General features: G+C 43.3%; 1 protein-coding gene across 2 annotated transcripts; it reads left to right on the forward strand.

The window, feature by feature from the left end:
- The first annotated feature begins 4,769 nt into the window (after positions 1–4,769).
- Positions 4,770–51,840, forward strand: LOC121309804 (CTD small phosphatase-like protein). Of its 2 annotated transcripts, XM_041242968.1 has the most exons (8): positions 4,770–5,415; positions 33,044–33,204; positions 36,218–36,250; positions 42,501–42,602; positions 46,402–46,458; positions 48,091–48,183; positions 50,797–50,982; positions 51,672–51,840. In XM_041242968.1, the coding sequence occupies exons 1-8, from the start codon at positions 5,340–5,342 to the stop codon at positions 51,795–51,797; spliced, it is 834 nt and encodes a 277-aa protein (XP_041098902.1). In that variant the 5' UTR covers positions 4,770–5,339; the 3' UTR covers positions 51,798–51,840. The 2 variants fall into 2 exon arrangements, with proteins under 2 accessions (XP_041098902.1, XP_041098903.1); XM_041242969.1 differs by lacking the exon at positions 36,218–36,250 and having other exon boundaries at positions 4,771–5,415.
- Positions 51,841–72,089: the final 20,249 nt, after the last annotated feature.

The following is a 72,089-nucleotide window of genomic DNA, read 5'->3' on the forward strand; positions in this document are numbered from 1 at the left end:
AGAAAAGAATGAACTAATTCCAATAAATATATAGTAGTTAAAAAATAATTAAATAAACAAAATTAACTCAAAAGTTGTGCATGCTGATGCGCTGGGGAGACCATATCAAGGCTGATCCTCAGAGCAGCATTGCATGATAATATAAATATAAGTTTATATAAAATAATGTTAATTAGAATGAATATAGAGATATAAGTAAAAGTGATGTCACATATAGAACACCATTAAATCATGTAAGAATAAATCATGGATTTGAATATAAACAATAACAAGTAGACGTTGGGCAGCTGGCTCTTTGAGCTAAAATATATACACACACACACACACACACACACACACACACACACACAGTATATATATATGTGTGTGTGTGTGTGTGTGTGTGTGTGTGTGTGTGTGTGTGTGTGTGCGTATAGTAAATATGGACTGGAGAGGAGGTCTACAGTGGAAAATGATTGACCCGAGGGAAGACTGTTATTACTGACAGGGGGCTGTAATGACCGAAGCCTCATGAGGTAAAAATAGACTTCCCAAGTAGCATTTAATTTTCCACTATGAGCTGAGTCTGGAGTGCAAATTTAATATATGATGAGTCAGTCCAAATATTTATGGCTTTACAATATTTTGTTTATATATAGCTGATACAGCATAAGTAAATAAACATTGTATGTTTTACAAAAATCATACAAGTATGGTGTAAAAAATTGTAAAAAACATTCTTTCACAGAATCCCTGGCCAGCAGTTTTTTCATTCAAAAATTTAACTTTCACCTCCAGAAAACAAACTTTTCCCCCGCCCTTGTTGTAACTACACTTGGTTACAGTGTGTACTGTTGGACTTGATAAAACTGGGCACCATATTCCCTACACTCCAGTATATCAATGTGAGGTCAATAATTCAATCTAAAATTGGTTAGTGTCCGTCCCAAAGGGGGGTTTCCAAGCTAAAAATATATATATATATATATATATATATATATATTATATCTATATATATATATATATATAATATATAGACACACACAGGTTTGAAAGGAGCTATAAATACGGTGTACAAAAATGAAAAAGTGAAGAAAAAAAATGTGGATGTGCACAAAAGGGTTAGATGATTAGAAGATTGTTGAGCCTCTTGTGTCAGTGCCAGGATCAGAGCTCAGAGCTGTGGAGTGACAGAGACACACTGCAATGTGCAGGAGGCAGGGACCCCCTGCAGCAGCGTGGGTTCCAGCACACAAGCTCACTGCTGTACCTCCTCCAAGAGGCTGAGTTCCTTGTTCAGATCCATACTGAGGAGTCCAACCACAAGCCACTCCTCCAGACCTGTCTGCCTGAGGCTGGAAGCAGCATTGGAACAAAACAAACATAGTACTGGCATTCAAAACAAATCACAAAGAAGCATTACTTCTACTCCTGTCTTCACTTCAGACCTGTTTCAGGGGGTTTGTTCAGAACTCACTCAAGTTCAAGCTGTTTCCAGCCTGAGACAACGCAAAATCTACCCCTGCCAGGAATCACAGGTGCAGCCGTTCCCCAGTTAGGTAATTGGTGCTAATTGGGGAGTGGCCACAGGTATAAAAGCAACCAGAAATGCTTTGTTTGGGAGGGAGGGTGTTTAGTTTTATGTTTGAACTGGGGTTTTGGCCCTGGTGCCGTGTTTATTTGTTCCTGTGCTGTGTATGTTTTTTTTTTGTTTGTTTAATAAGTGTGCACTTCAGTGCTTCACTGCAGCTTCCTGTCTCTGAATCTGATTCATCATTACACAGTGTCCACACGGGTTCAGCAGCTGCAGCACACTGACCCATAATGACATGCCTCTGATTCACCATTACACCGTGTCCACACGGGTTCAGCAGCTGCAGCACACTGACCCATAATGACATGCCTCTGATTCACCATTACACAGTGTCCACACGGGTTCAGCAGCTGCAGCACACTGACCCATAATGACATGCCTCTGATTCACCATTACACCATGTCCACACGGGTTCAGCAGCTGCAGCACACTGACCCATAATGACATGCCTCTGATTCACCATTACACAGTGTCCACACGGGTTCAGCAGCTGCAGCACACTGACCCATAATGACATGCCTCTGATTCACCATTACACAGTGTCCACACGGGTTCAGCAGCTGCAGCACACTGACCCATAATGACATGCCTCTGATTCACCATTACACCGTGTCCACACGGGTTCAGCAGCTGCAGCACACTGACCCATAATGACATGCCTCTGATTCACCATTACACCGTGTCCACACGGGTTCAGCAGCTGCAGCACACTGACCCATAATGACATGCCTCTGATTCACCATTACACCGTGTCCACACGGGTTCAGCAGCTGTCAGACACATCAGGGAGGTCAATTCACAAGCTCCTCCCACCACAAGGTATTGAATGTCATATCAAACTGCAGCCTAGTTCTCCTGAACTCTGTGTGCATATCGGTTTCTCCTGATCGTAATCTCAAGGGGACTATTCCTATTATGATGGCAGTGGTGTCTGGGAGACCAAGGTCACAGTTTGAGAGGTGTTTCAATGTCATGAGGTACGATGGGGTCAAACAGGGGTCATCATGAATACACTCCACTGCCTTGCTCAGGACAACAAAATGCAAATTCGAGAGAGCAATTAGACTTCGATAATCCTATTGGGAGAAAACTTTCCTCACCCAGGACTGTCCCGTGAACAGGGAGGCGCGTGGTCACCCTCACCCAGGACTGTCCCGTGCACAGGGAGGCAGCGTGGTCACCCTCACCCAGGCCTCTGTCCCGTGGGGAGGCGCGTGGTCACCCTCACCCAGGACTGTCCCGTGCACAGGGAGGCGCGTGGTCACCCTCACCCAGGACTGTCCCGTGCACAGGGAGGCGCGTGGTCACCCTCACCCAGGACTGTCCCGTGCACAGGGAGGCGCGTGGTCACCCTCACCCAGGACTGTCCCGTGCACAGGGAGGCGCGTGGTCACCCTCACCCAGGACTGTCCCGTGCACAGGGAGGCGCGTGGTCACCCTCACCCAGGACTGTCCCGTGCACAGGGAGGCGCGTGGTCACCCTCACCCAGGACTGTCCCGTGCACAGGGAGGCGCGTGGTCACCCTCACCCAGGACTGTCCCGTGCACAGGGAGGCGCGTGGTCACCCTCACCCAGGACTGTCCCGTGCACGGGGAGGCGCGTGGTCACCCTCACCCAGGACTGTCCCGTGCACGGGGAGGCGCGTGGTCACCCTCACCCAGGACTGTCCCGTGCACGGGGAGGCGCGTGGTCACCCTCACCCAGGACTGTCCCGTGCACGGGGAGGCGCGTGGTCACCCTCACCCAGGACTGTCCCGTGCACGGGGAGGCGCGTGGTCACCCTCACCCAGGACTGTCCCGTGCACGGGGAGGCGCGTGGTCACCCTCGCCCAGGACTGTCCCGTGCACGGGGAGGCGCGTGGTCACCCTCACCCAGGACTGTCCCGTGCACAGGGAGGCGCGTGGTCACCCTCACCCAGGACTGTCCCGTGCACAGGGAGGCGCGTGGTCACCCTCACCCTGGGATAAGTCTAGTTGCTGCTCTTTAGTCTCTCAAAAGCCAGGATAGCCATGATACTGTAGCCCAACCCCTCCCCATCACAGTGAAATGATTCTGGGACGAAGCCTTGAACTGAAGTTTTTTTTTCCAGCCCTTCACAGGTCTTTCTACCGTTTCTCACAAATTCAGCACTTCCAGTTCTATTGTTCCTCCACAAGCCTCTCCTGCTGCTCTGTGAGCGAATGAGTTCAAAGAGCCAGCTTCCCAATGTTCAGTACGTTAAACACGGGAAAGTGTGTTTGAAAACAGGAGGTATTTATAGGTTTTTGATGCCATGGTAACCATACATGTACTTCTCTTTAAATCTAATGTCTTTGTGATGTCATTCACTATATAGCTAATGATGTAATGATCTACTGTTCCTTTTTCTTTAAACCTTCAGGCATCACAGGATGGAGTCTATTTATCCATTGATTTTCTTTTATTCTTCTATACTGTACATTATCTAATTGTTTTTTTTTCTAAAACCACAATCTTTAGTTCATCCACGGTGTGTCTGTTCCTTGTAGTTACTGTTCTTTATTATTTTTTATATTTGATAGGTAGATCTGTATTCTTTTATATAATGATGTAGCTATAGCATATACAAGGTTGCTATCCTTGCATGACGGATTTTCACTTTTATCTTTACCAATATATTTGCACACTCTGTATGTGCTTTTAAAGGTTTCACTGCCCCTCAGTGTAGCTATGATCCCTTTATATTTACTGTGGACTAAAATGTCAGTCAAATTTGCATCCCTTGTAGAAGCTAGGATCGGTGCTTTGGGAAATGCGTTTTCTGAATTTTATTCCTATTTTTCTGAAGTTTATTCCTATTGTCTCAATTCTCTCTCAATGATTTGTTCCAGGAAAGATCTCTTTGAATCGAGGTTTTCATAGAATTCACTTTTGATTTGCATGCCTTAAATCCACCAAAATGTGAATGTATGAAACTGTACAAGAGATTCTTCTCCATGTGTCCATGTTCCAAATATGTCATCCGCAGATCTGATGTGTTACATTGCTTTATTTTATAAGTACATATTGCTGGAATTAAAACTGTACTGCAAATTTATTGTAGCATAAGGTTATGATTACAATGGTGTCATGCATGTAAATGTATGCTTTAACGAGTAGATTAAACACATCACAAAAAAGCTCCAGTGAGACGTGTTCATGACCAAATGAAGCAAGGGGTTCGCCCATGCAAGACCTCACACGGACACAGTTCTGCACAGCAGCAGCCCCTCGGAACGCGTCCCCCGCATCGAGCACAGCGAGGGAAGGGGAGGGGTGTTACTGGAAACCGCCTCCTTCTTCGCCTGTGTTTGTGAATCTCAAACACTCACCGCCTCCATGTTGGAAAGAGAATATAGAAACGACTCCTCTTTTTCTGCAGTAACTCGCAAAAACTGGGAGTATTTAAATTGCACAATACGGGGACTCGAACTGAAGCTGTGGAACCAAAAACCGGTCAGAAACTTTTTTTTTTTCTTTTTCCCCACGGGCTGCTAGTAGATGTACGGGTAGGAACATTGTGGTTTTTTTTTTTTTTTTTTTTAACATTTTTTAAATGTTTTTTTATTTCGTTTTTTTTGTGAGGTGTGTGTGTGTGTGTTTTTGTTTAGTTTCTCCGTGGAGGTCTGGAATTTATTGTTCCTCTGAAAAGGGGCCTGTCGTGCTTCTGTGGGGCTCCGTGTTTGGCTGCTGATAATTGACAGGCTGGTTAAAAAAAAAATTGAGAAAAAATAAGTGAATAAAAAAAGGAATATCTTTGAGTTTCCATGGACAACACGTCCATCATTACCCAGGTTGCAAACCCTAAAGAGGAGGAGATCATCTCTTCTAGTCAGGAGAAAGGTAAGACACAATTTCACTAAGTTAATCGGTGCTAAAAAGAGCTCTCTGTTTTGATGAAACACACAAGCATTTAGTGGGGTGTGTATTTGCAGACCGTGTATGCCAGCGACTGTTTTGCTGTTGTGTGTGTTTAAATATTGATTTGTGGTTTTGAGTGGTTACACAAACTGCGTGTAAACAAAAGCAGTTTATTGGCTTCATCACGTTGTATTATTGATAAATCATTGTTTTTATTTCGAGGAATCTTAGAAATGCGTGACGTTTTCATGCGTGTTTGTTGGAAAAGGCGCCGTCTTTGCATTTGAAATAGTGCCTGGGATACACGCCATGTAAAACGTTAATGTCTTGTGTGTGTCTGTTTTTGTAAACGTTTTGGGAAGACAGCTCGAAGTTTCGCAATGATGCATCTAGAGGAGGACTCCACTGGCCAGTGTTGAGGGTTCAACAATATTACAGCCGTTTACTCCAGGAAAAGGGCAGTACGATCTGGGTTTATACTGAGTTCCTGTTAAAGCACCATGCACGACAATGCCTTTCTTTATGTGTGATTGTTTGTTTAATGATATATTCCAATTAAACCACGTAGCCGAGAGCACTCTGGTGGTGAGATTAATAGAGAATACAAACTTCGTGGCTAGTTTCCTATTACAAGTTTGTAAACAGTACCGTAGTTTCAAAGACGGACTTTAGTAAATATTAATTCGTGTAACTAAGCAAAAACATTATATGGTGTGGAAAAGGCACGTTTTTAATAATTAATGGCGTGTGCACGGGATAAGATAAGCGATCAGGTTACACACGCTTATTTGCTGTAATTGCCGGCAGCAACACCCACACAGCACAACAAACACGAATATAATAAATAAGAAAGCTAGCTGTCATTGGCACTGCAGCATTTGGCTGTTGGTTGACGTTCTCTTTTTTTTTTCTTTTTAGGATATATCCACTTCTTACAAAAACGTGACAGTATTTAATTTCATACACCATGTGATTTAACAAGGGTGTTGAGTAATGTTGCTATTGTTACAATGATACAGGCCAGCAAGGTCTTTCACACTGTGCCTCCAGTCTTATACTTGAACACTGGTTTGTGACGTGTAATATTGAAATGGGTCTGTGTCAACGTACATATAAAGCACACTCAATACAAACGCACTTCCAGTAAATGCAGTCTTTTGAGTTTTAGTGTTTGATTGAACAGGGATGGAGACACCCTGCACACGGACAGGGCCCTGCCTTTACTAGGGGAGACCATCGGGGACCCCTGTGCTCCCTGACTGTAAGACTCACCCTGCACGCCGACAGGGCCCTGCCTTTACCAGGGGAGACCCTCGGGGACCCCTGCAGTTGTGATTTTTTACTCTAATACTCTGGGACTCTGACCATCTAGAGGGGAGATCTTTTTGAGACATGTGCTGAATTTGTGAGATGAGGAGGGCAGCATGTAAGCCATTGGCAGAGCCCGTAGTGATGGTGGAGGGCTCAGTTCTAAATGCCTACCTTGCCTCTGCATTGTTTACGTTGTTTCCACTGCAAGTATCTCAAACATGTTTAGCCACACTGGAAGAACCTGAGCCCACAGCTAGGGTTACCAGAGTGACATTTCTACTGGTATTTTTTGTATCAACTCTGAAGCAGTTGAAATGATTGTATATTATAACTAGGGCTTCTGATTTTCGGTTTTAACCGATCACACCCCCGTACAAAAAAATGACATTGGTGTGTAGCCCAGCATTCCCTCTGAGGCTAAAATGCTCACATTTTTCATAATAAAAGGCAACAGCCTTCAGGTTCAGTTTACTAACTTTCACAAGTTCTCGTAAATATCAAGCGCAATCCAGACTCCAGAGTCGAGGTAAACGTGTCATTTTGAGAGTCTTCTTGCAAAGCATCAACATAAGAATGTTTGTGTCTGTGACTCTTCCAGCTGGTTCCTCTCTGTGAGAATCCACGTCACATCCGTGTAGATCAGCCTGTAAGCTCTGAGTCCATGTGAACGGGACCTGCAGGGCAACATCACTGCAGAGTTCTAGTGACAATGCTAGTGATGCCGCACCTGCTGTTGCTAGCCAAGAATGTTTTAAGTGTTGATCAAACAGCTGAGAACCCTCCTTCCACAAATATCGGTCCCGACGGTCCATCTACCGAGTTCAAATCCAGCACAAGAGGTAAACAGCCTGTAAAGAATGCTGTGGGGTACTTTTCTGGATACAGTCTGAGCCAAGCCTTTCAGAGCTGTCATTCAACCACGAACAAAGCAGATTCATCTGTCTGTAAGAATTTTATTATTACTTGTTGTTCACATTTTTAATAAGGCATCTCTAAAACCACATGTCTGCACATGTGTTTATTTGTTTGCTGGTTTATTTTGCAGTAGCATTAATTAAACACTTGTTCCTTGTGTGAAGACTGAGTCTGCCTTTTGTTTCTATAAGACTGATGGAAAGGCATGAGTTATCAGTGGGTGCAGATGATATAAGGAAAATCTACTCCTGGCAGTTTGTGGCTGCGCTAAATAAGCCAGTTGAGTCAGAAATTGCGAATACTTTGCGAGAGTCGAGGTTCCATACTTTGATTGTAGACGAAAGCACAGCCATAGCATCAGAGAAGCAGCTGCTGCTTTTCCTAAAAAGTCAGTTTACATTTAACATGTACTCCCTGTCCTACATTATTACAGCACACCCTCGCTATAACAACCCTTCTGGGGGCCGAGCCTTTTGTTCGTTCTAGCGAAAGGACAATCAAAATGAACTGTAAACTGTTGGAGTAAGTTCATGAGATGAGATTATGTAATTCTACTTGTATTGACACAATGCTGAAGTTGGCTTCTTATTTGCCAGCTACTTATACACATTCCAGCTTCTTATTCGCATACAGCAAATGTAACACAAGTTGAATAAGTAACTGGGATATTTCAGGGGTGAAATCGTTTGGGCCGCTTATTTCCAAGTTGATTCTCACAGAGGGGAGCCCCTCTATATCCCCCACGTGTACTTATCCCGACCCAAAACCGATTTTGATATGAAAACGGTAGGCAAACATGGTACAGATAGCAAGTTGTCATGTTATCCAAAAACACAAATTGAATACAGGTCTTGAATTTCAGTGTTGCTTCTGCATATCTGCAACTTTCAGTGCGGTAAAATCCCGCAGATATTTTAAGAGACCAAGCTACTGTATTTTTCACCCCATTTAGACTGCCTGAAAAGCTACAACAATCTCTAAGGAAGTGGGTGTCAGTGAGGCTTTATTGTCTTGTACGTGATTCCCGGCCGCTGTCTTTAAGCCTTATAGAAACTCAGTACGCTGCAGTAAATAAACCGTTTTTAAAAAAGAAATACGACATTAAGGTGTTTTGCAAGCGGTGACTTGCGCTTTAACTCTTAAAACTCAGAGGCATTCATTTTTGGGGTGCCAGCACACCGAAGATTACTTGCGTATTTCTCGGACACCGTGAAAGCCACCTGCTTGTTTAAGAGTACAAACCTGGAGCTTTCCAGAGACATATTCAGTGTGTGTATGCGGTACTCCTAGCCAGAACTACGAGCGCCTGAAGTTAAGCCTCTCATCATGTGACAGAGTTCACAGCAGGTTTCTTTCTGAGACTATTGCTCCATCATTGTAGCAGCTAGACTGAAAGGGGCGGTTTCGCTGGAAAGCTTACAAGCTCAGCCCCTCCCTCGTGTTCATACATGTATTCTCATCTCTACCACTTATAGTATGCCTGGTCCTGTTGCAACTTACATAATATGAAAGGACATTTTGTGGCCTTTCTTTGGATATGTTACATGCATGCAGTACAGACTATCCAGTAGTTAAGCATACAGAAATGAAAACCGTGAAAAACAGGCAGAAATAGAGCTGAATGTAAAGAGTTAAAAGGAAAAAAAGAAATGGAGCGCTAGTTTAGAAGAAAAGCTCCTTTTTCTTCCGCTGCAGCGAAAGCAATGGAGAGTGCTCTGCCTCACCGTGATGAGCAGCTGATAGGACTCCTGAAAGCAGCTTATTTTAATGCAACACCAGTGTGAATGACGATGCAGTAAAAAAAAAAAAAAAAAAATCTATATAAAAAGTTTTTTATGTGCAACAGTCCACCTGTAATGTTGGCAACCCCCCCCCCCCCCCCCCCCCACTGGCAGCTGCAAAGACTGTAACTCGGTAAGAGTTTCTCCACTCGTCCAGTCTGCAGCACCCAGCTGTGAACTCAAGACATGTCATATAGTAAGAAAACAACCTCAGGTGTACTTGTATTTAATATAGAAGGCATTCTAAATGAAATGACGGCTTTCTTTCAGTGAAACCTTCTCCTCACCTCGGTTTGATAATATTTTGTATGCAGAGTGTCTAGATGAGCCTCTACAAGCTGACTGGCAGCAAACAGATTTTTCTTTTTAAGTTCCAGTAAGTGCAGTCGATCTGCGCTGTGTGCTGAAGTCAACTAATATCTAGTCTCTCTAGCAGTGCTTCTGCATTTTATTCTGTAGATCTGAGCTCCCATATACAATACTTATGTAAATAATAAGGTTCGATGTGCATTTTACTGTTGGATCGTCATGCTGCCCGGCGGTAATTAATAACACTGACAGTGTAGCAAAGGTTTAACACTTCATTACAGATTCATTTCTGTCAGTTTAGGGTCAATTCTACAGACGTGTCTTGTCTTAGTGTCTCGGGGATAATGGAGCCAGCTGCTTTTAGATTTACCTCCATCCATCACGGTGCTGCTTAATTACAGTTCATTTCATGAAAAATAGTACAACTAGCTAAAAGCGGGACAAAAATAAGATTTGACTGAAATTAGTACTGTGGTATAACGTAATTCTAGATCATAAGTCATATTTCCTCCGATACCTCTTAAAATATCTCATTTGTAGGGTTAAAACCTGGTCGTGTAACAAACAGCAGAAGGATAAATCACTGTTTTTTGTTTTTCTTTGCTTTCATAAACTGCAGAGTGGCAGGATGGTGGAACGATGGAGGAGGTTTGTGTACCTACAGCTGATATAAACCAACTGAAACGCCAACAAGGCCTGCTATCTGATGGTGAAGAGTGCACAGAATAACTATTTTAAGGAAGTTTGTAGTGAACAGTTACCAAGAAAGTAGCTTTCAGTATAAAACTGGAGCTGAGGGAGGGGCTGTGGCTTTATTGTGTGCATCGGCTCATCTGCAGAATGACAGCAGTTACTGTCTTGGTGTGATGATGATTGACTGGGAGGTAGGAACCAGGTACACACGAAACGGCTCGGTGTGTTTTGACAGACTTGCAGAGAATAACTTGATTATGGGATTTTGCAAACCCAGACTTAGAAAATACTGTCTTGATCAAGAGAATCATTCTTAATCCCTACTCAGCTCTAACAATGATTGTGGCTTTTAGAGAGAGCTGTTTAAAGCAGTGCAAGCTTACAGAGAGAGATTGACAAATCCTCAGTTTTAAGCATGAGAACCCTCATCACAGTGGTACTTTGTAACACAGCAGTAACACTCTGAGGACATTAAAGTGCAGGGACACACTGAGAGAAAAGGGCTTTTTTCAAGCATCACAATATTTTTATGACTGAGAAAAAGGAGACTTTAAGGGCAGAAGTGTAACGGGGCCAATAATGCCCCTTTTATCGTTCACATTTGTCACTTGTATGTTTTTTTTTTCATAATTTTACATTTAGATTTGATTAGTGCACGTTTTATATATTATTGATTTAACATCTTGTGATTGATTTATCCCTTTTTAGTAGCTTCTCCACCCAGTTCACCTGTTATTAGTGCTGGGACGAACACAGGATTTTCATGTTCTCATATTCACTCATCATTTTAATATTCGTTCGTTTTTCAAAAAGTAATGAAAGCCATTATATTGCTGTGAACGCAGGCAGAGACAGCATAGCCGGGGGGGGGGCAGGGGCAGGGGCAGGCAGGCATGGCCCCTGTGCGTGCCTTTATTTTACAGCAAGACATTACATTTTTGTAACATGTTAAAATAGAAAAATATCCCAGGAGTAAAGAGTACTTTATGTAGGCCTTATTTCACTCCAGTGCATTAATTACAAAGCAAAAGATGCTGAACAGCAGCTCAAGATAAACGCTGTTTTGTTTATTCCAGAAATAAATAGTAAGTTGACGCCACATTTTATTGCATTTTTTTTCATTCCTTGCCATTGCCGTCTCTTCACAGAAAACGGGCCATCGACACGCTTTCATTAAGTAATAACACAAGGTTTACTTGTGCCTTTTCATAACCAAACAAGACAACGAAAACTGAAACTTGGCTTTAACACGTCAACTAAGACAAATGTGGAAATGGCGTTGAACGTGAAGGGGGAAAACTCAGCGTTTTGGTTCTTATTTATTCCATGTAACAAAGTTGCTATAAAAAAAAATAAACAGCTACCTACTGTTTTATAAATGGACTGAATACCCAAGCTATCACGTAGTAGACCTATATTTAAATCAGAGAGTATTTACTGAAAGCACCTTGTGCTCAGCTGAGTAATGGAACTGATGCAGTTCCTGTCAGAGTATTTAGTTTTATCCTTCAGTACAGTCAACCAGGTTATGTTTCATATCCTGCATGTGTGACTTCAGAAATTATAAGGTTACAACCATAACCGAGCTGTTTTGAAAATAAAAGCTAATTCCACCACTGTACCTCTACATTTAAAAGATTCATTCAGCGTGTTATAACTGGTTTGTTCATAAATAGGTCAGCTCGCACCCTGCCTTTTTACTGCATTTTTAAATGCTGTACAATTTTGAATTAACTAAGAAGTAATAACAGAATAAGGGCTATCAACCAACAATGTTTAATATATATATATATATATATATATATATATATATATATATATATATATATATATATATATATATATATATATATATTATATATATAATATATTTAATATAATTACACAGGGCTCGCAAAATCTTGGTAATGGTACTTGCCCTTCGGGCAGTCCATTGGAGACATTTGATTGTCTAAAAAAATGTCAAGTTGGCCATAATTGACCTACGGACTGTGACTTATACACACTGTACTCAATATAGGTAGAGTATCAGAGTTCATATACTTTCTCAACATCTAAATTCCATACTTTCTCCAGATTTCCATTTGTTTTTCCCAGACTTGTGTATTGTTAGATTCTACTAGTTTTTTGATGGTTATCCACACTGGCGGGCAGCTGCAGAGTGTTACAGCTTTTTTAATCCAGAGCAGAAGTTTCTCCTGGTTTTCTAAAGTATGTGTCAGAATCTGGAGGTGCATATCTAGCAAGAGACAGTGCAGGTATGCAAAAGAGGTGTAAGATACAATCTAAGAAATATCCAATATTTGAGAACTATGTTGCATTACTTACAAAAAGAATATACAAAGTTGTATACCGCAAGTATACTTGTGCCAAACGAGGATAGAATAATGGTACCAATAGTATATTAAAACCAGTATATTCTGGCACAAGTATACTTGCAGAATGGTACTTTTTTGTAAGGGATGATACTGGATTCTGATCCAAACTTCCTTCTACCCTCTGTTAAATGTTGAACACTATGGGTGGTGAAAAATAACAAAAATGAAATAACAAATGTGCACACATTATTTATTAAAATGTGCAAGTGTTGGGTATTAAGCATATAAGCATATTAATCAAATACTAAATACAGTACACCCTCGCTATAACAACCCTGTCTGGGTCCAAAGCCTTTTGTTCTCTATAGTAAAAGGACAATCCAAAACGAACAATATAAGTTAAGGAGGTCACCTTGGATAAAGGCATTAGCTAAATTATTAATGTTAGTACTGCTTTATTCTTTGCTTTTCTTTATTACAGTATTTGTCACTACTAGCACTAATAATAACTGGCAATGAGGTTGTGAATTTGTGGCATGCTGCATCCGGTATTCTGGCTATATTCTATTAATTCAAGAGCACAGTACAAAAAAACAAAAAAAGTGCATCAAAGTTTGTTTTGTTTCAATTGCAAATGTTGATTGAAATCTGGATTCCTTATTTTTAAAAAACAAAAAATAATAATTATCGTAAATCTCGAAAAACTACTCACTTCTAAATCTTTTGTAGTAATTTTTGTATTACTTTAGTATAAATACATGTTAATTTGGATTTATATGTTGTTTTTTTCTGACTTTATGTGAACGAAAAGACACACATTTGCCCGTTTTCCCATTGGAAATAGTGATATTTTTAAATATCACTGTCCTGGTCACAAAAGCAAAGTTTGTGGGGAGTAATAGCCATTTTCTATACTTTTGAGGCATAAGCAATTAGGAAATAACACTTACTACCCAGGAACAAAAATTGTGTTACATAGTGTTATTATATAACTAAAAGAAAACAGATACATTAATGCATGTCAAGATTGTATTTCTCTGTTGTTCATACTGAAGCAAGGAAAACTTGGGTCATGGTGTTGCTTGGGTCGTGGTGTTGCTTGGGTCGTGGTGTTGCTTGGTCTTGGTGTTGCTTGGTCTTGGTGTTGCTTGGTCAATTACTGTTCAATGATTTGCATTTATTTTTATTTTTGTTTTTTTTATACCTTACGCTGCAGTTTATATAACTGTCCCTGAGTGAGCATGTACACAGTTATTGGTATTAGTTTTTCAAAACACGTACATTATTAATATCTTTCATAAAGCGGGAAACCATTGCTAACACAGATTCCCGGTTTTGTAGATGACCTGAGGTTTGTACTGCCCAATGCAAATTGTGTTGGACAGTGGAGTTCAAATACCCTCAGTACAGAACAACGGGGATACAATTTCAATTAAATTAAACAACTGTTAAACATTACGATTTTATAAGACAACAGGCAATGTCCTAACAGGATATTAAGTTTATTCAGTGTGTATAAAATGCTAATTTAATCTGTCATGGAGAATGTCGGCTCTGAGTTTGTTATAATGTTAACCCTGGCTTAAACCCTCGCTAAAAGTGAACACATAATAGGTTGATAATGAAAATTCTAGCTACGAAAATAAAGGAGAAAATGAGGATAATTTCGTAACACATAATTTGCACTGATGAAACATAACCTAGTTAACTGTACTGATGGCATATCAAATGCTTAGATGACAGGTATACAAAATACACTTCGACAAGGAATTGCATTAGTTCCATTACTCAGCAAAAGGAGTTTTCAATAAATACTTTCTGATTTAAATATAGGCCACTATGTGATATATAATTATTGGTCAAATAAACCGCTACTGAATAAGACCATTTTGCTACAGTTCTTCCAGGCTGGTAGCGAATCCTCACCACTGCGTTAAAAAGTGGACTTGTAGCCCTGTTCAAGGGAACGCTGGTATAGCCAGTCAGCCTGTCCTCGTCGCTCATGTCACTGAGTCCTGGGTCAGCCTGGCTGCCCTTCGCTGTTCCTTCTCCAGTGCAATCATGTCTTTATTCGTAGTGAGGTGACCAGAACTGCACACAGTGTTCTAGGTGGGGTCTGAGTAAGGCATTGTGTAATCTTAGCATAACCTCTCTAGAGTGGTCCTCTACACTTTTTGCAACACATTTTAACATCGTGGATGGCAGAAATTTTCCCCGGGGGTGCAGAGGAGAGCAGTAATTCTTGGACACTGATGCTGCGTTTACTCTGGCATGATAGTGCTGGTGAAATGGATTCCCTGCCTGGGATAAGGATGGCATGGTGTTAGCCTGCCCTTTACTGTGCGCTCTGAAATATGCCAGCAGCTGTCTGCAAGAGCAGAGGTATGTGTTGCTCTTGTTTCTTTCTTTAGGTCACAGTGAACTTCTTTGGGGTTTGAGGCAGGGCTGCAGAATAGTGGGCCGAAGGATCTGGCTGGGACCCGGAGATTTTCTTCAGCTGCCACCGGAAACTCTCTTCTTAGCTATTTTTGTGCACAGCTAATCGAATCTCTTCAGATCCCAAGTGAAAGACAAATGTTAAGCCTTGTCTAGAACTGTTGTCTTTTGTTAATTACACTGTAAATGTAGAATGATTTGTCAATTACACTGTAATTGTAGAATGTACATTCTGCTACCCTGGTTTGAGGTGGTAGGGGTAATAAATAAGGGGAGAAGCGGTGAAACTGGGATGTTTAACATTTACATTCCCAGAGTTTGTTGCAAGCTTTCATGTACTGTTTTATAAACATACACTTGGAGATCATCTTCTCTCACATGACCTCTACTTCCCAGTCCTGAGATTGACAGCTCCCCTTGTTTAGGTACAGTCTTGCATTATTAAGAACATAAGAACATAAGAAAGTTTACAAACGAGAGGAGGCCATTCGGCCCATCTTGCTCGTTTGGTTGTTAGTAGCTTATTGATCCCAAAATCTCATCAAGCAGCTTCTTGAAGGATCCCAGGGTGTCAGCTTCAACAACATTACTGGGGAGTTGATTCCAGACCCTCACAATTCTCTGTGTAAAAAAGTGTCTCCTATTTTCTGTTCTGAATGCCCCTTTGTCTAAACTCCATTTGTGACCCCTGGTCCTTGTTTCTTTTTTCAGGCTGAAAAAGTCCCTTGGGTCGACACTGTCAATACCTTTTAGAATTTTGAATGCTAGAATTAGCTGAGCTGATATTGACATGACCAGGTGCAGTGAGCCCTCTGCTAAATGCACTCTGAGCTGATTGATCAGTTATCCCAGCATGAGCGGGTTTCCCCTGACAGTGTAGGTTTGTTATTAGGAGTTCATGCAGCAGTCTTAGTTAGTTTGATCAGCTGCTCCTCCTCTTATCTGCAGCTGTGCCTGGGCTCCATTGCTTGTTAATCATTCAGTTGAGCCCCGGCACAGACTGCTTTGGCAGGGAAGGCAATCAGTCCTTCCCTGCTGACCTAAAATACCCCTAGCACAAATACAAGCATTGAAATCATAAAACACGACCCAAATTAGCGCGATACCTCATATAGGAACATCGGTACGATACCATACACAGCATGATGATGATCCACACTATCACGTTACTTTGAGTCGTATGTCCATTACATGTTAAATGGCTGCCAAATTCTTTTTTTGCAAGTGCAAAGTATAATAATAATAATAATAATAGGTTGATCTCGCTGCTCTAGGGAATGACTGCAGGTTGATCTCGCAGCTCTAGGGAATGACTGCAGGTTGATCTCGCTGCTCTAGGGAATGACTGCAGGTTGATCTCGCAGCTCTAGGGAATGACTGCAGGTTGATCTCGCTGCTCTAGGGAATGACTGCAGGTTGATCTCGCTGCTCTAGGGAATGACTGCAGGTTGATCTCGCAGCTCTAGGGAATGACTGCAGGTTGATCTCGCTGCTCTAGGGAATGACTGCAGGTTGATCTCACAGCTCTAGGGAATGACTGCAGGTTGATCTCGCTGCTCTAGGGAATGACTGCAGGTTGATCTCACTCGCTCTAGGGAATGACTGCAGGTTGATCTCGCTGCTCTAGGGAATGACTGCAGGTTGATCTCGCTGCTCTAGGGAATGACTGCAGGTTGATCTCGCTGCTCTAGGGAATGACCGCAGGTTGATCTCGCTGCTCTAGGGAATGACCGCAGGTTGATCTCACAGCACTGGGGAATGACTCTGTCAGTAAACGCGCCTGACCAAACACTACTTTCTGTGCTGGAAGAAATTCAAGCATGACTATCGATGTACATTATCGGCTAAAAGAACAAAAACTGCCAATTTGTGTTTTTTTTCCTTATATAGGTGCCGTGTGGACAGGCTACTGATTATCAGTGCACCCCTAACAAGTCTGCTTCAAGGAATGCATTTCTTTTATAAGTAGGCCAGGTGTTTTACATACAGGGATGTCTTAGAAATGCTCTAAAAATGTGAGCATGGAATAAAAACATGAATCACTTTTGTGGAAGCTGATTCACATGGTCCTTCAAGAAATGGATTGACAACCAAATGAGCAAGATGGGCCAAACTGACCCCCTGTTTGTAGCATTTGTTATGTTCTTAGTCACATACAGCATAACACCTCCATTAATGTACACTGTTCAAATCTTTTACAAAGCAGAACAAGTAAACAGTATAAATGCTGGACTAGGCTGATTCATGTACAGTGTAAAACTTTTTTTTTTCTTAATGAATGTGTTACATTAGAGAATACACACACATGCTGTATTCCTTCATTTTAAACACTATCAATCGGGCTTGATCTTATTTGGTGATCTTTAGTTTTGTGGGCTGCTTGAGATTGGTATCCTCTACACGCTCTCTGCTTGAGATTGGTAGCCTTTACATATTACACCAGTTGAGCAAGTCTCTGAACAAGAAATTCAAAGAAATGTATTTGTGGTTGAACCACACATCTTAAAGGATCGATAACAGTCTGATTTACTTTCTGAAGCTGTGCTCTAATTACTAGTCAGTGGAACAGCAGCACGATGTTTAGCTTCAGTGTGAAGCGCTATGCATGTAAACGCAGGTTCTGTTCTGCAAATCAATGCACTTGTTAGCTTCAGTGTGAAGCGCTGTGCATGTAAATCAAGGATGAGAGCTCGCCGGAGTGACAGTCTACAGTCCACATGAAAAGCATTTATTTTCTATAAAGTCTTCATGCAGTGAGAGGCGTTTTGAAGTTCATGTACTTCACAGATCCATGTACGAGGTAAACACTTCTCTTTATTCTGTCATGGCTTTGTTTGTATTCATGTTTCATAGCATTGCTTCACCCTTTCAGTGCTGAGTAAACTCCTGTGGACAGTGGTGTGAATCTGGACTGGCACTGTCAGTGTTCGCTGTCCCGCACTGCAGGTTTCAGCGAGTCCTTGACTGTTTCTGGAGTACTTCTTGCCCTCCCCTTTATTTTCATTACTCTGTACAGCAGGTGAAGGGTGTACACGTCTGTCAGTTTGCATGTAAAAACACACTGATCTGACCTGACAGCACAGATTACTCCTAGTGCCACTGGGGAGATTGAACAATCTTATTTTAACTTATTAGTTGAAGAGCGAACCCGGTGTGTCAGTAGTTGTAGCAGCGGAGGAGGAGGATCTCACCTCTGCCCCACCCCCTGACCCTTGCATCCTCAGATGCCTCACCATTTTTAAGCAGTGCTTGGATGTCAGCTCAAAACTTGTGACAAATAACTCTTAAACTTCACTTTCTTTGGGTCTTTTACATTATTTTAAGCACATATCTGTAAGATACAAAGGTGGTGGTGATACAAAACCTTAGTGCAGGCATGTCCAGTCCTTGAGGGCCATTCCAAGGAACTGCTTCAGAGTCTGGATGGAGGTGTGACTGGTTCAATTAAACCATTTAGAACAGGGTTGGAACAAAGGCCAGGAGTGCCTGAGTGACTTCATTCACATCGCCGAGTGAAATTCAAATGAAATTGTAAAACTACATGTTATTACCGCTTCTCTAATTGTGGTGAAATTTGGGTTAGCCATTCCTTAGCACAAGTCGGTCAGCCTATCAGAATGTGGGATTATATGGGGGCACGTTTCATTCCATCTGCTTACGTACATCATACTGGCATTTTCAAGCGCATGCTGTGTGCTCGATGATTCTCATGCTGATCTAATGTTTCATGACAGTGACAGTTCTAATGTTGTATTGATAGGTTTGGTGGGATATATTTTGCTGACTGCTCCTTCCTCATCTATCCCAGGGATTGCAAGAAGACTCCCATTGCATAGCAGTTTGATCTATTCCCGGTTTTACTAGGAGTTTAAGACACACCTGAGCTTGTTGCCTATACACTGGCTAATCAAACTTGTAGTAAAACCTGGAGCGGGTGGAATGGGTGAATGTGTTGGTCGGGTGGAGGGGTATGGAAAGGGCTTTTCCCAGGTGAATGTGTTGGTCAGGTGGAGGGGTATGGAAAGGGCTTTTCCCAGGTGAATGTGTTGGTCAGGTGGAGGGGTATGGAAAGGGCTTTTCCCAGGTGAATGTGTTGGTCGGGTGGAGGGGTATGGAAAGGGCTTTTCCCAGGTGAATGTGTTGGTCAGGTGGAGGGGTATGGAAAGGGCTTTTCCCAGGTGAATGTGTTGGTCGGGTGGAGGGGTATGGAAAGGGCTTTTCCCAGGTGAATGTGTTGGTCAGGTGGAGGGGTATGGAAAGGGCTTTTCCCAGGTGAATGTGTTGGTCGGGTGGAGGGGTATGGAAAGGGCTTTTCCCAGGTGAATGTGTTGGTCGGGTGGAGGGGTATGGAAAGGGCTTTTCCCAGGTGAATGTGTTGGTCAGGTGGAGGGGTATGGAAAGGGCTTTTCCCAGGTGAATGTGTTGGTTGGGTGGAGGGGTATGTAAAGAGCTTTTTCCCATTGGGCTTTTAAAAAACGGCAGGCTTGGCGTTGAGTTCTGCTGTGCTTGCCGTGGAGGGGAAGGACTGCATGGCGTCGAGTGAAGTGAAAGGAATCCACAGCGGATTGGGGTAATGAAGGCGTCCACCCCCAACATGCCTACCAATTGTTATTTATATTATTTTACTCTCCTTCTCTCTCCCGTTCTTTCACCCATGAGCAGCCAGCCCTGAGTGAGTGTCTCATGCCTCTCTATGTTGATTCAGTTACCAATTCATTCTTCACTTTTGTGTACTCCCCATGCTCACATATTAATACACCCTTTATCTGCACGTGAAGTGATTGTGCTATCACTGTGCCTAAATACATATTACAACACTCGTGCTCCTTAGCCCAATTTCTATCCCGTGCACCAACAATGACGCACCCCACACGACAAGAAACACAAAAAAACACACAAGGACGGGGTGTCCCGCCACCATGGCCAATTTTAAAGTAATTGAAAGTTTCCCTCCATTTTTTCTGAAAGGAAGAAATATCAATATTATGAGACAATCAAAACTAATGTGTTGCAGGTTGAAGCAGTAAAATTATTCTTTTGAGTTGTTTCTTACTCGTTCTAGTCTTAAGACGGCTTTATTTTTTTGGGAAAACTTTGCACTCCTTTCAAAATGGGGCCATTTGTGTTTGTAAAAAATGAATATCTCTATAAAACAAACCCCTTTTATGGAAATCAGATCTGCCTCAAAAGAAAAGCAAGCAGTTCTAATGGTGTTAGTCATCCAAAAATAAGAAACAGTCATCTATTTGGGTCTATTTTCATTGTTTAAAAAATATACCCACAATTTTATGCAAACTACTGTCTTATTCAGCTATTCACACTCAAGCATCATTCTTACAGTAGCTACACAGCGCTTAATACCCTTGAGAAATGCACACTTGCACTAACAATTTGGACACTGAAAAGGCATATAAAGTTATTTCATTTAATCTTTTTTTAGACTATGTATTAACCCCCCACAAATTAACAAAACAAATGATATCCAGACTCCTACAGCATTACTCAGCTGTGCATTATCTGATTCTTGTGCACCTGAATATTTAAACATTATAGCAAAATAAAGTATCCAGTATTGTACAATCCTGATCTTTTGTACTGCTAGAGATCTGACAGGCTGCTTTGCAAAGCCACAGAGAGCTTTAAAAAACAAGCAGTAATAGTCTCAGAAGCCTTTCGCTTGCATTGAAGATGCTGCTCCCACTGTGATCCTGTAGAGTGCAGGATGGAGGTGCATTTCCAGTTTTTGCAGCAATTGGTTTCTTGCAGGTTTGGCACACTGGAAAGCTGTCCTCTGTTACCACGCTGTCTGCATTCCTTTTGAACCCAGAAAACATCCACACAGACCATTTCATTTTTCTTTCTTTGCTGGTGTAAATAACTGAGTCTCATAATCTAAATCGGATTCTTTTGCACTGCTTACCTGATTGCTAAAGCTGCAGGCTGCCAATTTTTAAACTCTTTTTTTTTTTTGCTCCGTTGCTTTTTCAGATATGCTTTTCCATGTGCAGTGTGTTTCCTCGCTACAGTACACAGGCGCGCACACTGCCTCAATGTTTAAATCACGACCGACAAATATGTAAATACACTAGTAAACTAGTGCTGAGGAGAAGTAAAATATTAGCTGTTAAGTCCAAAAATGTAGATTTGATTCAAATTTCAAGCATTTAGTCATTTAGCTTCAAAGGTTTTTTTTTCGTTTATAGCTGCCTCTGAATTTAATTATTATTATTTTTTTATATAATCATCCAAGCAGTGGTGAGCTTCGGATGTTTTTGTGAATTACAATATTTCACTTGAGTCTAGCGACTAAGTTAAGGGCTAATTGTACAGCTTTTTAATTTATTTTTAGGCCCAGTTCAGACTATTCCATGGATATTATACTTGCTTAATGACACATTTTATCCGAACCTGTACAATGAAGCCGTGGTTTTACAGCAGTGTAAATCCATAATACTAGTTAAGTTAAAACACTGCCCGAGTTATAAAATTCAACAGAGCATAACACATACTGGATCTGGTGGAGTCGAGATGCTGCAGACTACTTAAACCATTACTGATGCCAGCCAAAGCCACGAAGCGAGCCTCTATCACCTCTGTTTTACTTTATTTTATTTAAACAGTTGTATTTTTTCGATTAATTTGTGTGAATTACGTTAACTCAGTTGTTTCTTTCCCTTATTACCTGTAAAGCAGCCTGGTGGTGCAATACGGGGGAATTCTGTGTTAGTCTGCCTTCCAGACTTATTTACAGTACCATAGGGCTGTCAGTCAAGCCTCGCATACATTTCGCTCCATTCCCCCCCCCACGTGATTATTGTAATGTCATTGCTGTTTAGTAAAAGCGTGTGCACAGCAATTGAATGCGAGGGATAACTACGCCTTGGTAGAGTCAGGAGAAAAAGAAAAACCACAACATTCTCAACAAGCCTAAAGCAAGCTGAACATACTACAGGAGTGTTACTAAAATACTTATTCCAAACGCATTACAGTACTGTGGAATGTAATCTAGATAAACTTGACATGAGTTTCTGAAAAAACTTTTTTTTTTTTTTTTTATTCAGGTACAGCTGCAGCATCACGCATTGCATCTTAATACTGTACCACCTAGCCTTCCTCCTCCTCCTCCTCCTCCTCCTCCATTGATTTTCTTTCCACAGCATGCAGACTCACTACAGGTCGAGCTGATTGTTTCTCCAGAATTGCGTTTAACATCACTGATCGTTTGTGTTTTATTTTAATGTTATTGAATATTGTTAAATATTCATTATATAACAGTTAATTTTGAAACTCCAAAGAAACACAAATTATATCCAGTCAGTTTTCTTCAATGTGCTCAATTTATTTACAGGCTGTTTGCCAGGAACACAAGCCCTTGTCCTGCTCTAGATTCAAGGCGGCGTGCTTTGGTTTTTTATGTTTACATGGAATACACAGAGGGGCGTACTTACACAGCATTTTCAAAACTGATTCGCTGGTAGGATGGGACCAGCAAATCAGATGCTAGTTAACATGAGCAGGAAAAGAACAACACACCCACTGCTTCTCTGTGGCAGAAATACTGTAAATAGCAAGGCAGGGTGTTCAGCGCAGTTTCATTGATAAACGTAAATAATGTTATTAACTCTGTGCATTACAAAAAATGTAATTATTGAATCAATTAGCAGCCCTACAATATCGTGATCCCACGGTAATCATGATAATATTTTTTGCTATGTGGTGAGTTAATATTGGGGTATACCGTTATACCGTCACACCCCTACTTTCATTGCACATATTTTTGGCCCCTCTCACAGTTTTTCAGTTTTCATGCAGAGTAGCCTTCTGTACATTCGACTTCACCATAAAGCTTGTTGACAGTCCCATCCCCTCATCCAAAGAGCGCATTGACTCCTGTAAGGTCACACTGCCCCTGTCTGTACATTGCCCTTCAGTATTTCTCTAAACGACACCCTGGGTTGACTTTAGCAATCAGTCAGTCAATCTTTTATTTTATTTAGCGCCTTTCATAAATCATTAAGTGCTTTACATGATGCAGTAACAAAAAGAAAATCCATAAGACTTTAAATAGAGAAATGCATAATACATGATATACAGTAAAAAAACAAAACAATGCATGATGCATTAAATACAGTGGAAACTGCATAATACATGAACTAGTAGCAGCAATACAGCAGCTAATAGATATCAGACTTAAAGAGCATGGAGAGCAAGAGAGGACAGGTGGGTCTTCAGAGTTGATTTAAAGCGAGCGACGGTGGGAGCATCACGCACCAAAGCTGGGAGAGAGTTCCAAAGAGTCTAAGCCATGAAACGAAATGAGTGTTCACCAAGTGTGGTGCACTTCTGCTTGGGGATAACAAGCAGGCCAGAGTCTGAGGACCTCAGCTTGCGTTTCCCTTCTCGGGATCCTGAATCAGCATCCTGTTTTTCTTTTTTCTATTCATATCCCTGGCTGCATTTCCAAATGCACACACTCTTCCTGTTTGTCTATCAGTGTTTTGTGTGCAGAGTGATGAGGGGGCACAGGGGTTCAAGGCTGTGGTGTTGTTGGTAGTCCATGCAGTTGAGGCAGTGGTGTGTGTGTGTGTGTTTATGTGTGCAGTGTGATGCAATGTTCTCTCCATGCTTGAAAGATGTTCAAGAGATGTAGTTCTTGTTGCTTCTCATTTCAACATACTGACAGTATGTGGCTGACTCTACAGAATAAGACTCGGAGGGCTTGACACCTGAGCCCGTCCTGTATGAGAGGTGTGTGGGTGGACTGTTACTTTTTCCATTCGACACCTCACTGCCTGTGCAGCGAGTTGGATGGGTGCCAGCTGGCATCTCTCCAGAATTGTTAGTATTTCTGCCTTGTTCTCCGCGCTTTCTGAATGTAGCACTGCCAGCAGACTCAGAACTGCTCTGAATGAGTGGCCAGAGCAGAAACACTGAAAACAAGAGCCCTGGAACCTGTCTGCGAGAGCCAGTGGAATGAATCTGCACGCTCAGCCTCAGTCTAGTGTTCCAAAAAATATCTGGGCATTCCGCAGAGAGCGTCTCACGTTGGCCCTGGCACTCCTGCGGTTAGGGAATAATGGCACTTAATGGGTGAATCCAAGTAAGTTATCAGGATGCTAGGCAGTGCATTGGGAGCTTGTCCACAGAAGCACACCACACACACTCAGGGTGATGTCATCTCATTTAGTAAGTTATCAGGATGCTAGGCAGTGCATTGGGAGCTTGTCCACAGAAGCACGCCACACACACTCAGGGTGATGTCATCTCATTTAGTAAGTTATCGGGATGCTAGGCAGTGCATTGGGAGCTTGTCCACAGAAGCACGCCACACACACTCAGGGTGATGTCATCTCATTTAGTAAGTTATCAGGATGCTAGGCAGTGCATTGGGAGCTTGTCCACAGAAGCACGCCACACACACTCAGGGTGATGTCATCTCATTTAGGTCTGTTGATGATAATTAGGGCTTCTGTTTTATGGGTTTTATTAATTGTTTTTTTATGTGCTTATTTTTAGCTATTTTCGAGTTTTATGTAAATTTTTTTGGGGGGGCCTTCGTTTTTTTTATGTACTGTATGAAATTTAGTGTTTTCAGTTACTTTCCAAAATGCTGGTTTTTTTGTTTTTTTTTCTGTCATACTATGTATAGTAGTAACTCACCAGTACTTGCACACTTAAGTTGTTCCACCTTCTGGGGTTTTTTCTGTGGAGCCACAATTCTGTTTTAAATCCTCTGTATCTTAACTGTAATGCAGCTTTTAAATCCCGCTAACAAGCCTCCATCCTGACTGGAATCTCGTTTTAAGTCTCGCAAGTGGAGTCTCCAATAGAAATGTAGGATTGTGCTGTCACTCAGTAGTTGGTGTGGGTGTAAAGTATTCAGAACGAATCAATCTTTTAAACGGATTAAGGCAGATTGAAATTAACTACAGCTGTATCTGTTACACTTTCACTGATGCAGCCCTGGCTATATCTGTTACACCTTCACTGATGCAGCTCTGTGCAGCCCTGGCTGGCACTGTAGTGCACAGGGGTGTAAAAATGAGTATCACCGAGCGGAGGCCCCGTGGGGGCTCTGCTGAGCTCTGAGTGCTGGCTGTGTTTGACTGCACCGAGCGGGAGGCCCCGTGGGGGCTCTGCTGAGCTCTGAGTGCTGGCTGTGTTTGACTGCACCGAGCGGGAGGCCCCGTGGGGGCTCTGCTGAGCTCTGAGTGCTGGCTGTGTTTGAGTGCAGAAGGCTTGTTTGTGGAGGAGCTGCTGGAATGGAATGTTGTGCTCATGCAGGCAGAGTGTGGTTTCCTGTCTCTCGCCCCCTCGTCCAGCCTGAACATGAAGAGACGCGGAGGGGACTGGTCTCTTTAGACGCACAGGGGGAAGGAGCAACACATACACTAATGCTATCTTGCAGTAGCTCTAACATATTGTAAAAATACTGGAAATTACAGTATATCCTTCAGCTATTGTATTTTGCCCACCCCTGAAGTCCCAGGTAGATGTTGTGGGTAGGTGTTTTAGCACAGTTGATTTCATTAGCTCGTCAGTCATGGCAGTGTAAACATGTCATTTCATTTAATGCAGTGCCTTTTAAAAATGAAAACACTACCCTTAGCCTAATCATTTCATTTATTAGCCTTAGTAAATGTATAATAGTTTTCATCTAATTAATTTTTTTATTGACATGTGAAGAAAAGGATTTAAGTGACCAGTTCTGCTGTGTTGATTATTAACAAATTATTGTCCTACCAAAGTAATGTCTGCTTACGTACAGCAGATGGAAATGGAAATGTGGCTTGATTTACAAACAATCATCTGAGTGATTTTGGGCCATGCTATAGAGCTCTCTTAAGGAGGTACTGTTCTTTGCAAGCTTACAACAGCGTGGGGCTGCAGACAAGCTGCAAAGGATTCAAAATTGTACATTTCTCTTCCTTATTCAAAGCTTTTTTTTTTCATTTGACTCCCCAGATTTTTGAGTAATTGGACCAGCCTCCTTGCCTTAAAACCAAATTTGTGCACAAGTGCAACCTTGCTGTAACTGCCAGGGCTGGAGTTGACTGCACACTGCAGCATAGTTTTTAGATTCAGCCCTTTCTTGTGAAGGGGTGCGGTTTTTGGACTGGGCATTCCTGCTGTAGCTGAAAGCTTAAAACAAAGATTTGTGTTGTTTGTGCACAAAAAGTACTCGAGCAGTCTGAACGGTTCTGAGTGTAATCCTGAAGTCATGTTGTTGACAGTAGCCTAGGTAATAGACTTTACAGTATTTAAACCTGGCCAGTTGTGTTAATGGAACCTATGAAATGTACTCGTATTGATTTTAAAACACTGGCTAACACTTTCAGGCTGAAACGTGTTAAAACAGATCTGCAGTGGGAAAGCAGGGATGGATATAGGACCCCCCCTGCATAGCAGTTGAAGACACATGTGAGCTTGTTACCTGTACACTGTGGATAGTCAGGCTTGTAGTAAAACCAGGAACGGGTGAAACTACCATGCACTAGGAGTCTTGTTACGTACCGAATTTGTAAACACAGCCAGCACTCTGAGCTGCTCAGAGCTCAGCGGAGTCCCCACGGGGTACCTAGTGATTCTGTGAAGTATATATATATATGTGTGTGTGTGTGTGTGTGTGCGTGCTTTTTAAAATATAATTTGTTACAGCTCTTAAACTTCCACATGATTTACTTGGTTTCAGATTTTGTTAACGGTATTTCAAATGTTAGAATATTGAAATCCAATTTAGAGGTGTCCTGAAACAGTACCTGCAGCAGTACATGTACTGCATGCCTTACACACAGTACAGTACTGTACCCTGGTAAATGAGACCACTACATTATTAAAGAGGAATTCTCAAGTGAAATCACAAAACAGATTCCTCCTCACTGCAGGGCTGGAGTTAGAGAGCCCGTTCCTCCTCCTCGCTGCAGGGCTGGAGTTAGAGCCTGTTCCTCCTCCTCGCTGCAGGGCTGGAGTTAGAGCCCGTTCCTCCTCCTCGCTGCAGGGCTGGAGTTAGAGCCCGTTCCTCCTCCTCGCTGCAGGGCTGGAGTTAGAGAGCCTGTTCCTCCTCCTTGCTCTAGGGCTGGAGTTAGAGCGCGTTCCTCCTCCTCGCTGCAGGGCTGGAGTTAGAGAGCCTGTTCCTCCTCCTCGCTGCAGGGCTGGAGTTAGAGCCTGTTCCTCCTCCTCGCTGCAGGGCTGGAGTTAGAGAGCCCGTTCCTCCTCCTCGCTGCAGGGCTGGAGTTAGAGAGCCCGTTCCTCCTCCTCGCTGCAGGGCTGGAGTTAGAGCCTGTTCCTCCTCCTCGCTGCAGGGCTGGAGTTAGAGCCCGTTCCTCCTCCTCGCTGCAGGGCTGGAGTTAGAGCCTGTTCCTCCTCCTCGCTGCAGGGCTGGAGTTAGAGCGCGTTCCTCCTCCTCGCTGCAGGGCTGGAGTTAGAGAGCCTGTTCCTCCTCCTTGCTCTAGGGCTGGAGTTAGAGCGCGTTCCTCCTCCTCGCTGCAGGGCTGGAGTTAGAGAGCCTGTTCCTCCTCCTTGCTGCAGGGCTGGTTAAAGAGATGAGGTCACTCTTCTCAAGTGGATTGCAGGCTGCCAGGGCTGGATCACAGGCAGAAAACCCCGGTGTGAATTTTAAACAGCCTGAGCAACGACATGATGAACAAGCCCCAAGGACTTTATTTACCAAAAGCCTCTTTAAAATCCAATTCTTTTTTTAAACATTTATTGCCAGGTTGTTTTCCTGTTTCTAGTTTATAGTCCTGTTAGGTACTTTATACATTGGCAGGTAGAAATAAAGACAGTTTGACCTTTGTACTGCAAGTTGTTTTTATATTGTTTACAGCAACATTGCTTGGCTGGTTTGTGGATTGAGATGAATACAGAGCTGCAGTGGTGCAGATTACATGCTCATGGCTGGCTTGTGGATTGAGATTAATACAGAGCTGCAGTGGTGCAGATTACATGCTCATTGCTGGCTTGTGGATTGAGATGAATACAGAGCTGCAGTGGTGCAGATTACATGCTAATGGCTGGTTTGTGGATTGAGATGAATACAGAGCTGCAGTGATTCAGATTACATGCTCATGGCTGGCTTGTGGATTGAGATGAATACAGAGCTGCAGTGGTGCAGATTACATGCTAATGGCTGGTTTGTGGATTGAGATTAATACAGAGCTGCAGTGGTGCAGATTACATGCTAATGGCTGGTTTGTGGATTGAGATGAATACTGAGCTGCAGTGGTGCAGATTACATGCTATGCTCACTCTCTTTGATGTCAGTGTGGTCCGTTCACTCTCGGGAGAGGAAAAACAAAAAATCCCCTAACCAAGTTATAGGGGAAATGAAACCTCTGAGAGTCCGTGGCTAAACTGACCTCCCTTCATCCAGATGGCTAGCTAAAGGTCGTCTTATGGTCACAGAGGGTTGTACAGTATTGTTCATGACAGCATCCAGTCTGTTCTTGAAGGTCTGTGCTTCAATAACTCTGTCTGGCAGCCTGCTCCAATGGTTCACCACCCTTTCTGTTAAAAAGCTCCTTCTCCCCTCGGTTCCGAGTATGCCCTTCTCCCCTCGGTTCCGGGTATGCCCTTCTCCCCTCGGTTCAGCGCTAATTACTAGAACTCAAAGTCTTTATTCCTTTTAGCCCTGTAATGCCCAACCCTGTCCTGCATATGAAAAAGTCTGACTTGTGAGGCTGGATTTACAAAATAATAATGTAGAGGAGTGTCTAAGCATCGTATCAGAGGAGATACAGGAATGAGCGTTACAGAGTTCAATAGTAATATAGAGGAGTGTCTAAGCGTCGTATCAGAGGAGATACAGGAATGAGCGTTACAGAGTTCAATAGTAATATAGAGGAGTGTCTAAGCGTCGTATCAGAGGAGATACAGGAATGAGCGTTACAGAGTTCAATAATAATATAGAGGAGTGTCTAAGCATCGTATCAGAGGAGATACAGGAATGAGCGTTACAGAGTTCAATAGTAATACAGAGGAGTGTCTAAGCGTCGTATCAGAGGAGATACAGGAATGAGCGTTACAGAGTTCAATAGTAATATAGAGGAGTGTCTAAGCGTCGTATCAGAGGAGATACAGGAATGAGCGTTACAGAGTTCAATAGTAATACAGAGGAGTGTCTAAGCGTCGTATCAGAGGAGATACAGGAATGAGCGTTACAGAGTTCAATAGTAATATAGAGGAGTGTCTAAGCGTCGTATCAGAGGAGATACAGGAATGAGCGTTACAGAGTTCAATAGTAATATAGAGGAGTGTCTAAGCATCGTATCAGAGGAGATACAGGAATGAGCGTTACAGAGTTCAATAATAATATAGAGGAGTGTCTAAGCATCGTATCAGAGGAGATACAGGAATGAGCATTACAGAGTTCAATAATAATATAGAGGAGTGTCTAAGCATCGTATCAGAGGAGATACAGGAATGAGCATTACAGAGTTCAATAATAATATAGAGGAGTGTCTAAGCGTCGTATCAGAGGAGATACAGGAATGAGCGTTACAGAGTTCAATAATAATATAGAGGAGTGTCTAAGCGTCGTATCAGAGAAGATACAGGAATGAGCGTTACAGAGTTCAATAGTAATACAGAGGAGTGTCTAAGCGTCGTATCAGAGGAGATACAGGAATGAGCGTTACAGAGTTCAATAGTAATATAGAGGAGTGTCTAAGCGTCGTATCAGAGGAGATACAGGAATGAGCGTTACAGAGTTCAATAATAATATAGAGGAGTGTCTAAGCGTCGTATCAGAGGAGATACAGGAATGAGCGTTACAGAGTTCAATAATATAGGGTTAATTTGCTGTATATTGTAAAAACGGTCCTGTTGTACTGCATCCTACACCAGGGCCTTGCTGAAATAAAGGAAGCAGTGGTTTCAGTGTAATTTGCGGCGCTTGTTTTGGGGTGGTTTCAGTGTAATTTGCAGGGCTTGTTTGGGGTGGTTTCAGTGTAATTTGCGGGGCTTGTTTGGGGTGGTTTCAGTGTAATTTGCGGGGCTTGTTTGGGCAGGGCTGGTTTCAGTGTAATTTGCGGGGCTTGTTTGGGGTGGTTTCAGTGTAATTTGCGGGGCTTGTTTGGGGTGGTTTCAGTGTAATTTGCGGGGCTTGTTTGGGGTGGTTTCAGTGTAATTTGCGGGGCTTGTTTGGGGTGGTTTCAGTGTAATTTGCGGGGCTTGTTTGGTGTGGTTTCAGTGTAATTTGCGGGGCTTGTTTGGTGTGGTTTCAGTGTAATTTGCGGGGCTTGTTTTGGGGTGGTTTCAGTGTAATTTGCGGGGCTTGTTTGGGGTGGTTTCAGTGTAATTTGCGGGGCTTGTTTTGGGGTGGTTTCAGTGTAATTTGCGGGGCTTGTTTGGGGTGGTTTCAGTGTAATTTGCGGGGCTTGTTTGGGGTGGTTTCAGTGTAATTTGCGGGGCTTGTTTGGGGTGGTTTCAGTGTAATTTGCGGGGCTTGTTTGGGTGGTTTCAGTGTAATTTGCGGGGCTTGTTTGGGGGTGGTTTCAGTGTAATTTGCGGGGCTTGTTTGGGGTGGTTTCAGTGTAATTTGCGGGGCTTGTTTGGTGTGGTTTCAGTGTAATTTGCGGGGCTTGTTTGGTGTGGTTTCAGTGTAATTTGCGGGGCTTGTTTGGTGTGGTTTCAGTGTAATTTGCGGGGCTTGTTTTGGGGTGGTTTCAGTGTAATTTGCGGGGCTTGTTTGGGGTGGTTTCAGTGTAATTTGCGGGGCTTGTTTGGGGTGGTTTCAGTGTAATTTGCGGGGCTTGTTTGGTGTGGTTTCAGTGTAATTTGCGGGGCTTGTTTGGGGTGGTTTCAGTGTAATTTGCGGGGCTTGTTTGGGGTGGTTTCAGTGTAATTTGCGGGGCTTGTTTGGGGTGGTTTCAGTGTAATTTGCGGGGCTTGTTTTGGGGTGGTTTCAGTGTAATTTGCGGGGCTTGTTTGGGGTGGTTTCAGTGTAATTTGCGGGGCTTGTTTGGTGTGGTTTCAGTGTAATTTGCGGGGCTTGTTTGGGGTGGTTTCAGTGTAATTTGCGGGGCTTGTTTTGGGGTGGTTTCAGTGTAATTTGCGGGGCTTGTTTGGGGTGGTTTCAGTGTAATTTGCGGGGCTTGTTTGGTGTGGTTTCAGTGTAATTTGCGGGGCTTGTTTGGTGTGGTTTCAGTGTAATTTGCGGGGCTTGTTTGGGGTGGTTTCAGTGTAATTTGCGGGGCTTGTTTGGTGGTGGTTTCAGTGTTTCAGTGTAATTTGCGGGGCTTGTTTGGGGTGGTTTCAGTGTAATTTGCGGGGCTTGTTTGGGGTGGTTTCAGTGTAATTTGCGGGGCTTGTTTGGGGTGGTTTCAGTGTAATTTGCGGGGCTTGTTTGGGGTGGTTTCAGTGTAATTTGCGGGGCTTGTTTTGGGGTGGTTTCAGTGTAATTTGCGGGGCTTGTTTGGGGTGGTTTCAGTGTAATTTGCGGGGCTTGTTTGGGGTGGTTTCAGTGTAATTTGCGGGGCTTGTTTGGGGTGGTTTCAGTGTAATTTGCGGGGCTTGTTTGGGGTGGTTTCAGTGTAATTTGCGGGGCTTGTTTTGGGGTGGTTTCAGTGTAATTTGCGGGGCTTGTTTGGTGTGGTTTCAGTGTAATTTGCGGGGCTTGTTTGAGGTGGTTTCAGTGTAATTTGCAGGGCTTGTTTGGTGTGGTTTCAGTGTAATTTGCGGGGCTTGTTTGGTGTGGTTTCAGTGTAATTTGCGGGGCTTGTTTGGGGTGGTTTCAGTGTAATTTGCGGGGCTTGTTTGGGGTGGTTTCAGTGTAATTTGCGGGGCTTGTTTGGGGTGGTTTCAGTGTAATTTGCGGGGCTTGTTTTGGGGTGGTTTCAGTGTAATTTGCGGGGCTTGTTTGGGGTGGTTTCAGTGTAATTTGCGGGGCTTGTTTGGGGTGGTTTCAGTGTAATTTGCGGGGCTTGTTTGGGGTGGTTTCAGTGTAATTTGCGGCGCTTGTTTTGGGGTGGTTTCAGTGTAATTTGCGGGGCTTGTTTTGGGGTGGTTTCAGTGTAATTTGCGGGGCTTGTTTGGGGTGGTTTCAGTGTAATTTGCGGCGCTTGTTTTGGGGTGGTTTCAGTGTAATTTGCGGGGCTTGTTTTGGGGTGGTTTCAGTGTAATTTGCGGGGCTTGTTTGGGGTGGTTTCAGTGTAATTTGCGGGGCTTGTTTTGGGGTGGTTTCAGTGTAATTTGCAGGGCTTGTTTGGGGTGGTTTCAGTGTAATTTGCGGGGCTTGTTTGGTGTGGTTTCAGTGTAATTTGCGGGGCTTGTTTGGGGTGGTTTCAGTGTAATTTGCGGGGCTTGTTTTGGGGTGGTTTCAGTGTAATTTGCGGGGCTTGTTTGGGGTGGTTTCAGTGTAATTTGCGGGGCTTGTTTGGGGTGGTTTCAGTGTAATTTGCGGGGCTTGTTTGGGGGTGGTTTCAGTGTAATTTGCGGGGCTTGTTTGGGGTGGTTTCAGTGTAATTTGCGGGGCTTGTTTGGGGTGGTTTCAGTGTAATTTGCGGCGCTTGTTTTGGGGTGGTTTCAGTGTAATTTGCGGCGCTTGTTTTGGGGTGGTTTCAGTGTAATTTGCGGGGCTTGTTTTGGGGTGGTTTCAGTGTAATTTGCGGGGCTTGTTTTGGGGTGGTTTCAGTGTAATTTGCGGGGCTTGTTTGGGGTGGTTTCAGTGTAATTTGCGGGGCTTGTTTTGGGGTGGTTTCAGTGTAATTTGCGGCGCTTGTTTGGGGTGGTTTCAGTGTAATTTGCGGGGCTTGTTTGGGGTGGTTTCAGTGTAATTTGCGGCGCTTGATCTGGTTGTTTTCCACAGGTGTGAAGGTATTGATATTTGTGTTTGTTTTCCATGTACAGTTTCCCAGTCGAACAGCTGCTTAAAGAAGCAGAGGAGTAGAAGCATCTTCAGCACCTTGCTCTGCTGCTTCCGGAGCAACAATGCAGAGCCGCCCTCCTGTAACAGCAGCAGCAGCAGCTCCCTCCCCGCGCCTGCGGAGGAGAACGGGACGCTTCCCAAGGTAGGACTGTGTGTCTCCCAGTGTGAGACAGGACTGTACTAGTGTACCGAGACCACACTCTCCATGGGTTCACAGCCCTAAAGACACGCGCTGTACAGTACTGTAATAAAAAAAAAAATGAGCCCACACTCTGATCTGAAATTCATTTTGAAGGCTTCTTTTTTTTTTTTTTAACTTGCTTAAATATTTAACTTCCTTTGTTATTTTAAGAGGTGAGGCAGACAAAAAGCACACATGTTCAAGTCCAGACACGGCACAAGCACAGAGTATATTTAACAAAGGTATCTGTTTAAAACAGGAAGAATTTCAAGTAGCAATTCATTGTGCTTTTAGACAGTGCTGTCCAACAGGTAGTGTAGAGCAGGTGAGCAGATCACCAATAGTTTATAAATCAATGACCTGCACTAGATCTGAATAGTTTATAAATCAATGACCTGCACTAGATCTGAATAGTTTATAAATCAATGACCTGCACTAGATCTGAATAGTTTATAAATCAATGACCTGCACTAGATCTGAATAGTTTATAAATCAATGACCTGCACTAGATCTGAATAGTTTATAAATCAATGACCTGCACTAGATCTGAATAGTTTATAAATCAATGACCTGCACTAGATCTGAATAGTTTATAAATCAATGACCTGCACTAGATCTGAATAGTTTATAAATCAATGACCTGCACTAGATCTGAAAAGTTTATAAATCAATGACATGCACTAGATCTGAATAGTTTATAAATCAATGACCTGCACTAGATATGAATAGTTTATAAATCAATGACTTGCACTAGATCTGAATAGTTTATAAATCAATGACCTGCACTAGATCTGAATAGTTTATAAATCAATGACCTGCACTAGATCTGAAAAGTTTATAAATCAATGACATGCACTAGATCTGAAAAGTTTATAAATCAATGACATGCACTAGATCTGAATAGTTTATAAATCAATGACCTGCACTAGATCTGCACACTGAACACTGTGAAATACAGCAGCGAAAGAGAATTTGCCACAATACCAAGTTTATACAAAAAATGAGTCAGAATCACTGAGGATGGTCTTGAATTGACAGAAACATTTGCACTTTTCACTCCTGCACTGTTTTTTTTTTTTAGCACATTTTGCCGGATTATATTTTTGGATAAACTTGTCATTCTTTTTTGCTGTCATGTGGAGTAATGTTCAGTATGTGGATCTAGTGCATGTCTGCAGTGCATAAATAAGGCACTGAATAGGCAGACCGTGCCGCTGCGCTGGGAAGATGAGCAGGATTATCTCTAGCTACAGCAGCAACTCATCCAATTAGATATAGATCAACACAACATGAAAACGAGGTGCTGTATCAGTGCATGGCTGTCAAATATTAACATGAAGCAGAACAGCTGAGAAGGGCTCTCACAGTAATGACATAACTGAGTGGATTCATTCTCTTCCTTGATCATGTCTCAAGAAATAAGCTGGAAACTTGGCTGCTGTACTATATTGCTAGTACTGTGTTTGATCTTTGTGGTCCTGAAATGTCATTGGCATGTACGTTTGATCTCCACAAATGTACAAGTGACACCTGATCATTGCCTCCCTTTCCAGTGCAGTACATGGTGCTTACTCTAAAACAGGCTGCGGTGTGCAACAAACACCCCACAAAATAACACTTTGTGCACACACAACATGTGCACACAGTTAATACACCTGGGATTTCACACGAAACAGCACCCAACTACAGTAGCATTTGCTCAAATGAAATTGAGGGAATTTGCACAATTTAATAATAATAATAATGACGGTGATGATGATGATGATGACGGTGATGATGATGATGGTGGTGATGATGATGATAATAGTAATAATGATGATGAGGATAATGGTGATGGTGGTGATGATAATAATAATGATGATGATGATGATGATGACTGTGATGATGATAAGGATGGTGATGATAATAATAATGATGTTGATGATGGTGGTGATGATGGTGATGATAATAATAATGTTGATGATGATGATGACTGTGATGCTGATGGTGGTGATGATGATGATGATCGTGATGGTGGTGATGATGATGATCGTGATGATGGTGGTGAGGATGATGATGATGATGATCGTGATGATGGTGGTGAGGATGATGATCGTGATGATGATGATGGTGATGATAATAATAATAATGATGATGATGATGAGGATAATGGTGATGATGATGATGGTGCTGATGATGATGGTGGTGATGATGGTGATGATAATAATAATGATGATGAGGATGATGATGATGAGGAGGAGGATGATGATGATGATGATGATGATGATGATGACTGTGATGATAAGGATGGTGACGGTGATGCTGATGGTGGTGTGATGATGATAATGAGGATGATGATGACGTTGATGATGGTGATGATCATGATGGTGATGAGATGGTGATGGTGGTGGTGAGGATGATGGTGATGATGATCGTGATGATGGTGGTGATGATGACGATCGTAATGGTGGTGGTGGTGAGGATGATGATGGTGATGATGATGATGGTGGTGGTGAGGATGATGATGATGATCATGATGATCGTGATGATGATGATGATGATGATGATGATGATGATGATTTGTGATGAGGATGATGAATGGTGATGATGATGCCGTGCTGGGTATTGGAGGTGTGTGGTCTTGAAGGAAGCGACTCTTAGTGACAGAATCCTGCAGGGATACACAGTGATAAACAGTATAGTATACACTGGAGACATCAATACATTTAGTTTGCTACAGAACAAATGTACAGAATGCATGCATGCATGCAGTAAATGCATTCTTCATTCTGCATAGTTACTGCTTCCACGCATTGTACACAGTAATGGAATGTGCATTGTGAAGACTGTTAATACTTTGAGTTTGTAGATCCAGTGTGTTTGTAATTCGTTTGCAGGCTGTTCTTATCTCTATCTCTATCTATCTATCTGTGTGTGTGTGTACATTATTTGTCTTCCCTGATTGTTGTTGTTTTTCTCTGTTTCCATTCCCCAGTGTGAGCAGGTGCAGGTCATTGCAGCCCCCAGTGTATGTACAGTATTATCCTTTTCATCATTGCTCTTTTGCATGCTGCCTTTGCAAATTGCCTGTTGTGTCCATCAATGGATTTGTCTGTTTTTTGTTCTTTGTCTTGAAAGCTGCAGTGTCCCTTCAAACTCCCATGTTACTAGCAGTGGTGTCATCCTGAATCTGAAGGCACCGGAACACCACTCCAAATATACATTCTTAAACGGGAATTATTCTCCAAATTCTTCTTTTGAAGCGTTATCTTGGCGGTTCACTGTCATTACAGCAGCCGCTTCAATGCATGCCGTTCTGGGAAGAGCTTCGCTTGTGTTTGGGTTTACAGTCAGAGTCGATGCACTGCAAAGATGTACTTCGTAATGGAAGTTCCCAATAATCTTTTCATTGCATTAAGAGGACTACAGTAAAGACTGAATCAAACAGCTGTGCTCGACATGTGAGTCATCTCACTTAGCTTGCATATTAAATTTCAGCCGGATACACCACTACTGCCTTATACAGTAGCAACCTGTTTATTATAGAATAAGCTGTCAATTTCTACAGTATGGGGCACTACACCTTTAGCTTTAACAAAAGCAAAAACAAAGAACAGAAACACTAAATAAATGACTAACTGATTACTACGCGTGTGCTTGAGCTTGGGGTACTCCTGCCATCACCTGTCAAGCTGTCACTGAGCAGGTGATCATAGCTCATTGCGAGAGTTTGGTACTGAAGTGCACAGTAAGCTGTCACTGAGCAGGTGATCATAGCTCATTGAGAGAGTTTGGTACTGAAGTGCACAGTAAGCTGTCACTGAGCAGGTGATCATAGCTCATTGCGAGAGTTTGGTACTGAAGTGCACAGTAAGCTGTCACTGAGCAGGTGATCATAGCTCATTGAGAGAGTTTGGTACTGAAGTGCACAGTAAGCTGTCACTGAGCAGGTGATCATAGCTCATTGCGAGAGTTTGGTACTGAAGTGCACAGTAAGCTGTCACTGAGCAGGTGATCATAGCTCATTGCGAGAGTTTGGTACTGAAGTGCACAGTAAGCTGTCACTGAGCAGGTGATCATAGCTCATTGAGAGAGTTTGGTACTGAAGTGCACAGTAAGCTGTCACTGGGCAGGTGATCATAGCTCATTGAGAGAGTTTGGTACTGAAGTGCACAGTAAGCTGTCACTGAGCAGGTGATCATAGCTCATTGCGAGAGTTTGGTACTGAAGTGCACAGTAAGCTGTCACTGAGCAGGTGATCATAGCTCATTGCGAGAGTTTGGTACTGAAGTGCACAGTAAGCTGTCACTGAGCAGGTGATCATAGCTCATTGCGAGAGTTTGGTACTGAAGTGCACAGTAAGCTGTCACTGAGCAGGTGATCATAGCTCATTGAGAGAGTTTGGTACTGAAGTGCACAGTAAGCTGTCACTGAGCAGGTGATCATAGCTCATTGCGAGAGTTTGGTACTGAAGTGCACAGTAAGCTGTCACTGAGCAGGTGATCATAGCTCATTGAGAGAGTTTGGTACTGAAGTGCACAGTAAGCTGTCACTGAGCAGGTGATCATAGCTCATTGCGAGAGTTTGGTACTGAAGTGCACAGTAAGCTGTCACTGAGCAGGTGATCATAGCTCATTGCGAGAGTTTGGTACTGAAGTGCACAGTAAGCTGTCACTGAGCAGGTGATCATAGCTCATTGCGAGAGTTTGGTACTGAAGTGCGCAGTACACTATGACTAACTTTAACAAACCGTTGCTTTAAGTTGTGAATGCAGAAGACGCATGCCTTCCTAGGAGTGGCATTTTTTGGAGGTTTTAAAGGGAAAGAGCAAGGCTACATTACAAGCCTGTGTGCTATCTCATTTTTTAGAGGTTTTAAAGAGAGAGAGAGGGAGCGATGCTACATTACAAGCCTGTGGGGGCGGTGTCTTGTTTTAAAGGGAGAGAGTAAGGCTGTATTACACGCCTGTGTGTGCAGTCTCATTTTTCAGAGGTTTTAAAGAAAAAGAGAGAGCGAGGCTGTATTACACGCCTGTGTGTGCAGTCTCATTTTTCAGAGGTTTTAAAGAGAGAGAGAGAGCGAGGCTGTATTACACGCCTGTGTGTGCTGTCTCATTTGTCTAAGTTCAGAATACTGTAGATGTAATGCAGTGGTGGGCAAAGTGGGCCCTTCCAGTCCAGATCTGTGTTCTGACAACACTTAAACCTCCAATTCAGGGGTACTGATATGATACTCAATAACTTGAATTGCCCTTCCAGGACTGGAACTGCCCTGCTGTGCCCTGAAGTAAGAACTAAAAAGTGGTGTTTTTTTCATGTGTTTTTTTTTTTTCAAATTAACAATATTTGTTTGTAGCGTTACCAATCTCCTCCTGATCGTGTACCTTACTTTCCTCTCTCTCTCCTCTCTCTCTCTCTCTCTCTCTCTCTCTCTCTCTCTCTCTCTCTCTTTCTGAAAGGGTGTTGAGGGGAGGTCACATCAGGTGTCATCACTCATTCAAACATGTAATGTCATGCCCCCTACATTTTAATGTTTTTTATTCCAGCCAGGCTACAGTAAGCAGCAGTTAATAAAAAAGCCGTGCCATCCTGCACTGTACCTTCTCTAGTAAGCAGGCCCTCCGACGAGGTCCTGAGCCCCAGGAATGTTTTATATTCCCTTGCCATGCTGACACGGGGTAGCTGGGCAAAGTGCTGCCCCGTGTTTCCTTAACTATACAGCTCAGCCATGTCTGTTTGTATTGCTACTGTAGCACTCATTTAGAATACATATGTTGAGCCAGAAGTTGTATACAATGTAATGCTTGTTGCATGTTCCACTGCATCAAGCATCAGTGCTTGTTGGGAAGAGCCTGTTCAGTTTAAGTTTGAGATTCACTAAAACCTGCTTTCTTTATGCTGGAGATCAATGCAATGCCACATAGTGTTCTGAGCACTGTGTCTGAAAAGCTGGGTAATTTAGTAGGTGAGTCTGTTGCGCAGCTTGCTGCTTGAAAGCCTACAGGGTGCTATGGAAGATTCTGTTAACTAAAAGAAAGGGGTGGGGTAGATAATTAAACATGCATTCTGCCTCAGGACATGCCCTCTGATCAGTGCACTACCAGGGCCTCTGGACTAATGCCAAGAAAAAGCAGAATTGTAATTGTACCATTCATTAACTTGCAGAAGGATGGACTGCAATAAAAAAAAAAACACATACACACACACACACAGAGAAAATGGAGGCCAGTCTGTAAAAACATTAAGGAAATATATACACAGCCGTGCCAATGTAATAAGCTTCAAACAGTACAATATTGCGCAATGATGACCAGGTTATTAAACCCTTCGACAGACACCACGTTACAGAAAGAGCAGCACTGTATCATCGACCTCCCTTCACTGCCGGGGTTAAACACGAAGAGAAGCGTGGAATTAAAGAGCATCGTCTACCTCCCTTCACTGTCAGGGTTAAACACGAAGAGAAGCGTGGAATTAAAGAGCATCGTCTACCTCCCTTCACTGTCGGGGTTAAACACGAAGAGAAGCGTGGAATTAAAGAGCATCGTCTACCTCCCTTCACTGTCGGGGTTAAACACGAAGAGAAGCGTGGAATTAAAGAGCATCGTCTACCTCCCTTCGCTGTCGGGGTTAAACACGAAGAGAAGCGTGGAATTAAAGAGCATCGTCTACCGCCCTTCGCTGCCGGGGTTAAACACGAAGAGAAGCGTGGAATTAAAGAGCATCGTCTACCTCCCTTCGCTGCCGGGGTTAAACGCGAAGAGAAGCGTGGAATTAAAGAGCATCGTCTACCTCCCTTCGCTGCCGGGGTTAAACGCGAAGAGAAGCGTGGAATTAAAGAGCATCGTCTACCTCCCTTCGCTGCCGGGGTTAAACGCGAAGAGAAGCGTGGAATTAAAGAGCATCGTCTACCTCCCTTCGCTGCCGGGGTTAAACGCGAAGAGAAGCGTGGAATTAAAGAGCATCGTCTACCTCCCTTCGCTGCCGGGGTTAAACGCGAAGAGAAGCGTGGAATTAAAGAGCATCGTCTACCTCCCTTCGCTGCCGGGGTTAAACGCGAAGAGAAGCGTGGAATTAAAGAGCATCGTCTACCTCCCTTCGCTGTCGGGGTTAAACGCGAAGAGAAGCGTGGAATTAAAGAGCATCGTCTACCTCCCTTCGCTGTCGGGGTTAAACGCGAAGAGAAGCGTGGAATTAAAGAGCATCGTCTACCTCCCTTCGCTGCCGGGGTTAAACGCGAAGAGAAGCGTGGAATTAAAGAGCATCGTCTACCTCCCTTCGCTGTCGGGGTTAAACGCGAAGAGAAGCGTGGAATTAAAGAGCATCGTCTACCTCCCTTCGCTGTCGGGGTTAAACGCGAAGAGAAGCGTGGAATTAAAGAGCATCGTCTACCTCCCTTCGCTGCCGGGGTTAAACGCGAAGAGAAGCGTGGAATTAAAGAGCATCGTCTACCTCCCTTCGCTGCCGGGGTTAAACGCGAAGAGAAGCGTGGAATTAAAGAGCATCGTCTACCTCCCTTCGCTGTCGGGGTTAAACGCGAAGAGAAGCGTGGAATTAAAGAGCATCGTCTACCTCCCTTCGCTGTCGGGGTTAAACGCGAAGAGAAGCGTGGAATTAAAGAGCATCGTCTACCTCCCTTCGCTGTCGGGGTTAAACGCGAAGAGAAGCGTGGAATTAAAGAGCATCGTCTACCTCCCTTCGCTGCCGGGGTTAAACGCGAAGAGAAGCGTGGAATTAAAGAGCATCGTCTACCTCCCTTCGCTGTCGGGGTTAAACGCGAAGAGAAGCGTGGAATTAAAGAGCATCGTCTACCTCCCTTCGCTGTCGGGGTTAAACGCGAAGAGAAGCGTGGAATTAAAGAGCATCGTCTACCTCCCTTCGCTGTCGGGGTTAAACGCGAAGAGAAGCGTGGAATTAAAGAGCATCGTCTACCTCCCTTCGCTGTCGGGGTTAAACGCGAAGAGAAGCGTGGAATTAAAGAGCATCGTCTACCTCCCTTCGCTGTCGGGGTTAAACGCGAAGAGAAGCGTGGAATTAAAGAGCATCGTCTACCTCCCTTCGCTGTCGGGGTTAAACGCGAAGAGAAGCGTGGAATTAAAGAGCATCGTCTACCTCCCTTCGCTGTCGGGGTTAAACGCGAAGAGAAGCGTGGAATTAAAGAGCATCGTCTACCTCCCTTCGCTGTCGGGGTTAAACGCGAAGAGAAGCGTGGAATTAAAGAGCATCGTCTACCTCCCTTCGCTGTCGGGGTTAAACGCGAAGAGAAGCGTGGAATTAAAGAGCATCGTCTACCTCCCTTCGCTGTCGGGGTTAAACGCGAAGAGAAGCGTGGAATTAAAGAGCATCGTCTACCTCCCTTCGCTGTCGGGGTTAAACGCGAAGAGAAGCGTGGAATTAAAGAGCATCGTCTACCTCCCTTCGCTGTCGGGGTTAAACGCGAAGAGAAGCGTGGAATTAAAGAGCATCGTCTACCTCCCTTCGCTGTCGGGGTTAAACGCGAAGAGAAGCGTGGAATTAAAGAGCATCGTCTACCTCCCTTCGCTGTCGGGGTTAAACGCGAAGAGAAGCGTGGAATTAAAGAGCATCGTCTACCTCCCTTCGCTGTCGGGGTTAAACGCGAAGAGAAGCGTGGAATTAAAGAGCATCGTCTACCTCCCTTCGCTGTCGGGGTTAAACGCGAAGAGAAGCGTGGAATTAAAGAGCATCGTCCAAAACACGAAGAGAAGCGTGGATTAAAGAGCATCGTCTACCTCCCTTCGCTGTCGGGGTTAAACGCGAAGAGAAGCGTGGAATTAAAGAGCATCGTCTACCTCCCTTCACTGTCGGGGTTAAACACGAAGAGAAGCGTGGAATTAAAGAGCATCGTCTACCTCTTCACTGTCGGGGTTAAACATGAAGAGAAACATGGAAATTTTATTGGGGGCTTCTCCCCCAAGGAAAGGTCATTTGTCTTATATCTGTTAACACTAGTGGCACGTACTGTGTCTAAATAATAACATTCAATGCAGATGTAATGTGAGTATTTGAAACTAGTAAACGCCCTCATTGCGTAACAATGTTGTGAATTCCATATTTGCCTTCACTTTTAAACATCGCATGCATCAGTATACATTTTCAATACTGAAGTGATTCCACTCTTTTCACACAAGCTCTGTCCGCTCCACTCTGTGCTTTGTGTATTGTTGTTGCTGTTGATTACTGGGGAGCAGCGTGGACAGGTAGAACCTGAGAGCTCCAGCATGGTTTCTCACATGTCTTCAACTTTACATTGACTTCCAGCCTCCAGAGAAATTCCTCCTCCCTGAGATCAACACATCAGATTATGGCAGGAAGTGTGTGGTGATCGACTTGGATGAAACTTTGGTGCACAGTTCTTTTAAGGTAACATTTAATGTCTCCTTCATGAAAATGTGCTTTTGTCTTATTTTTGTCATAAACGCAAGCAGATCAGATAATGTCAGTAATTATTGATCTTGGCTGTAACAGTATTAACTTAACATGATGTCCAAGTTTGTTTAATAAACCACCTTATAAAAGTGTCCCACAGTAAAAGCACAGCAAAGTGTAATAAAGCACAGTGACAGCATGGTAAAGAATAGCAAGGATCTGGCTCCCAAGTGGTGCATCCGGTAAAGGCTCTCCGTGTGGAGTGAAGGATGTGCCCTGTAGCTTGGACGGTTCGAGTCCAGGCTATTCCATTGCCGACCGTGGATGGGAGCTCCCAGGGGGTGGCTCACAATTGGCAGTGCCGCCCTGGGGGTGGGGGGATTAGGTCAGCCAGGGTGTCCTCTGCTCACCGCGCACCAACGACCCCTGTAGTCTGGCCGGGCACCTGCAGGCTTGCCCTAATGAATGGGGCTGAGTTTTAACAGTTAAAGTGAAAGTCGCAGCTTGCAAAACAACACCGAGATAGACTTTGTCGTCTTTTTTTTTTTTTTTCAAAACTGTTTATTTACTGCAGTGTAGTGAGTTTCTGTAATGCTTAAAGATAGCGGCCGACAATTACGTACGAGAGAATAAAGATTTGCGGCACATAAAATATCCAGCACTACTTTGATTTATTTATTTATTTTGACCAGATCTGCTCAGAATGCTGCTCATAGTGCTTTCGTCACTGACACCCACTTCCTTTAGAGACTGCTGTAGCATTTCAGACATTCCAAATTGGGTGAAAAATACAGAAGCTTGGTGTCTTAAAATATCACTGCAGGATTTTCCCACACTGAAAATTGCAGATATAAGAACATAAGAAAGGTTACATCCAAGAGGAGGCCATTTGACCCATCTTGCTCGTTTGGTTGTTAGTAGCTTATTGATCCCAGAATCTCATCAGGCAGCTTCTTGAAGGATCCCAGGGTGTCGGCTTCAACAACATTACTGGGGAGTTGATTCCAGACTCCCACAATTCTCTGTGTAAAAAAGTGCCTCCTATTTTCTGTTCTGAATGCCCCTTTGTCTAATCTCCATTTGTGACCCCTGGTCCTTGTTTCTTTTTTCAGGTCAAAAAGTCCCTTGGTTGCATTGTCAATACCTTTTAGAATTTTGAATGCTTGAATCGGATCGCCGCATAGTCGTCGTTGTTCAAGACTGAATAGATATAATTCTTTTAGCCTGTCTGCATATGTCATGCCTTTTAAACTCGGAATAATTCTGGTCGCTCTTCTTTACACTCTTCCTAGATCAGAAATATCCTTTTTGTAGCGAGATGACCAGAACTGAACACAATATTCTAGATCTTACTAATGGATTGTAAAGTTTTAATGTTACTTGCCTTGATTTAAATTCAGCACTTTTCACAATACATCTGAGCATCTTGTTGGCATTTTTCATAACTTCCCTATGGCAGGAGCAACTTGGAAAATGCGCGATTCCCGCGATCCTGCGCCGAAATTCAAGGCCTGAATGCAATGTAACTGATAAATACAGTATTTATCAATGGTAGCCAACATGACTTTCACAGTGTTAATTCCCTGCAATGGCAATGGTATCATTTTTATATATTTCCTAATTTAGACTACGGATCCCCCTTAATCCTGTGTTCTCAAATCTGTGTGAAGTCGTGTACATTTAGATGAATGCATCATTTACTGTTAATTTGGACATATTGCAATAAACTGCCTAGATGGCGAACAGACTAAAATCTAAAACTCTGAAAATCACATTGATTGCTTGTTGTCTAAATCCAGTTTAACTTTATGGAGGGTTTTAGTCATCTGTGTGCTCAAACAGCACCCCTGGTCATCCTAGAAACGTCAGCTTAAAACAGTCAGGAAAATCACGGCTCTGACAAGCCCGTCTAAGATAAGGTCACCCTTTGGAAATCTACCCCTGTGTGTCTTTCTTCTCACACTATACAGTCACTGATACCCATTGTATTTAACCGATGGATTGATGTCTGTGATTATGAAGACCTCTGAATGCGAGTGCACTGGCTTTGTGCCTATGGGTATTTCACATGTAACTTCCAGCTGACTTGTCCAAGGTCATGCTGAGTGTGTGTGTTACACGAGATTCAAACCCATCCTCTTCAGGATATTCATGTTTATTTATCTGTTATGCACCAGACCAGACTAATCATTCCGAAGCGTGACTGAGAACATTCTTAAGCAAGGCATCCAAGTGAAGCTGGATCTTTGCATTGTGCCGACTGTGACATTGGCTTTGCTCATGGAACTTGCTGCCTGTGTTCAATCCCCAGTAAACTTTGTGTACTGTACTGTAGGAGCAGTGATATAGAAAGTGGTTAGCTCTAAACATGGGCTGAGCTCCAGCAGTTCAATTCAGAATCTAGACTGTTTGTGAAGCGCATTGGCACCCCCTCCTGGCATGCCATACTTATTTCTACTTGAAGTGTTCCTGAACAGGCTGTAGCTTTTAAAACATAACACATTACTTTCCATAGCTTTCTGCTTTGTTGTATGTATTCCTGGAATGTATTTTTCAACATACTCACGATTGTTTTGATATTTTATGTTAACATATCCCTGGTCATAAATCAATTTTTCAAAATGCTAAACTTTAGGTGAGGAGGCAGGATCAATGAAATGTTTCTGAACTTTGGGAGAGGAGTCGGGATCAATGAAATGTGTCTGAACTTTGGATACAGTGATCCTAATAATGATCTGCAGTCAGACTCTGGTTTAGTGTCAGTCTTGGTTTGAGCACAGTGATCCTAATAATGATCTGCAGTCAGACTCTGGTTTAGTGTCAGTCTTGGTTTGAGCACAGTGATCCTAATAATGATCTGCAGTCAGACTCTGGTTTAGTGTCAGTCTTGGTTTGAGCACAGTATATACACAAACCTTTTTGTATTTTGTATTTAAAGTGATTGTAGTAGCTAACTTTTTTTTTTAAATTGTATTTGTTTGCTACATCCACTTTTTAAAAGCCTGTCTGCATCCTCTTATTTCAAACTCTTTTGTCAGCCTTAGAAAGTAATCAAAACAAATTGAAATTGAAATGTGATGTGCTGTAGCCTTGTCTGTATTTGCATACATCTATTATTTATTTGATTTTTTAAAATTTAGGCCTGGTTTTCTCTGCAATTTAGTGTACCCAATTATTATCTGTATCCTCGGCACAGCGATCACAACTCCACCGCCGACTCGGGGAGCATCTTCTGAAACGTGCTCCTGCCAATCTTTCATTTTACCTGCTGCGTATCCACAGCGAGGAGACCTATACCGCTGGAGGACAACCACTGCAGAACCACAGGTGCCCTATCGGTCACGGTGAACCATGGATTCCCCTGCCGACCTAAGCCCTCTCGGCCAATTGTGCGCCGCCCCCTGGGAACTCCCGGTCACGGTAGTTGGACTCGAACCTGCTATCCCCAGACTATAGGGCACATCCTGCACTCCACGTGGAGCGCCTTTACTGGATGCACCACTTGGGACCCCCTGGCACCTCCTTTTGAAAGCAGTGTGCTGTATCTCAGAGTCATGTCAGATATTGGGTAGAATGAGGGCTGAAGGGGACGATAATGTGTGTTACTGGAGGTACTGTATTTAACACTGGTACATTGCTCACTTCTCAGTGCTAAATAAAAACATGCAGGGCAGGCACTTACTGTGTGATTTAAATACATACATGCAGAATAACGCTGCATTGGGGTTTCCTGCCTGACGTTCTTTGAGAGCAGTTCTTTCTATTTCTTGAACTCGTTTTTCTTTCTTGACAGCCTATTAGCAATGCTGATTTCATCGTTCCTGTAGAGATTGATGGCACGGTCCACCAGGTGAGAGCTCTCTTTAAACCATGTATACAGCACTGCAAGCCATTTAGCAAACGCTTTCAGAATGGAACATTTTGCAGGTTTCAAATCATTGGGTTATTAATAATAATAATATTGATGATGATGATGACGATGATAATATCACTATAGTATATCATACATTCGGGGACACTTGGCTTTCGTCCCATTTCAGTGCCTGAATTGCACTGCAGTTCTGTTACCAAAAGTTAAATCCATAGAAAATAACAGCGCTTTTCTGCTTAGCATTGTCTTCAGAGCTGATGAAGGCAATGCTAAGCTAACACAAAGTGTTTTTTTAACAAGTAAAGTAATTTGATATGTGAGTTGCAGGGTTTCCTTTACTTTTTATTTTGATATTGTTTCTAACCCTACGTGCCACAGCTGACGTTTATGATGTCACGCCAGTTCTGATCTGTTTTGAGTATTCTAAAAATAACAAATAAATACATTTTAAAAATAAAAACACCACTTGCAGCACAGCCTTCTCCCAGGGAGTAAACAGAAGCTCTGTTTTATGTACGAATCTATATTAATAATTGTATCTCCTTTTAACTTTGCACTGCAAATGCCCAGAGTCAGCAAAAGAAAAGAAAGAGGGTGAATGAGAGCAAGAAAGAACAACACCTCAAACACATCGAAGGGGTTCAGTCAGGTTTCCCACAATCCCAAGCAGAGGACGGTTGTCCTTTCCAGCGACTGATACAGAGGTTGTCTGTGGGTGGAGTCTTGAGACACTGTGCACACTGGCTAGGATACAAACAAGGTGGTGCCCTGCTGCAGACCTGTGCTGCTTGTCAGGGGCACTGTCCCTTCTTAACCCTACTGAGGACAGCATGAAGACTCTTCAGGGCCCCTGCACTGCTTGTGGCTTGTTTAGGTTACACTGACGCAGGAGAAGCTGTGACCTGGTTCAAGTAATCCAGGATAGGCTGTGTGCTTCCAGATTGGCCTGTTCTCCATTACTTGCACTAGGGGTCGGCTGTGACACAGCAGAGAGACGAGAAGACCATGCAGAATGCCGGAGGAAGATTCATTAATTTATTCATTTACTTGCAGATGCCTTCATGGATATTTTTTTACTACATCAAAGATACTTTATCAGGAACAGTGACTTGAAACCTGGTTCCAGGAGACAGGGAGACCTAGCTTGATGCAACTGCTGTGTCAAACCCCAAGTCTCCCCTGGTGTGCTGTGCAGTGGCCTGAAGCCAAGTTCCAAGCCACAAATGTTTCCTAAGTTTAAGACTGTTGGACTGTAATAAAGAAGGTGTTTTGATAAGTGTTTTCTTTTTTTGTTTTTTATTTGAAGTCAGTACTTGATACATTTTTTTAACCGAGACAAATGATCTGTAATAATAATGTAACCAGCTCCTGGTCTGACCTTGGTTGGGTTTTTATACCTTCACACTGAAACTTCAGTTCTGTGTACTGTTTAAACCCCAATTCTGACAAGACTTTGAGAGCTGAAGATGACATGTACTTGCAACAAGGGCTTCATTTACTATGACCGTCCAGTTACACAAGCTGGTGACAGAGTTGACCTGCAAAAGCAAGTCACAATCTCACGTCCCTCAGCCCTTGCACGTGTGTTAACAGGATTGATCTTTGTTGCAGGTTTACGTATTGAAACGGCCGCATGTTGACACATTTCTGCAGAAGATGGGGGAACTCTTTGAATGTGTTCTCTTCACAGCTAGCCTAGCCAAGGTGAGTCACTTCATCATTAGAATGAATATATATATATATATATATATATATATATATATATATATATATATATATATATATATATATATACACACACACACACACACAGAGCTCTGGAAAAAATTGAGACCACTGCAAAATTATCAGTTTCTCTGGTTTTACTATTTATAGGTATGTGTTTGGGTAAAATGAACATTTTTGTTTTATTCTATAAACTACTGACAACATTTCTCCCAAATTCCAAATAAAAATATTGTCATTTAGAGCATTTATTTGCAGAAAATGACAACTGGTCACAGTAACAAAAAGATGCAGTGTTGTCATACCTCCAATAATGCAAAGAAAATAAGTTCATATTCATTTTTAAACAACACAATACTAATGTTGTAACTTAGGAAGAGTTCAGAAATCAATATTTGGTGGAATAACCCTGATTTTCAAGCCAGTCTTTCACATTGATGTTGGGTGACTTTATGCCACTCCTGGTGCAAAAATTCAAGCAGCTCGGCTTTGTTTGATGGCTTGTGACCATCCATCTTCCTCTTGATCACGTTCCAGAGGTTTTCAATGGGGTTCAGGTCTGGAGATTGGGCTGGCCATGACAGGGTCTTGATCTGGTGGTCCTCCATCCACACCTTGATTGATCTGGCTGTGTGGCATGGAGCATTGTCCTGCTGGAAAAACCAATCCTCAGAGTTGGGGAACATTGTCAGACAAGAAGGAAGCAAGTTTTCTTCCAGGACAACCTTGTACTTGGCTTGATTCATGCGTCCGTCACAAAGACAAACCTGCCTGATTCCAGCCTTGCTGAAGCACCCCCAGATGAGTCCAATTTTTAGCTTTGCCCAACACCTGGTCATCTAATGGTTAGACGGAGACCTGGAGAGGCCTACAAGCCACAGTGTCTCGCACCCACTGTGAAATGTGGTGGAGGATCGGTGATGATCTGGGGGTGCTTCAGCAAGGCTGGAATCGGGCAGCTTTGGCATGAATCAAGCCAAGTACAAGGTTGTCCTGGAAGAAAATTGCTTCCTTCTTGTCTGACAATGTTCCCCAACTCTGAGGATTGGTTTTTCCAGCAGGGCAATGCTCCATGCCACACAGCCAGATCAATCAAGGTGTGGATGGAGGACCACCAGATCAAGACCCTGTCATGGCCAGCCCTATCTCCAGACCTGAACCCCATTGAAAACCTCTGGAACGTGATCAAGAGGAAGATGGATGGTCACAAGCCATCCAACAAAGCCGAGCTGCTTGAATTTTTGCACCAGGAGTGGCATAAAGTCACCCAACATCAATGTGAAAGACTGGTGGAGAGCATGCCAAGACGCATGAAAGCTATGCTTGAAAATCAGGATTATTCCACCAAATATAGATTTCTGAACTCTTCCTAAGTTAAAACATTAGTATTGTGTTGTTTAAAAATGAATATGAACTTATTTTCTTTGCATTATTCGAGGTCTGCAACACTGCATCTTTTTTGTTATTTTGACCAGTTGTCATTTTCTGCAAATAAATGCTCTAAATGACAATATTTTTATTTGGAATTTGGAAGAAATGTTGTCAGTAGTTTATAGAATAAAACAAAAATGTTCATTTTACCCAAACACATACCTATAAATAGTAAAACCAGAGAAACTGATAATTTTGCAGTGGTCTCTTAATTTTTTCCGGGGGGGGGGGGGGGGGTGTAAATTGTATTTATTTATTTATTTTTAAACAACAACAAAAACAACCCTTTTTCCTTTTGGTTCAATAATCAAGAGGACAAACAGCACCTTCTCATTTTTCCACTGACGAGCACAACTATATGATATGCAGCACTGGTACTGGAAACAACACAGGATTGACAGCAGGACTAGGGCTGGGGATTGGATTGCCCATTATTCCTCACTCAGACCCCTCACTTACTAAATACCCGGGTATCTCTGAATGGATAATCGTTTCCTCTTAATAATATACTAAATATCTTAACGTGCAAGACATCTCACAAGTAGACTGGCCCCTTGAAATGCTCTCCTTTTTCTAGGGAAAACAGCAGTTTGTTTCTGGATAACTTCACTGAGACTGCTTAGTCACTAAATATCTCTGTGTCCCTGAATAGAAAACCATCTCCTCTTTAAAAACATGCACAAGATTGTCATGGGCAGTCTCTCTCACTAGGGCAGTGGTATCAGTGTGTATAACTCAATAGGTTGTTATACACTGGCAGAGCTGCGTTGCGATCTGCTTCCTTTCCTGTTTAATATTCAGATTGTTTCTAATTAGTATGATTGATTACAGGCAATAATTTGTTGCAAGCCTAAACTCAGACAAAAAGTTTAAAGTAGGATAAAAAAAAAATAAGGAACTTTATGGACAATTTATTATTTTATAAGTGACAGCAGATTTTTTTTGTTTATTTTATTCATGGTCATTGAATAGCTAGTAAAGAATACAAGCATCTGTTGAGAGCAGCTTTCTGCTTTCTGCTGCTCCCACAATAGTCCCATCGATTTGGTTTGAAGAGATTCCATTGTGTTTAAGCATCATTAGTTGCTGGACTGTTTTTACCTGTATAACTTGTAGTTTCATTGCACAGTGCTCACGGTCTCTTGTGCTCTTGTTTTTAAGTATGCAGACCCAGTGGCAGACCTGCTGGATCAATGGGGTGTGTTCAGAGCCAGATTATTCAGAGAATCCTGCGTTTTCCACAGAGGGAACTATGTCAAAGACCTGAGTCGATTAGGAAGAGAGCTCAGCAAAGTTATCATAGTGGACAATTCACCGGCATCCTACATCTTCCATCCAGAAAATGCAGTAAGTGTGTGTCTGTCTGTGCGTGGGGGTGTTTGTGTCTGTCTGTCTGTCTGTGCGTGGGGGTGTTTGTGTCTGTCTGTCTGTGTGTGTGTGTGTTTTAATTTTTGCAATCCTACTTTGTATACCAGAAGACTGAGGGGCTGTACTTGTAGTGTCAGCTTTCCAAGTGTCTGTGACTATTTACTCACCTGTACTGCGGAAGTGGAATCACCCAGTAAGTGAGCAAAGGGACGTTCATTTCATTAAGACCTCAAAGGCATTGCACAACTAGATATATTCAACATTCAGTACTGACATGTTAGACTGTATCCTCTTGCAGGGAGTAGGGGTGTGTAGTCAGAATATGGTACACTGTCAGATTTTGGTACAGGGACCAAACAATGACATAAACATCTGTCTGTCAGAATCTGGTCTGTGCACTGATGACCTTGCAGATGCTTCTAAAGTACAGGGCCGTGTTTCAATCCATGGCCATGATTTCATATTGCTCTTCAACCTTTTGAAGAATTGTCTAATGATCGGTCTCTTCTGGTTCATTGAGTAATAATGATAAATTAGACAGTTTCTCTTGAGATAATCAGTAACAGATGATTAACAAGCTTGTTACTTGTTATATATTAATGACAATTCAATACAAATATTTAAATACAAAAATAATCCTCCTTCTGCCTCCTCCCACCTGTCGCCAGGTCCCTGTGCAGTCGTGGTTCGATGACATCACAGATACAGAGTTGATGGATCTGATCCCTTTCTTTGAAGGACTGAGCAGAGAGGAGGACGTGTACAGTGTGCTTCAGAACCTCCGAAGCAGGTAGCGCTGACAGAGACCCCCCCCCCCCCCCCCCCCCCCCCTCCAGAACCAGCCCCCCCCCCCCCCCATGCCCCCCCCCCCCCGTCCCCTCCCCCCCCCCCCCCCCCCCCCCCCCTCGGGCTCCAGGAGGTGAACGGAGTTCCTGAGGTCTTGGTGGTCCACTTGGTCGGGTCAGGGGAGGAGGAGGTAGGGGAAGTTCCGAGGTCTTGGTGGGGCTGTGGTCCGACGTCGGGGGAGGAGGTGGTCCACCAACCCTCGGGTGGGTGGAGGAGGTGAGGGGAGTCCCCGAGGGCTTGGTGACTCTGGGCCCGGGGGTGGAGGAGGTGGGGGAGTTCCCGAGGTCTTGGGCCCCTCAAGGGGTCGGGGGACCCACCCCTCTGGGTGGAGGAGGTGGGGGAGTCAAGAGTTCACTGACCCCAGCCCAGCCCCCTCTTCCACCAACCCCACTGGTGAGCCCACCCACCTCCTCCACCCCCTCAAGGGCTCCAGTACCACCACCACCAGCCCAGCCCCCTTCTCCACCCCCCAGTAGGACTCCAGAACCACGAGGGCCTCATGTCGTATCCAGCACAGAGCTCAAGAGGGCTGCTGTTGGTTTGTGTCGCAGAGAAGCAGCTCTGTTGCAGATCTTCCTGTTCAACCCGAGATGACAGCAGTGTGTGCTCAGTTCTAAAATGGAGACACACATCCTGAAGTCATAATGGACACAATACATTTGTAGTTCAAATGTAACGGGCTGAGAAAAAACACTTTGTTTTTTTTAAATCCGATACGGACATCAGATTTTTCAATCCTTTTATTAAGTTCTTTTTATATTTACCCAAAAAAGAAGAAAAGGAAAAAAGTGTTTTGGGTAGTACTGTGACAATTTCATTTATATTTTTGTTGTCCTTTTCTTGCTGTGCAGGCAGTTTCTACTTGATCTGTAGTTGTTTACCTGACTCTTTCTTTTTCTCTTACTGAATGAAGTGCCTTTTACAGATGTTGATTTTAATGGGGGAAAAGTTACGTTTTGTACACAGCATATTTCCAGAGGACTTGTCTTTTAATGACTATGCTTTAAAAGAAATGACAGTGTCTCTTTATAAAGCACTGTTGATGCTAAATGTGTTTTGTTTTTATCTGTGGATGCTGGGTACATGTCTCCACACAGTCTTGTGAAGGGGGTTTCTTTTAAATTGGCTTCAGGTTCACCCCGTTCTGTGGAGCTGCTTTTATTTCTTCAGCAGTTTATTATCTGTAGAGCTGTGTTGGTGTCACTATAGCCTTCAAGGACTTTGAAAGACAAGAATGCATGTGCAATTGCTGTTGTAGCTCCTTTTCATTAACGTTATTTTAACACAAAACCCTTTTGATAAAAAAATTTAAAATAATAAAAATCCCTGAATCACGGACAGGATTGGGAATGAATTAGTAGGCCAATGGATTTGTTTTTAAATTGGTGCCATTTTACAGAAAAGCACCCAGTGAGCGTTAAGTGTCACAATGTCTGACTGAGTGTGACAAGCCTGTGAGGCACTCTGTCAATGAGCTGGAGCGCACACCCTTATCCTTATATAGAGATTATAGGAGCATCATTACAAATACACAGAGCGCACTCCCATATCCTTAAATAGAGATTATAGGAGCATCATTACAAATACACAGAGCGCACACCCTTATCCTTATATAGATATTATAGGAGCATCATTACAAATACACAGAGCGCACACCCTTATCCTTATATAGATATTATAGGAGCATCATTACAAATGCACAGAGCGCACTCCCATATCCTTAAATAGAGATTATAGGAGCATCATTACAAATACACAGAGCGCACTCCCATATCCTTATATAGAGATTATAGGAGCATCATTACAAATACACAGAGCGCACACCCTTATCCTTATATAGATATTATAGGAGCATCATTACAAATGCACAGAGCGCACTCCCATATCCTTAAATAGAGATTATAGGAGCATCATTACAAATACACAGAGCGCACTCCCATATCCTTATATAGAGATTATAGGAGCATCATTACAAATACACAGAGCGCACTCCCATATCCTTATATAGAGATTATAGGAGCATCATTACAAATACACAGAGCGCACTCCCTATCCTTATATAGAGATTATAGGAGCATCATTACAAATACAGCAGCAAATAGCAAATGCTCTTGTAGTTGGAGATTTCTCAAGCATTTCTAAAGCTGGTAAATAGTGAGGATTGCTTTGATAACCAAGGGTCCGCGATGGCACACAGATTATGTTTTGTTCTGCTGTTGCTCAGCAGGATATGATGTTTTTCTTTTTTGTGTTTTTTTTTTTTTTTGCAAAGAGAGGATGTGAAAGTGTGCCTCCTAGTGTTGGTACACAATTGCAAATGGATCCTTTCATTATTTAAAATGAGCCTCTTTTTTCTTGTGCATTCGTTCATTGATCTTCCGTTTTGTGGAGATTCATACAGAAGCCACCTTGGGGGCAAGCTGGTGAATGAAGCTGGATTTTGTATTTTTGTTGGTGCTGCTGCGAGCGCACCGTCACCCAGTGGAGTCGACCAGCAGCTGATGAAACTGTTCCTCACCGCTGTGCCTGCGCCTGGACATGCATCACCACTGTATGCAATGAAGTCGCAAGACAGACTGCTTCATGAGGCGCTCCTGCTTCCTGCTCACTTCAGCTTCCTTGGGGTTTTTTTTTTTTTTTTTTTTAAAGGTTGTATACCCATGTTGTCAGATACTGTAGGTGCATCTTCCTCAGTGTGCACAGTAAAGCTCTCTACAGCAGACAGTGTTACGAACCTTCAGTATAAAAACAATAAACTATATATTTATATGATAAAGATATTTGGAGGTCAGTCTGTTTTGCAGGTATTTTCCGGCGTATTGCTGTCAATCCGGTAGGATCCAGATACGATGGTGGTATTGTCAGTTCTTCAGTATCTTTGTTTGATTTACATGCGTGCACGCTATGTGCAAGCTGCGTGCTTTATCTTTGTACACTATCATGCTCTGTATGTACTCAGCCCAGTCTCTCCAGGAAAACTCCTGTTTCTCACATACTAACTGCGGTATAATGACACGGTTCATAATGACACGCACCACCTTTTTAACAACTTTAAATAGATTTTTTAATTGTGTTTTTTAATCTGTTTTGGGTATAAAATAACTAGCGCTGGCACTTATGTGGAATGGCTTGCACGTACTTCTGATGTATAAAATCCAGAGGGGCCCCAGGAGTCTGAACATTTTACGGATTGAAAAGTAATCTAATAATAATTGTACTGTTTCAAGCACTGCTGTTGCAGAACAAGCTGCAGTATGATATGTGTTGCAGATTCCCTGCCTAGACAACATGGCTCATTGATGACCCAGGAAACAGGAATACAAATATCTACAAAGTTCTGTGTTTCAAAATGAGTGTGCAACAAAAGGCCCTCGCAGTAAGTCATGAGAATGTTTGTAGAAGGAGTTTTTGCCGTTTGTAAATGCTTCACATGATTGATAGCCATTGTAGATTGTAATGGGGTTTTCAGAAACTCCTTAACAAGTCTATAGTGTGTCATTGGAAACCACTGCGTTAGCGGATTTGGGAAAGAACGGTGTTCACTTTGTGAACGTTAACGAGAAGGCACTTGGCTTTGAGTAATACCCACAACAGAGATCTCATTTATTTGTATTCTATTTTATTTTGTATTTGCATGTGTGAATGTAGCGGTCGAGCGCTTTGTTCTGTATTATTCTTATTATTCTGTGTTTGGAGCCGCTGCTGCAGAGTGCAGGGTTTTAACTGTAGAAGAGCTTTACTGGGTCTCATGTTTTCAGTGACGCGTTTCACAGTTTTGTGTCATATCCTCCAGACAATGACATGTCATATTAAAGCACCTTTTTAAAAACACTGTTTTATGACTAATATCATTTTACTGTATCATACATGCTCCTGTAATAATCACTAAACACTTGGTGTGGAAGTGGTGATGTTGAGACACAAACATTGCTTTTGTTTTTAATTGCTTTCATTGAAATTGAATTGGCTTTGTTTTACTTTTTGGTTTCCATGGAACATTGAAATTGCCTGCATTTTTTTCTGATTTTTGAATTATAAAAACAAAAACAAAAAAATCAAATAAACCATTTACACAAAACTGTTGAGCAGAATCTAAGGATTTTCACAATGTTCTACTTTTACGCCCAGCTTCTGCAGTGCTTCTCTTTTTAAAGTCATAAACTCACTGTAACATGTTGCAAGGAATTGCAAGGCTTGTTTTGACCCCAGGGGTAATTCTCCAAAGGTCTCTAGTTTTTGCCGATGTAGTTTGGCCCTTTCCAACTGGTCCAACAGTTAAACTTAGAACAGCAAGCAAGCCATTATTGTATGTTTGCATATTTTGGAGATTAGAGGATATAGAAGTCTTTTCTTTCCCTGATCTAACTAAGCACTCTGATTTAAGCTTGTTTTTATTCCTACCTCGGTTACATCAGAGTTCAACACTCCTCTTCATTATCACTGCTCTGATTACACCATTCCTCAGTGAATCCTCTCTTCATTATCACTGCTCTGGTTACAGCATTCCTCAATGAATCCTCTCCATTATCACTGCTCTGATTACAGCATTCCTCAATGAATTCTCCTTCATTATCACTGCTCTGATTACAGCATTCCTCAATGAATCCTCCTTCATTATCACTGCTCTGATTACAGCATTCCTCAATGAATCCTCCTTCATTATCACTGCTCTGATTACAGCATTCCTCAATGAATCCTCTTCATTATCACTGCTCTGATTACAGCATTCCTCAATGAATCCTCCTTCATTATCACTGCTCTGATTACAGCATTCCTCAATGAATCCTCCTTCATTAGCACTGCTCTGATTACAGCATTCCTCAATGAATCCTCCTTCATTAGCACTGCTCTCATTACAGCATTCCTCAATGAATCCTCCTTCATTAGCACTGCTCTGATTACAGCATTCCTCAATGAATCATCCTTCATTATCACTGCTCTGATTACAGTATTCCTCAATGAATCCTCCTTCATTAGCACTGCTCTGATTACAGCATTCCTCAATGAATCCTCCTTCATTAGCACTGCTCTGATTACAGCATTCCTCAATGAATCCTCCTTCATTAGCACTGCTCTGATTACAGCATTCCTCAATGAATCCTCCTTCATTATCACTGCTCTGATTACAGCATTCTTCAATGAATCATCCTTCATTATCACTGCTCTGATTACAGTATTCCTCAATGAATCCTCTATTATCACTGCTGTGGTTACATCATTCAGTAATGAATACTCCTTCATTGTAACTGCTCTCCCGGTACAGCTTGACCCTGCACCTCTCTCTCCTCTGGTTACATCATTCAGTAATGAATACTCCTTCATTGTAACTGCTCTCCCGGTACAGCTTGACCCTGCACCTCTCTCTCCTCTGATTACATCATTCAGTAATGAATACTCCTTCATTGTAACTGCTCTCCCGGTACAGCTTGACCCTGCACCTCTCTCTCCTCTGATTACATCATTCAGTAATGAATACTCCTTCATTGTAACTGCTCTCCCGGTACAGCTTGACCCTGCACCTCTCTCTCCTCTGATTACATCATTCAGTAATGAATACTCCTTCATTGTAGCTGCTCTCCCGGTACAGCTTGACCCTGCTCCTCTCTCCTCTGGTTACATCATTCAGTAATGAATACTCCTTCATTGTAGCTGCTTTCCAAGTACAGCTTGACCCTGCACCTCTCTCTCCTCTGATTACATCATTCAGTAATGAATACTCCTTCATTGTAACTGCTCTCCCGGTACAGCTTGACCCTGCACCTCTCTCTCCTCTGGTTACATCATTCAGTAATGAATACTCCTTCATTGTAACTGCTCTCCCGGTACAGCTTGACCCTGCTCCTCTCTCTCCTCTGGTTACATCATTCAGTAATGAATACTCCTTCATTGTAACTGCTCTCCCGGTACAGCTTGACCCTGCACCTCTCTCTCCTCTGGTTACATCATTCAGTAATGAATACTCCTTCATTGTAACTGCTCTCCCGGTACAGCTTGACCCTGCACCTCTCTCTCCTCTGATTACATCATTCAGTAATGAATACTCCTTCATTGTAGCTGCTCTCCCGGTACAGCTTGACCCTGCACCTCTCTCTCCTCTGATTACATCATTCAGTAATGAATACTCCTTCATTGTAACTGCTCTCCCGGTACAGCTTGACCCTGCTCCTCTCTCTCCTCTGGTTACATCATTCAGTAATGAATACTCCTTCATTGTAACTGCTCTCCCGGTACAGCTTGACCCTGCTCCTCTCTCTCCTCTGGTTACATCATTCAGTAATGAATACTCCTTCATTGTAACTGCTCTCCCGGTACAGCTTGACCCTGCACCTCTCTCTCCTCTGGTTACATCATTCAGTAATGAATACTCCTTCATTGTAACTGCTCTCCCGGTACAGCTTGACCCTGCACCTCTCTCTCCTCTGGTTACATCATTCAGTAATGAATACTCCTTCATTGTAGCTGCTTTCCAGGTACAGCTTGACCCTGCTCCTCTCTCTCCTCTGGTTACATCATTCAGTAATGAATACTCCTTCATTGTAGCTGCTTTCCAGGTACAGCTTGACCCTGCACCTCTCTCTCCTCTGATTACATCATTCAGTAATGAATACTCCTTCATTGTAGCTGCTTTCCAGGTACAGCTTGACCCTGCTCCTCTCTCTCGTCTGGTTACATCATTCAGTAACGAATACTCCTTCATTATAGATGCTCTCCAGATGCAGCTTGACCCTCCTCCCTCCTCTGCTCACTTTTAAATTCCTACTTGTTTATAATTATACAGTGTTCTATATCTGTTAATTAACAATATACAGGTGGTGTGAATTCATCTCACACAGTTGTTTCATTAAACAGTTGCACATTGCTGTGGCTTGCAGCAGCCGCTGAGTAATGAGCAAACCCTTGTGCGTTTACCCAACACATCACACATTCAGGAGGACACACATTACCTGTGGCAGCTTGTACTTGTATACAGTGCATGCACATCATTGGTTTCAGACTCTCTTCTTGGGCTAAATACGAGTTCTATAGGAGAACCATTAATGTTGATTTTATTTCAGGAAAGAAAAGAAGATGCTTTGCTCAAAGTGAAGGGAGACTACCTGGTAATCATCTTTCTGTGCCACATTACAGGACCACGGGTACAAACCACTGGAACTGAAAATCTGTCAATATAGGCAAATTAGTGATTGTCTAATTTAACTGATGACTTCATAGACCACACATGCAAGCAATTTAAAATAGTAACAGAAAAGGAACACACAGACACACATAGCAAAATGCATGAGACGTTTTAGAAGTTTAAGATGCCGAATTAAAACACAAAGAGGTCTAACATTTTCACACGAGTGCTTATTGTTTCTATATCACCGATTACTGAGCGGAAATAGAAATTCTCACACCCTGAGGTTTTCATGCAGGCAGGTAGGAATGTAAAATATATAAATGACAAGTCTTGAGGTGTTGTAATAAATGCGCACATTCCTGTATAAACGTGCAGTGAGTGTGAGCTGCAGACAGACAGCCTCCACGCACACTACGATACTCTGCACCAATCATATAGGCTGAGCAGGTTTCATCTCACTTGTATAATTGGTCCTCTATGTAAAACCTGAATGTTAAAGTGTAAGTATGGCATGCTGTGCAGGGAGAGATGCTCCATATCCACTGCATATCCACTGTAACCATGGATTATGACATGAATAAGCTCCTGAGCAAGGCTCAGCACAACTCAGCTTGATAGACCTAATCTTTCACTTCTTACCTGCTCAGTATGTATGCTGTGTGAATCTCTTGTCATTACCTATTGTTTCAATGCTAACTTCCTCTTTCAGCGTACAATCGTTGTTTCTGCTTCTGAAAACTGCATATCGAGAGAGAGAGGCTTTACACATGCCCAGTAGAGACGTGCAGCTGTCATCGTGTATTAGAAGTAGCACACGCACGCAAACCCAGACTAGTAATTTGATAAACGTAAAATACCGTTTGGAGCTGTGTTTAGAAATTGTGAATGTGTATGAATTGCACAGCACTTTGTCGCAATGTGTGTCTCCTCCCCGCAGATATCACAATGGTTTATCCTGTGTTTGTTTAACGGTCAGCTGTCTGGTTAATGAAGAACTTTCTTCAGCAATCAATCTCTGCCTAAGCAGCTTGTTAAACGCGGGTAAAACAAATACATATTTTACAAACTTAGTTTTGACGATATGATGTTGTTTGTGTTTTAGTTTGTGTTTTTTTTACTGTTATTGGTAAATAACACGCTGCATTCGATAAGCTGTGTCTTTAAATGTGATTTATGTAATGACAAAAGCTACACGCTAGCAATTCGTTCAGTGCACGTTTGGACAGTGAGTCCAGTGTTCCTGCCTTCGATGTGGGTGAGTAAACTTCTCTCTTCCTTCTCCATATTCTTTAGATTTTTCATTTACTATTACCAGTGTTTGTGATTTTTTTTGTAAATTAAGTTTAGCCATTTTTTGTCAAATCAGCAGTGGCAATTAGTGGATTAATAAAAACAAAAATGTACAATTACCTCAAATGCTGTCGCTTATTGATGCAAGACACGTATTCACAGCACTGTAGGGCTGACCTTGTTTTTCGGAGCAGTGTTACGTTGTTGTGAATATAATATACAATTTACAATATGACCCTGAACTATTTTGTGTAAGGGGTTCGTATGCAGTGTGGCATCACTGATGCATCGCGTGTATCAAAGATTTCACTTGGCTCTTAAGGTTTTGACCAGGCTATGAAAAGCAAGTCCTGTTTAGAATAATATCATCATTGTTGTTCTTCCTCCTCTTTAACGTGTTGACTGTACAGTCCCAGCGTTTGCACAACACAGGTTTGTAAGGCTGTAGTTCTGGTATCCGCCAACAGGTGGTAGTATTGAGTGCCTCTGAAATAAATGAAATGTGCGCTTTGCGTAGTAAAGGAGACTGGAACACGGATAACCTGAACAGTCCTGCCGGCCCCAGTAGCACACTCCAGTATTTACTCTGAAACATTCATTTGGTGTGATGATTAAATACCGTAAGGAAGCAATCCAATTGAACGCAGCCAATGAAGTTTGCAGAAAAGAGAAGCGTCTTCGATCTTGATGTGATCAGTCAGATCAGCGGTGATTGCATCAGGTTATCTTTGGCATTTAAACCCTTCAAGATACAAGGCACATGTGTGTCCCACAAATGAAAATTATGCAAAGCTGACTCATTTGAAGCATGCTTTCCAGTGTATTGACAGGTTGGGTCTGGTCATGTCTCGAGTCACTCTCAGATGTGTTTAAAAAGAAACCGTTTGCACAGCCGCTCAGTTCTCTGCCTACCTGAAGGGGTTAGACAGGGAGGTCGCTCTAATGAAAATATGTGTTGTTTTGTGCAAAAGGGCCGGGAGAATGTCATGTAAACTACAGTGCGAACAGGGAAGCTTGCTACAGGACAGCCCTTATACAGAGCTGCAGAATAGCACTAGGGGGCGCTGTGCTTTTAGTTTTGTTTCTACATTGTGTTTTATTTTACAAGTGATTTCTTGCCTATTGTATTGCCTGTTCTGTTAGGTTTGCACAATACAGTCAGTATAAAGTGACATCAGGGTTCCTTATTCAAAGTGGAATATCCTGCGAATTTCGAGTAGTCGTTACGTTAAAAGACCACCTTGAAACTAAAATAAAGGAATGCAGTTTATTTAGAGCAGGGCTGTCCTGCCAATGTCCTGAGGGCCATTCTTCCACTCCAGGTTAAACAGGTGCAGTTATATAATGAGCTGCTTCAGGGTCTGGGTGGAGGATTCATTGGTTCAATTAAACAATTTAAAACAGGGTTGGAACAAAGACCAGGACTGGAAGAGCCAGCTTTGGCCACTCCTGATTCAGAGATAGTCAGATACCTGGATCACAGGCTGGATTGGACTCTGGACATGCTGCAGATCCAACTGAAAAACCTGCGGGACCTTCAGGGTTAAATGCCTTCGTCTGCAACCTGAAGCTGCTGTCAGGTTTGGAGGAGCCACTTTTCATGGGAAGAAAATGAACAAGCTCTACAAAACAAGAAACCCCACACAATCCCTAACATATGCCTGGGGTTGTCCTGACCGCTGTGGGTGATTAAGGGGGGTGTGATCAAACAAGCTGCATTCTGCTTTGTGAGGGTGTGGCGCACAAGAGGCTGAACTCTTCAAGAATGCTTGAAACAGACACTCGTGGATTTGTTGAGTGTATGATTGTTTCATGATTGTGGGGGATATTATTTCTCTTGTTAAAGAATAAAAACATGCTCTATCCTTGACACAAAACCAAAGCCAGGTATTGTTTAATATGGGATAGTGAAACCTATCAGAGGGGAAATGCACTTTCAAAACTTCGGAGTTGAATTCTTTTAAAAGACATCCGTGTTCCAGAGCATACGCATTACAGCAAGTGCGTACACACTATACACACACTGCACACACACACACACACACACGCACACTGAACACACACACATTGCTCTCAGTACAGTAAGTGCACACACACACACTGCTGTCAGTACAGTAAGTGCACACACACTGCTCTCAGTACAGTAAGTGCACATACACACATTGCTCTCAGTACAGTAAGTGCACACACACATACTGCTCTCAGTACAGTAAGTGCACACACACACACTGCTCTCAGTACAGTAAGTGCACACACACACACACACACACACACTGCTCTCAGTACAGTAAGTGCACACACACACACACACTGCTCTCAGTACAGTAACACACACACACACACACACACACACACACTGCTGTCAGTACAGTAAGTGCACACACACACACTGCTCTCAGTACAGTAAGTGCACACACACACACTGCTCTCAGTACAGTAAGTGCACACACACACACTGCTCTCAGTACAGTAAGTGCACACACACACACTGCTCTCAGTACAGTAAGTGCACACACACACATTGCTCTCAGTACAGTAAGTGCACACACACACACTGCTCTCAGTACAGTAAGTGCACACACACACACACACACTGCTCAGTACAGTAAGTGCACACACACACACACACACTGCTCTCAGTACAGTAAGTGCACACACACATTGCTCTCAGTACAGTAAGTGCACACACACATACTGCTCTCAGTACAGTAAGTGCACACACACACACACACTGCTCTCAGTACAGTAAGTGCACACACACACACACACTGCTCTCAGTACAGTAAGTGCACACACACACACTGCTCTCAGTACAGTAAGTGCACACACACACACTGCTCTCAGTACAGTAAGTGCACACACACACACTGCTCTCAGTACAGTAAGTGCACACACACACACTGCTCTCAGTACAGTAAGTGCACACACACACACACATTGCTCTCAGTACAGTAAGTGCACACACACACACACACTGCTGTCAGTACAGTAAGTGCACACACACACACTGCTCTCAGTACAGTAAGTGCACACACACACACTGCTCTCAGTACAGTAAGTGCACACACACACACACTGCTCTCAGTACAGTAAGTGCACACACACACACACACTGCTCTCAGTACAGTAAGTGCACACACACACATTGCTCTCAGTACAGTAAGTGCACACACACACACTGCTCTCAGTACAGTAAGTGCACACACACACACACACTGCTCTCAGTACAGTAAGTGCACACACACACACACTGCTCTCAGTACAGTAAGTGCACACACACACACACACTCTCAGTACAGTAAGTGCACACACACACACTGCTCTCAGTACAGTAAGTGCACACACACACACACTGCTCTCAGTACAGTAAGTGCACACACACACACACACATTGCTCTCAGTACAGTAAGTGCACACACACATACTGCTCTCAGTACAGTAAGTGCACACACACACACTGCTCTCAGTACAGTAAGTGCACACACACACACACACACTGCTCTCAGTACAGTAAGTGCACACACACACACTGCTCTCAGTACAGTAAGTGCACACACACACTGCTCTCAGTACAGTAAGTGCACACACACATTGCTCTCAGTACAGTAAGTGCACACACACACATTGCTCTCAGTACAGTAAGTGCACACACACACACTGCTCTCAGTACAGTAAGTGCACACACACACACACACACACACACACTGCTCTCAGTACAGTAAGTGCACACACACACACTGCTCTCAGTACAGTAAGTGCACACACACACACACTGCTCTCAGTACAGTAAGTGCACATACACACACACACACACACACACTGCTCTCAGTACAGTAAGTGCACACACACACACACACAGTACAGTAAGTGCACAGTACACACACACACACAACTGCTCTCAGTACAGTAAGTGCACACACACACACACACACACACTGCTCTCAGTACAGTAAGTGCACACACACACACACTGCTCTCAGTACAGTAAGTGCACACACACACACACACACACACACACACTGCTGCTCTCAGTACAGTAAGTGCACACACACACACACACACTGCTCTCAGTACAGTAAGTGCACACACACACACATTGTTCTCAGTACAGTAAGTGCACACACACATTGTTCTCAGTACAGTAAGTGCACACACACACACTGCTCTCAGTACAGTAAGTGCACATACACACACTGCTCTCAGTACAGTAAGTGCACACACACACACACATTGCTCTCAGTACAGTAAGTGCACACACACTGCTCTCAGTACAGTAAGTGCACACACACACACACACACTGCTGTCCGTACAGTAAGTGCACACACACATTGCTCTCCGTACAGTAAGTGCACACACACTGCTCTCAGTACAGTAAGTGCACACACACACACTGCTCTCAGTACAGTAAGTGCACACACACACTGCTCTCAGTACAGTAAGTGCACACACACACACACACACTGCTCTCAGTACAGTAAGTGCACACACACACACACTGCTCTCAGTACAGTAAGTGCACACACACACACACACTCTGTCAGTACAGTAAGTGCACACACACACACTGCTCTCAGTACAGTAAGTGCACACACACACACTGCTCTCAGTACAGTAAGTGCACACACACACACTGCTCTCAGTACAGTAAGTGCACACACACACACTGCTCTCAGTACAGTAAGTGCACACACACACATTGCTCTCAGTACAGTAAGTGCACACACACACTGCTCTCAGTACAGTAAGTGCACACACACACACACACATTGCTCTCAGTACAGTAAGTGCACACACACACAGACACTGCTCTCAGTATAGTAAGTGCACACACACACTGTTCTCAGTACAGTAAGTGCACACACACACACTGCTCTCAGTACAGTAAGTGCACACACACACAGACACATACATTGCTCTCAGTACAGTAAGTGCACACACACACACATTGCTCTCAGTATAATTTCTTCAACACTGGAACCCGACTGCTTGGAAACCAAGTTTGTTATCTGAGATGCTGGATCTGTCAAGATTATCTCTGGAAGGAGAATGGCTTGTTATAAGAATGCTGCTGCCGACGCCCCTGTAAGCAGCAGGTTTAATTGACACAGTCACACCAAAGTCAACAGAACAATGGCATTCACACCAAAGTCATCAGAAGGTACCAGGACATTTTTATGTGCTGCAGTCAGCATGGGGCACAGCTTCAAGAATTCAAATCCGGTTAAGGTTTATTGAACTGTCTCTAGTGTATGTGTGGTCCTTTGCTAAGACAAAAAACACGACCTGTAAAAGAGAAGCAAGCGAGGCCATCCAGTGGATCTTACATTTTAAACTGGGAAGTAGCTTTTATTCAATGTATCCTTCTACCATTTAAATAAATAAATAAACTTCCTATATTTTGGCTGTAAGTCCATCCGTATACAGAGAGCATGTTCTCTCTCTCCCACTGCATAAGAGAGCTGGCTGTGCTTGCTGTCCATGCCTGCCTAATCCTTCTCTAGTTGGCAGTGCTTGCTGTCCATGTCTAGAGGACTGGCTGTACCTCCTCTACGCTCCCCTGCCCCCAGAGCCCGCTCCTTCACCGCCCTCACCCCACAGTAGTGGAACGACCTTCCTATGGATGTCAGGACTGCCCATCCCTGACCAGCTTCCAGCGCCTCCTCAAGGCACACCTCTTCAAACAATACCTGTAAAACTCAACTCTCCCCTTCTGGTCTATACAGCACTCTGCCTGTAAAGCACTTTAACTTGCACTTAGCTGCTCCCTGTTTTACTGTATTTAATCCTGCTCTGAACCCAATCTGTACTATCTTGTATTTCACTTGCACTCATATCCAACTCTGGTGTAACTGTCAACACAGCTATCTGCTCTTGAACTGCCCCGATGTCAAACTGTACTGTGTTTTGAATTTGCTCTTATTAGGACTGAAGTCACTGTATTTTGTATGTTGCTTTGATTGTACTGGAATTCTTGATATGTATACAACTGTAAGTCCCTCTGGGTAAGAAGTCACTGTATTTTGTATGTTGCTTTGATTGTACTGGAATTCTTTATGTGTTGTATTTTGTGTACAACTGTAAGTCACCCTGGGTAAGGGTGTCTGCTAATAAATATGAACAGTAATATCAGTAATAATAATGAGTGCCTAATCCTTCCCTAATGTTTATCACTGTGTTGCTCATTGAGTGCACTGCATCGGGACAGGCTTTTTATTACAGCTCTTAACCACATGATCTTAGTTGTCATGATAGCAGGATGAAGGACTTGTGCAGTGAAGACCTCCGTCCATGCCAGCGGGATGAAAGACTTGTGCAGTGAAGACCTCTGTCCATGCCAGCAGGATGAAAGGGATGTGTGCAGTGAAGACCTCCATCCATGCAAGCGGGATGAAAGACTTGTGCAGTGAAGACCTCCGTCCATGCCAGCAGGATGAAAGGGACGTGTGCAGTGAAGACCTCCGTCCGTGCCAGCAGGATGAAAGGGACTTGTGCAGTGAAGACCTCCGTCCATGCCAGCAGGATGAAAGACTTGTGCAGTGAAGACCTCCGTCCATGCAAGCAGGATGAAAGACTTGTGCAGTGAAGACCTCCGTCCATGCCAGCAGGATGAAAGGGACTTGTGCAGTGAAGACCTCCGTCCATGCAAGCAGGATGAAAGACTTGTGCAGTGAAGACCTCTGTCCATGCCAGCAGGATGAAAGGGACGTGTGCAGTGAAGACCCCGGTCCATGCCAGCAGTGCCTGGCTTGTGCTGTTAGTAACTATGTTCTGTCTGTGTGGGGCCCTACACCTGTTAAACTGGCAGGGTAGTCATGAACGCTGTGTAATAACAGGGCAACAATTAACAGCACTGGCAGGGTAGTCATGAACGCTGTGTAATAACAGGGCAACAGTTAACAGCACTGGCAGGGTAGTCATGAATGCTGTGTATTAACAGGGCAGCAGTTAACAGCACTGGCAGAGTAGTCATGAACGCTGTGTATTAACAGGGCAGCAGTTAACAGCACTGGCAGGGCAGTCATGAACGCTGTGTATTAACAGGGCAGCAGTTAACAGCACTGGGGTAGTCATGAACGATGTGTATTAACAGGGCAGCAGTTAACAGCACTGGCAGGGTAGTCATGAACGCTGTGTATTAACAGGGCAGCAGTTAACAGCACTGGGGTAGTCATGAACGCTGTGTATTAATAGGGCAGCAATTAACAGCACTGGGGTAGTCATGAACGCTGTGTATTAACAGGGCAGCAGTTAACAGCACTGGCAGGGTAGTCATGAATGCTGTGTATTAACAGGGCAGCAGTTAACAGCACTGGGGTAGTCATGAACGCTGTGTATTAACAGGGCAGCAGTTAACAGCACTGGGGTAGTCATGAACGCTGTGTATTAACAGGGCAGCAGTTAACAGCACTGGGGTAGTCATGAACGCTGTGTATTAACAGGGCAGCAGTTAACAGCACTGGGGTAGTCATGAACGCTGTGTATTAACAGGGCAGCAGTTAACAGCACTGGCAGGGTAGTCATGAACGCTGTGTATTAACAGGGCAGCACTTAATAGGACTGGATTTTCCTGTCTGACTGCATTATAGTAACAACAGCTAAGATAACATTACTTTTAAGCAGATGGAAAAAGAGAAACATGAAACCCTTTTCAGCACACACCCTGTTAACTGTTGTCGTTCTTTCTTTGACCCTTCAGCGGCAGCACAGTGAATTAGTCGACTCCAGAGTGTACCACTGGAATAACGACCAGCTCCATTTAAAAAGAGAATGGGATGGATTTTTTTCTGTTAGTTTTTTTCAAGGAAAGTTGGATTCCTGAATGCTGTCCAGCTCCAGCTGCTCCCACGATTCTAAAGCAAGGGCAGCTGCTCCTTACAAAGTAACCAGCTCTGTGTTGTAAGAGGCCAGCCCTCTTAGTGTGTGTTTCTGAGTGTTCGGTGGCTGTCTCCAGTCCAGTTCAGAGTGTATTCCTCGCTCACTCATCGCTGTGTTGTGTTGTAAGAGGCCAGCCCTCTTAGTGTGTGTTTCTGAGTGTTCGGTGGCTGTATTCCTCACTCACTCATTGCTGTGTCAGACCCACAAGCGAAGCACTGTCAGCTTCAAACAATTAAACGTACCTTAACTATAACTAACAAACAGACAAACCCCCAGTATCAACACTCTTAGTCTGTTTGTACAGAAGCTGCTGTTGTGATTAAATGTTCAGAATGCCTTGTCATTGATGTTCTGAGTGCAGATCTACACTCTCAACAATGTTAGTGAAGTGATTACAAACTGAAATGCCATCGTTAGTTAACCCAAGTCACGGCACTGTTTATAACGTGGCTCAGAGAGGAGGATGAGGGGCACACAGGGAAGCTCTGTAAAAAGTTCCTGTTAGCAAGTACAGTAGGAAGCACTTTTATTAAAAGCATGTTATAGTTTACCAGGTACAGTAGTAACCTCTGAAATACTAGAGAAGTCAGTAAAATGTGCAGCAATGGACCATTCTCTGAGCAGTGGCCTCTTCTCAATTCCAGCATTCCTTCCAGTCTCTTCTGTGAGCGAATCTAGAGACAGGTTTCAGCCACGTCACTGCTAAACAATAACACAGAGAGGCACGCCTGTTCCAACTTTCACCAGCTCAGTTAAGAACAACAACAGAGAGCTGCTTCCCAGTCAAACTGGAACAATTCCAACACAGTAACTGTGTGTGAAATCCATGAAGAGGATCCCGTCTCACTGCTGCTTCACAATAACACAGCTTGAGAACCGTTCCTTTGTTCATACTCCCCTAGGCTTGGAAACAAACCACCACAGCTGCACCTGGGCTCTGACATCATCACTTGTGTGGTACTAGAAACACCTGACTGTGCAAGTAGAGGCAGTCGGGCTGGTTTCACAAAGCACTTCTACAGAGCAATATTGATTTTGTGAAACAGATAAAAAAAGATGACAGCTTGCTACAGTAGCTAGCAGCCCGTTAAGAGCTGGCAGTGCTTTGTGAGTCTGGCCCCAGGATTCAGGAGTCAGGCGAGGCAGTGTTGTCTGTGTAGTGGGGTGCAGTGTTGTCTGTGTAATGGGGTGCAGTGCAGGCAGTGTTGTCTGTGTAATGGGGTGCAGTGCAGGCAGTGTTGTCTGTGTAATGGGGTGCAGTGTCTGTGTAATGGGGTGCAGTGCAGCCAGGCCGGGTCCCCTGATCTTCCTCACACTAGCTGGTTCAGGCAGTAGATCCGCCAGCACTGCAGTGATAATGAACAGACTAAGAGTGTATTGTCATGTCTGTTTCAGCACACGTCCAGCAGTGAGAAGTGCTCACATAGACTGGAACTGTCAGCTTCTCAAAACAGCAATTCAACAGTATTAGGGGTCATGAAACAGCCAGGAAGGAATATTGTTTGAAGAGCATGTTTGTATTATGATAGTGCTATTTTAGTTTGCATGCTTGAGTAGTGCTGTGTTTTGTAAATCCAGCACATGTTAAGTGATTGAGCGTGATGGGGCGCCCTCCTTTTGTGGATGTTTATATATGTATTTATTTGTATTGTTGTTGTTATATTGTGTTTGTGTGCGGACAGTGAAAAGCCTGTCTCGTAGAATGTAGCTGGCATGGATGGGGTTAAACCCCGGTCCCAGTAAAGCCTGTGGGAATGTGACTATAGCCTTAATAAGGTCATTGTTAACAGGTAATTAAGGCTCCAACCTCAGTATGAAAGACCCACTCCAGGCTCGGAGCAGAGAGTGAAGGAGAGTGAGAGCGAGAGCGAATGCTACCAGCCAGTGAACAAGGTCCTCGCTTTTATAAAATAAATTATAGAGGGGGCTTAATACTTTGGCATGTGTTCCCCTTTGTTTAGTATTGTTTTGTCTAACCTGTTTGTTTATTTTTTTGTTTAATTGTTGTAATATGGAAAAGAGAAAAAACAGCAGATATTATTCCTCTTGGTTTAAATGATCTGTCTGTTTACAGCGCACATTCCACACACTTGAGTGACTAAATTCCCAAATCTCCTAGACGCTGTTAGTTCATAAGGGTTAGCAGAGGAAGTGGGAGCGAGTGGTAAGGTCGTCTGAAGTTGCTTATCCTTGAAGATGGCTACCTCAGCACATGACACATAGTCACATTTGAACACGTTTCAGTTGTGGTACACAAGCACACTCCTTTCACTTCTGTGTGTGTGTGTGCGTTAAGAAACCTGAACTTCTGTTTGTTTTAAGTGTCTCTCTCAGATCATGCAACAACATGGGCGGACATTCTTAACCATTTTACAATTCTATTGTTATAGTAAGAAGGAATAAACCATTAACCATCGCTTCCCTGCAGTCTCACACACCTCCAACACCCAGTCTGTCTGGGGAAACAGGATAAGAACGGATTCATTTCACAGGACCCTTTGAAATTCAGGCTTTGGCTGGTTGGGGGGCACATAAAAGTACCAACACCCAGTAACAGAGCACTTTACCATTAGCTAAGTGTCAGAGACAGGGGAGGGGAACCGCGCTGTGTTAAGGGGTATTTAACATCTTGTAAAGTCTTAAACATTTGGAATCTATCTGTTCTGTGCTTGGGACTTTTTAACTATTATAATAAGCCTATTATTAATTGAAAAAAATATCTTGAGAAACCATACCGTTTGTGTTTTTGTTTCATTTCCTCCTCTGCCAGCAGTGCCTACGCCCTTCTACAAACTGCTGCACCCCATCAGCACCAGGCAAGGTAAAGGTACAAGCCCTCTTCAAATTGTTCAATTGAACCAATGAAAGCTGCATCCAGACCATGAAGTCGTTCATTACATTACAGTACCTGTAAAAGCTGGAGAGGAATACTGGCCCTCCAGGAGCGTAGTGGAATACTGGCCCTCCAGGAGCGGAGTGGAATACTGGCCCTCCAGGAGCGGAGTGGAATACTGGCCCTCCAGGAGCGGAGTGGAATACTGGCCCTCCAGGAGCGGAGTGGAATACTGGCCCTCCAGGAGCGGAGTGGAATACTGGCCCTCCAGGAGCGGAGTGGAATACTGGCCCTCCAGGAGCGGAGTGGAATACTGGCCCTCCAGGAGCGGAGTGGAATACTGGCCCTCCAGGAGCGGAGTGGAATACTGGCCCTCCAGGAGCAGAGTGGAATACTGGCCCTCCAGGAGCGGAGTGGAATACTGGCCCTCCAGGAGCGGAGTGGAATACTGGCCCTCCAGGAGCGGAGTGGAATACTGGCCCTCCAGGAGCGGAGTGGACACCCCTTTCTTAAAGGATAAGAATCTCAAGGTTTAGAGAAACAATCCGTGTGCTTTTTCACTTTTAAAGAAAGGTGACTGTTGGAGGCTCTTTGACCGCACCCCTGCAGCTTTTTTCATTCTGTTGAAGTGTCCAGGTTTAGTTCTCATATAATGTGGTCTGCAGTGTCCGGGTTTAGTTCTCATTGTGATAATGATGTTTCTAGAAGTGTCCAGGTTTAGTTCTCCCTGTGATAATGATGGGAGTGTCCAGGTTTAGTTCTCATTGTGATAATGATGGGAGTGTCCAGGTTTAGTTCTCATTGTGATAATGATGGGAGTGTCCAGGTTTAGTTCTCATTGTGATAATGATGGAAGTGTCCAGGTTTAGTTCTCATTGTGATAATGATGGAAGTGTCCAGGTTTAGTTCTCATTGTGATAATGATGGAAGTGTCCAGGTTTAGTTCTCATTGTGATAATGATGGAAGTGTCCAGGTTTAGTTCTCATTGTGATAATGATGGAAGTGTCCAGGTTTAGTTCTCATTGTGATAATGATGGAAGTGTCCAGGTTTAGTTCTCATTGTGATAATGATGGAAGTGTCCAGGTTTAGTTCTCATTGTGATAATGATGGAAGTGTCCA

This window comes from Polyodon spathula, chromosome 3 (assembly GCF_017654505.1).
Source record: "Polyodon spathula isolate WHYD16114869_AA chromosome 3, ASM1765450v1, whole genome shotgun sequence".
Classification (NCBI taxonomy): domain Eukaryota; kingdom Metazoa; phylum Chordata; class Actinopteri; order Acipenseriformes; family Polyodontidae; genus Polyodon; species Polyodon spathula.

Excerpts from the sequence above, each read along its gene's own strand:
- LOC121309804 (XM_041242968.1), top strand. The coding sequence starts at position 5,340 with ATGGACAACACGTCCATCATTACCCAGGTTGCAAACCCTAAAGAGGAG. Across the intron at positions 33,205-36,217 it reads AGAACGGGACGCTTCCCAAG|TGTGAGCAGGTGCAGGTCAT; the intron begins GTAGGACTGTGT and ends TCCATTCCCCAG. Across the intron at positions 50,983-51,671 it reads TCTTCCATCCAGAAAATGCA|GTCCCTGTGCAGTCGTGGTT; the intron begins GTAAGTGTGTGT and ends ACCTGTCGCCAG.